Raw genomic sequence first — 72,089 nt, 5'->3', positions numbered from 1 at the left:
CTACACCTCCTAACTGTAGAAGAGAACTTCAACAAAGGGCAGCCTGCCACAGGGCATACTCTATTTCCCTAGGAGATATTTGGAAGTGGAAGGGCTCATGGGCTGGCCTCTGCTCCCCAACTGGAGAAGAGGTTTCCCATTTTTGTCAGCTATCATTCCTACAGCTGATTTTCTTCCATAGACTGTGTTAGATATCAGCAACAGCTAATACAAGCTGTTTTCCTACATGTACCACTGTGTCAGTTTGCAGCAACAGCACACAGTATTTCACACACTCCATCTGGATTTAACCAATTACAGTGGTGAGGGGGAAAATAAATCAAATGGTTATTCAGTAAACTGATCTAACACCTATAGAGGATAGATATAAATCCTCTGAATTTCAGAGTCATTTCCAAAGACATCTGAATTCAGTTCCAGGTTTCTTCCAGACAGCCACCACCAGAAAGATTTAGATAAACTGGAGGAAATAAAGAGAAGGGAAGAAAAAAATAATTAAAGGACTGGGTGAATTGATTTGTGAGGCAATTAAAGGAGATAATGATGACCCCAGTTTTGCAAAGCTCTTTAAGAACTATCTTAGAATATTTGAAAACTTCAGGTAAACCACTGCCACCTTCTATATTGTTTTTAAAACTTGGATTAGAAAGGAGTTTTAGCTAAGTGGCTGCTCATAAGATTGTGGTTAGCTGTATTGCTAGACTAAGGGGTGGCTAAAGTGGTAATCCTATACCAGGTATTTGAAGGGTATAAATCCCAAGAATGGGCCCATCTCATCCCCTCTTGTGGAAAAACCTGTGGTAGGAGGCTACATGAGAGAAAACCTCAACGAGGATTCCCTCACATCTGCTGGTGCTGTGGATTTGCATCTCTCCTCCATTGTGGAACAGGCTTTGGGACTCACCCCTGCAAACCCGGTAATCCCCAGGAGGCCTGGCTAAACCCCAGCAGTCGCACCCCACTTCTCTGGCAAAATAGCCCCGTTGGAGTCACACTACCAGGGACTTCCCCAGCTGTAGCTGCCCTACAGAAAAGATATAACTTGCATTAGATTGTTTTCAGAATTTCTGCAGTGCCGGTGGTGGGGCAGAACGATGTGTTTGCCTATCTCTGCTTCTTCCTCTTCCATGGACCCAAGATCAGTGAAGCATTGGGGGCAGGGGAGGAGGGGCACAAGCGTGTGTATGATGGGGGTGACTAAGGAGAAGATCCCTCTGAGAGTGGATCAGAGAGTGGAGAGGAGGCTATGGAGAGGAACTGCTTAGGATGGTACAAAGAGCATAACTAAGAATAATGGGGTAAAATTAAGAAAGGGAAAAATACTGAATAATGGGGAAAGCTCTGGGTAGTGCGATCTATTAGGCTGTAGAATAATCTAATTCGGGTGGGGGGGGGGTGTCAACCTGAGCCTGAGAAGGAGCCAGAATTTACCAATGTGTATTGCCAAAGAGCCACAGTAATATGTAATGATTATATACATATGTGTGTGTGTGTGTGTGTGTGTGTATATATATATACCCACACATAATCATTGTATAACTTGATAATGTATATTTATTATACATTTATAATGTACAGTTAATGATAATAACAACTTAATCTTTTACTTAGTGGGACTTCTGGCAATCTTTGCTTGCAACAATTCCCTTTAAGTTTGGTTTGTGTTCAGTTGTGCCCACACACAGCAGTTCACTTAAGTGGCTGTCTGTCAAAATGGATTGGTGCTTGGATTTCGCATGTTGGAGTGTTGAGAAAGGAGACTCACAAAGATAGGTCGAGGCAAACATTGAGAATAATTTTAGGGCTGCACTCTAGTTTTTTGGCAGATAATTTAATAATTAGCTGACAAGAGCACTGTAGCTAATTCCTATATAAAAGAAAGAAAATTAAATAAATATTAGACCCACTCAGCACTAATACTAACGTGTTCTGACATCTTGTGGCAAGTCACTTAAGGGATACTGGTTAGGTTTACAATTTTAATGTATGTTCTTACTTAGTTACTAAGGGCTAGTCTACACTGGCAATGCTAAAGCTAAAAAAACCCTTAAAAAACCCCATTAAAAAAACAAAGAAAGCGCTAAAAAAAACCCACCTCCACGAGTGGCATAGCTCCCAGCACTGAGAGCGTGACTCCCAGTGCTGGTGCACTGTGTACACTGGTGCTTTACAGCGCTGAAACTTGCTGCGCTCAGGGATGTGTTTTTTCACACCCCTGAGTGAGACAGTTGCAGTGCTGTAAATTCCCAATGTAGACAAGCCCTAACTCTGTTGAGAGAGAGAGAGAGAGAGAGAGATTCCATCAGGACTCCTGGGTTCTGGGAGGAGAGTGGGGTCTAGTGGGTTACGGGGACGGGGGGGTCAGATACATCTGGGTTACATATAAGAACGGCCATACTGGGTCAGATCGATGGTCCATCCAGCCCAGTATCCTGTCTTCTGACAGTGGCCAATGCCAGGTGCTTCAGAGGGAATGGACAGAACAGGTAATCATCAAGTGCTTCATCCCCTGTCACCCACTCTCAGCTTCTGGCAAAGAGCAGCTAGGGACACTTCAGAGCATGGTGTTGCATCCCTGCCAATCCTGGGTAATAGCCATTGATGGACCTATCCTCCATGAACTTATCTAGTTCTTTTTTGAACCCTGTTATAGTTTCTGCCTTCAAAACATCTCCTGGCAATGAATTCCATGGGTTTACTGTGAAGAAATACTTTCTTTTTTTTGTTTGTTTTAAAGCTGCTGCCTATTGCTTTCATTGGGTGACACCTAGTTCTTGTGTTATGTGAAGGAATAAATAACATTTCCTTATTCAATTTTTCCACACCATTAATGATTTTATAGACCTCTATCATATCTCTGTTAGTTTTCTCTTTTCCAAGCTGAAAAATCAGTCTTATTAATCTCTCTTCATACAGAAACTGTTCCATACCCTGAATCATTTCTGATACCCTCCTCTGAACCTTTTCTAATTCTAATATATCTTTTTAGAGATGGGGTGACCAGATCTGTATGCAGTATTCAAGATGTGGGTATATCATGGATTTATATAGGGGCAATTATATTTTCTGTTTTATTATTTAGCCTTCTCCTAATGATTCCTAACATTGTTTGATTGCCACTACACAGTGAGCAGATGTTTTCAGAGAACTATCCAAAATAACTCCAAGATCTCTTTCTTGACAGGTAAAAGCTAATTTAGACCCCATCATTTTGTATATATATACTTGGGATTATATTTTGCCAGGTGCATTACTTGGCATTTCTCAACACTGAATTTCATCTGTTATTTTGTTGCCCAGTCAGCCAGTGTTCTGAGGTCCCTTTGTAACTCTTCACAGTCTGCTTTGGACTTAGCTAGCTTGAATAATTTTGTATCGTCTGCAAATTTTGCCAAATTTTGTTTATTCTTTTTTCCAGATCATTTATGAACATGTTGAACAGTACAGCCTCCCCCCACCCCCCGCGGGGGGACGACACACCACTATTTATTATTTACCCCCCTGCATTCTGAGAACAGCCCATTTAGTCTTAGCCTTTGTTGCCTATCTTTCAACTGGAGCGCCTGGCAACGCTTTCAGGATCATCAAAGGATCTTTAATTTAAGGACAAGCCTTTTGTTACCTTAATCACCATGCCTCTGTTTATAAACAAACTCCCTGCGCCAAGGGCCGAGGCTGGCAGCAGCATGGAACTCATGCAAGTCGTGCTGCCCTGACGAGTCTGTCTGAGGCTAGGGCATGTGCAGCAAGCAGACCGATGTGCACAGAGCGCCTCTCCGTGGCGCTCTACGCATACAACTCTGGAGCGAGAGAGCTCCAGGGAGCTCCCACGCGCGCGGCGCAGCCCTCTCCAGCGAGCCCCGGGGAGCTCGAATGCACCCTGCACCGCCCCGCCCCGCCGGGACGCCAACCGTGCTCCGCAGCGGGGCTGAGCAGCCAGCACCAGAGCCAGCGAGGGGCGGGGCTCCTGACAGAGGACCAGCCTCCCCAGCGGAGAGGTTCGAGCTCAGGCCGGATTGTCCTCACTCCCCCCGCCGCCCAAGCGGGAATGGTCTGGTCCGGGTGAAACAGTCCGCTTCCCCCCCCTTCATTTCGGGCGACAGCGACGGCGCTCGGCCCCGCAGCCGTGGGGCGAGGCTGTGAGCGGCGCTCGAGGCCAGCGCCGTCATGGCGGCGCCCCCCGGCGGCTATTTCCGTTGCGCCAGCCGCTTCTGGATGGGCGTCATCGCCGTCTCCATAGGCTACTTCGCTGTGAGTCGCCGGGCAGTCAGCGGCGGGAGGGGTGTGGGGGCCGGGCTAGGGTGAATGGGGGGCGGGGTGTGGGGGGCGGATAGGGGGCGTGTTGCAGGCGGTAGGTGAGTAGGGGGGGATAGAAGGTGCTGGGGCGGGGCAGGGCTGAGGCGGGGGCGGTGGGAGCTCAGCGCGTGAGGCGGTTGCTTGCATTTATGAGGTGATGAAAATGAAGACAGCATAAGGGCAGTTGTTTTAGGGATAGCTATTTTCCCCCCTCCCCACCTCCTTTGTTTATGCAAGTGGGATATAACCCCCCACGCGTTGACAGCAGAAAGAAACTTTGCCAGGAGATGGTGAAGTTGGTAAAGATACCTGAATGGCCGATCAATACTATCACCTACATAAGGCTTGTCTAGAGTAGGGATTTTTGTATGTCTACAAAAAAAATCCCGCTCTTGCAAAGAGCAGAGCATCTTCCCCTGCTACCAGCAGTGCACTCTTCTTGTGCACGCAAAGCTCCTGCTACCGTGACAGTTAAACATGCTTAGAGTACATTTAATTGGCATAGTGTCAAACACCGGTGACCTTGGGAGACTTGTGTACAGTAGCCTTCTGTCCCGTTCTAAATGTAGGAGAGCTGAACCAGTATTACCAACAGTTGGAATAAAAATAAATAAATAAATTGCAGACAGAGGCACCCGTGGCCAGATTTTGTACAGAAAAAGGTTCATTCGAACTGAGGAATGAAAGACATAGCTTGTGCACGAAGGAGAAGCACATCCATCAAAGCTTTTTAAAATAAGGGCAATTTTGAACTGAATGCTAAAGTGAGTGGGGATCCAGCAGGGAATTTGAAGATGGACTGCACATCTTTAAGTAGAGGAGAAGGTGAATCATTGCACTGGTAATGCAAATTTTGAATATGCAGAAGGGGAGACAGGTTTCCAATACTTTAGAATTTCCACATAGTGGAAGCTGAGACAGAAGTATGTATTGGTAAAACCACTTCTTAACGTGAGTAGAGACCAAAAGTTACACTTGGCCAATCAATAAATTGCATGAAAAAAGTGGTGGTGGGTTGAGTTTAATTGAGACAACTGCAAGTACCATTATGTTTTGGACTTTTGTTGGCAGATTTAGCAAAGGTTTAGTCTACACTGGCAACGTTAAAGTGCTGCCGTGGCAGCGCTTTAACGTGGCTTGTGTAGTTGCGGCAGAGCGCTAGGAGAGAGCTCTGCCAGTGATCTTTAAAAACAAAACAAAAAACAAAAAACCACCTCCAGGAGGGGCGTGGCTCCCAGCGCTGGGGCACTGTCTATATCTGCACTTTGCTGCGCTCAGGGGTGTGCTTTTTCACACCCCAGAGTGAGAAAGTTGTAGCGCTGTAAAGTGCCAGTGTAAACGAGCCCAAAGAGACTAAGGATTGTATGGGCACAGTGACTAAACCAGTCTTATATTTAAAAATGGACATTGGCTACTGTTTCAACTAACACCCAAGAATACTATGGACACCAGAGGGAAAGTTCAGTTTGTGTACATGACAGCCATTTATGGTCTGTTTCTTTGGTTCCTTCGTACAGTAATTTTCCTTTTGTTTGTATGGATCTTTCCCAAAGCAACAAGCATGAGAGAATTATTTTAAAAAGTTAGATTACTAAGATCAGCAGGAGTGGTTCAGAAAAATACTCTTGAACCACTTCTTGAAATTAGTGGATTTCAAGTTGGCCTTATCCATTTAAAAACTCACTTCTGTCCCAGCACTGCACAATTTTAGTGCCTGCCTGCCTGTTTTACCTTTCTATCCTACCCTCACCCTTCCCCAGTCTTTCCCCCTACTTGGTTGGTGTCTGTTCCCTTCTATTCTGGCCGTGTCCCTACCTTCCAGTTCCTCCTCAAAACATTTCTGGGGTTGGAAAAAGTATTGCACTTGCACAACTCAAGCATTGTGCAAGTTCTGACATACTGGTTACCAACCAAAGCTATTGTGTAATGATACTGCTGTTATGCTTTCCCTCCCTCCTCCTACGCCTTCAGTGTCTAATCAGCATTTACGGAACGTGGCAAGTTAGATTTTGAACTTTCAATACCACAGACAATTTATCTTGCCTGTCAAACATCATGCATAATTCCTGTCTGTTAATGATTCATTTGGTGCATTTACCACTCATCCCTTCTATCTCCTCAGCCCCTACATCTGGTGTAACTAGCACAAGAAATGCAGTCATAAGCCTGTTTTGCTTGGAGTCCCCAGCCTAAGAGCACCTCTTTTGTTGCAGTCATCTTAGAGCAGGGGTGGGCAAACATTTTGGCCCGAGGGCCACATCGGGGTTGCAAAACTGTATGGAGGGCCAAACAGCCTGGTCCACGCCCCCATCTGCCCCCTCCCACTTCCCGCCCTTTGACTGCCCCCCTCAGAATCCCCGACTCATCCAACCCCCCCGCTCCTTGTCCCCTGACTGCCCACTCCTGAGACTCCTCCCCTGACCCTATCCGCTCCCCTGGGACTCCACCCCCTATGCAACCCCCTGCTCCGACTGCCCTGACCCCTATCCACAACCCCACCCCCTGACAGGCCCCCCAGGACTCCCACGCTTATCCAACCCATTCCCTGACACCACCCCCCCCCGCGAACCTCTGCCCCATCCAACCGCTCTCTGTCCCCTGACTGCCCCCCGGGACTCCCTGCCCCTTATCCAACCCTCTGGCCCCCTGCCCACTTACCATGCCGCTCAAAGCAGCATGTCTCGCAGCTGCACCGGCCAGCCGGAGTCAGACATGCTGCCACACTGCCCTACAGGAGCACTCAGCCCGCTGCCCAGAGCGCTGCCTGTGCAGTGGCGTGGCTGCGGAGGAGGGGGAACAGCAGGGGAGGGGCCGGGAACTCAAGGGCCAGGCAGGACAGTCCCACGGGCCATAGTTTGCTCACCTCTTCTTAGAGGGCTAGTAGCCTGCCTGTTAAGGATGGGGGGAGAAATGGGCAAAGGTGAGAAAGTAGCACACGTATGTGAAATCAGCATGTATAGAGGTCCAATTTAATAGCAAGCAAATTTGAGGAAGGATGAGGGGAATCAAATTTAAAGTCTCAAGCTTAATGTTTTCTCCTTAAAGTAAGAATTTTGGGATTACTAAAGTGTATGTTTCTCTTAGTGGGCAGTCTTTTTACCTTCAACAATACCCTACGAGAATCTGGGACAACTTGGCCATTTTACTAAATATTTAGTGGACAACCACCCCAAACTGCTATATAATGGGTAAGTTGGATTTAGAAAGCTAATGTTTTTGCTACTTACATTGTTGTTTCTCCATCTCCACCCCCTACTTAAGATTCCATAATTTAATTTGATAGTTTGTTACATTTTAATGGCTTGTGTTTCACCTCAGTGGAGGTAGGGGTGGTAAAAGTCTAGGTGAATGAAACTTGTTAAGGCCAGTTCCTGTTAATCCTCTCGGGGAGGTGGAGTACCAAGAGCGCTCCAGCCAGGGAATCAGAGCGCTCTACGTGCCTTGCCAGTGTGGACGGGGAGTAAAGTAGAGCTCAAGGCACATAGAGCGCTCATACTCCCTGGATGGAGCGCTCCTGGTACTCCACCTCCCCGAGAGGATTAACAGCTGTTGCGCATTGGCTGAGACGCTCCAGCGTAAACGGGGAGTAACGTTATTACGCACTGATTACGGAAACTCCCCATAATCCTTTTAACTGAAGCATTCTCTTGTTTTGTTGTGAACTGCGGATGTGGAAGTGCAGTTTCAAAGCTCCCTTTTGGGGGGCTGTTTATCAAAAAAACAAACACTGTTTGCTTTGAATGAGTGAAAGGGAGGCAGGGGGGTTCCGTTTGGAGTGCCGACAGCTAATGTTTGCTTGGGGGGCTGGCATTGGGGTCCGTTTCCGCAAGCAGCTGCTTATCTTGTCTATGAGAAAAAAAAAGAAACAGCTGCCGTTTGCTTTCAGTGAGTGAGAGAGAGGCGGGGGGGGAGTGGGGTCTGTACTTACAAGACAGCGTGCTGACAGACTCTCAGCACCCCAAAAACCAACTCTCTCTCCCCCCACGCTCCCTGTCACACTCCACCCCCTGCATTTGAGAAGCACGTTGCAGCCACTTGAATGCTGGGATAGCTGCCCACAATGCACCACTCCCAATGCAGCTGCAAATGTGGCCACGACAGTGAGGTGACAGCTGTCAGTGTGGACAGACTGCAGCACTTTCCCTACTCAGCTGTACGAAGGCGGGCTTAACTCACAGGGCTGTACATCTGTAAGTGTAGCCAAGGCCTCAGTATCTAGATAAAAATTACTCTGTGTGCCTTGGTGTGTTGCTTCAGATGCCAGATTGGTATCCACAGCTCCTAACTGGAACAAGGCTACACATTAAAATTGGTGGTGGACAAATACTACAAGTTCAGAAAAGCATGTATCTGGGCACCAATATACAAGAAAAGGGCATATTACAAGAGCATATCAACACAGACTAAAACGATTTCATAGACCTGTTTTTAGAAGGACTTTGTTAAAAGCTTCAAATTGCTTCATCATTACTCCACTTTGAAGACTGACCGCTTTTGACTCATTTGAAAAGCTAGTCTTTTCTTCAATGCCAAATTAGGCATGTATTTGATCTCTTCATACCACCTGTTTATAAACTAAAGCTAATAAAACTTCTAGTAACTATAAACCCAATGAAAAGCTGACCATTTGACTTCTCTGGTACTTGGATTGCACCTCTAATAAATACAAGGCTAAATTCTGTAGTGAGGCAAGCGTGTATTATCTTCACTGAAAGTTGAGCCTGATACTGTACTGTAGGATTTGGCTCAATATCTGCTATTTCACAAATATACCGTGAAAAGTTTTGGATGAATACCAGGTGCTTTAGGTGATACACTGTACCTGAACTTCATAGCTTGTCCTTAGAATACAGTTAAGAGAGACGCTGCCTCTTGCCCGTAGACTACAAATGTATCTGTCTTCTAGAAAAAGCAGAAAGCTAACTTGTCTATTTCTTCAATATCTTCTTTCAGTCTTTTGCATTATGGTCACAGTGTGGTCCTAATTTTCAAAAACATTAAAACTAATGTGTGTGCTTATCTGACCAGGTTTTGGCTTGCCTGGGGAATTCATATAGCTGAAGCATTGTACAGTATCAAGTTATGCAAGTAAGTTGTTTGTGTGTGGTTTTTTAAATTCCTCTCTATCTTAGATTTTATGGCCAAAATTTTAATTTAAAAAAAAAAAGCCTAAAAAGGTAAATATGAGTTTAGGAACGTAACTTCAGGCACTGTTACTGAGGGAATTTGGGAGGAAGAGTTCATCTCCCATGTGGTGCTCTGATATTTCAGTTAGCCATTTAAAAAAAAAAATTCAATTCTGCCAAGTCTATCAGTTTAAGTATTTTTTCTATTACATTTAAACTTTCACAATTGAGCAAATCTGTGGGTTTTAAACATTTTTTTTATTTTTATCAAATTAAGTTTTCAGTTGTGGGAAATTGAAAAGTATCAGAATTTTTTAATGAGCGGCATTGAGACTCAAAACATGAAAGCCTTATAACCCTTAACACTAGTTGTCAAAATATACCAAGTAAGTAAATATCCGTAGACTGAGTTCTCAAGCAGCATTTTGCTTACTTATCTGCAAATTTCAGTTATTATTGATTAAAAGTGTTTTTATTGGTCTATGTGTGTTTGATTAAATTGGTGTTTACTGACATTTACTGATTAATCTTTCCAAATCTAACTATAGTGCAGAGTGCTATAGAAAAGAGTCATATCAACAGGTAGAATAAAAACAATTCTGGTAAGTCTGGAGAGGAGGGGTCAAGGGAGCCCTTGACACCTGCCCCTGCCCCTCTCCCCCGTTCCATCATTTATACTCTTTCCCTTATGAGAGAAGAGAATCTGGATGAAAAGAGTCCAAGATGGCCCGTCTCTCCGGCAGTCTTTCTGGATTCAGCTCTATGAGCTTGGTCTCTCAGAGTCTATTACCGCCTTAGTGGGGCCTACCTTCTGCCCCTCTAGGGACTCGCTGCTTTGCTGCCAGTTAGGTCAGTTGAAAAGGCAATGGTCACAAGCGGCAGTATCTGTTGGCAGCAGTCTCTGAAGTGGAATAGCCTTCTTCCTTTTCATTGCCCCTTCCCCTTTTAAGCTCCTTCCCCTCCAGGAAGGACAAGCCTTGTAGGTTTGCCTCCTTAGGGCTAAACAGGCCCAGAAGAGCTGGTTGATCTCCCCTACACCAGAGTAAGGGCACGTCCCTTCACATAATTTCAAAGATTAAGACCAAATTAGGGGCTTTTCTTTAAATAGATCTCAAAGATAAACAAAGATAAATAAGATTATTGGCCTAGTATATGGGAGAGAAGCTGTAGATTTGAAATCTTGATTTTAGTAAGCTTCTTGATACAGTCTCACACACCAGTGTCATAAGCACAAAAGGAAATGTGGTCAGGATGAAATTACTTTAAGATGGGTGCACAGCTGTCAAAAAGACCATGCTTAAAAAGTAATCAATGGTTTGCTGTCAGACTGGGAGGGTGTACCTAGTGGTATTCTGCAGGGATCTCTCCTGGTTTAGGTACAATTCAGTAACGACTAGGACAATGGAGCAAAGAGTATGCTTATAAAATTTGCAGATAACACCTGGGAGGGGTTGCAAGCAGTTTGGAAGACAGGATTTACAGGACCTTGACAAATTGGAGAATTGGTCTGAATTCAACAAGATAAAATTCAATAAAGACAACCACACTTAAGACGGGGGTTGGAGACAGGGGAAAATCAAATGTACAGCTACAAAATGGGGAATAACTTGCTGGCTGGCAATAGTGCTGAAAAAGGACCTGGGAGTTACAGTGTATCACAAATTGAACAAGTCAACAATGTGATGCAGTTGGAAAAAAGTTTGTACTCTGGTATGTATTAACAGAAGTGTTGTATGCAAGACAAGGGTAGTAATTGTTCCACTTTCCTCGGCACTGGTGAAGCCTCAGCTGGACTATTGTGTCCAATTCTGGGTGCCACACTTTAGGAAAGATGTGGACAAATTGGAGGGAGTCCAGAAGAGAGCACCAAAGATGATAAAAGGTTTAGAGACACTGACCTATGAGGAAAGGTTAAAAAACTGGCCATGTTTAATCTAGAGGAAAGAAGACTCAGGAGGGAGACCTAACAGTCAAATCTTATAAAAAGAAGACTGTAATCCATTATTCTTCTTGTCAACTGAAGGTAGAACAGGCAGTAATGGGCTTAATCTGCAACAAGGGAGACTTGGGTTAGATATTAGGAAATACTTTCTAACCATAAGGATAGTTAAGATCTGGAATAGGCTTTCAAGGGAGGTTGTGGAATCCCTATCATGGAAGATTTTTAAAAACAGGTTGGCCAGACACCTGTCAGGGATGGTCTAGGTTTACTTGGTACTGCCTCGGCGCAGGGAGCAGGATCTGCTGACCTTCCAGCCCTACATTTCTGTGATTCTGTAAAATAGCTTCTCAGCATCTTTGTCATCAACAGAGCTGATACATCTTGTGAAAAATGCGAGTGTGGGGCTCGGTGGGACTAGGCTGCCACCTAGTGGTGTTTTGTGAAGTAGAAAGTGTATAAAGTATCATGTTAGTCTGGATCTGTAAAAGCGGCAAAGAGTCCTGGGGCACCTTATAGACTAACAGACATATTGGAGCGTAAGTGTATAAAGGAATTCTGGAATATAAGGAATTCTATTTGCATCAGTCACAGGGTCCAGAAGTTCAGCCCTACTCAAACGAACATGTGTATGGCTCAGGAGTAAAAGATTGTGAAGTCAGAGTAATCGTTCTTATGTTCACTCTAAACCCCATGTTGATCAGCAATACTTTTGAAACTTAATACTTTCAACTGATTTTTTAAAAACTTATTATGTAGCTCTTCTGCCAAGTTGCAGTCTTGCTTTCATCTTGGTTCATGTGTACTGGGAAAGGGGAGGACAGTCTCATGCAGCGTTCTGGAAACCTACACATGCTCTTTTTCCACTTGTCACGGGCTGTCTGGCACTCCTTATTCAGACAAAACTTCAAAGTAAATAGTGCTTTGTTTTGTCCATGTAACGATTGCTTGATATGGCCCTCAGATTATTTGTATTTGGAAAAAAAAAAAAAAGTTGTCCTCAGTTGATTTAATTAAAAGTAGAGTATGTAGTGATGCCTATTTGCAGTTATATAACTTCCCAGTTTTAAAAGGTAGAAAGGGCAGACCTCTCTCTCTGTTAAAAATACCTAAGATTGTGCACAAATTTACAAGAGCATCTGCCTGATGTCAGACATAGTAGGTATGACAACCCCTTCTAGGTTTTGCACCCTACGGGAAGCACTTAAGTTTAATAAAGCATTAGTAAAATGTGAAGTGCTATGAAGAGAAAGAAATAGAGTACTTACTTAACACCTTGTTTCTGATAAGCCTCTGCTCACACAGATGCTGTTAATATCGTTTCAATGATACGAACATCCACTTTCCAGTAGTACTTGTAGACGTTACTAAGGAGACAGGAAATGAAATGGAACAGTTAACTCTCATTGAGGGTAGAAAGTATTTGTTTGCCTATATTATACATACACACAGTTTTTGCAAGAGTGTAATCTTGCATAAGCAAGTTGCAGTATTTGAAAAACTGTCAATGAATGCAGAAAAAAGTCAGGAATGCTAAAGCCCTGTTTGGACTACAAGGGTATAGAGCGAGTGTGTTTTAAACACTGGCTTTCTTTACAGTAGGTACTAAAAACATGTTCACAGGTATTAGCTAACACATTTGCTATCTGCTTATCTTCCTCATCTAGACGGGGCCCAACAGTATAAATAGGGTTAGGATATTTTTGTTGAAATTGGTAGAGGGAGCACCAAGTAAGTTGAGGCAGCGTGTATAGTTAAAGCTTCCTCTATTACACATGTTAAGTCAGAACTTGAGTCTAGCCCATCAGCTATTTTTATACCTCCAATAATGAGCTTTTCACTTAGTTCCTGACCAGTTTGTCAGGAGCTTTTGTGGCATTATCTATTTACCCTTTCCCCACTCATTATAAGGAAGGGCAGAAAAAAGTTAGAGCTTCACATTTTTGGGGATTGTTTTTTTAATGAATCTCAGTGCACTCCCAGACTTAGTCTAAGTGACTTAAAGCATATGCTAGTTCTCTTGACCCTATTAGCCTTACGCTCTTAGAAATGGCTGCAGCACGGGAAGAAGCCATTCTTCTGATGGTTTCACCAGTGAAAGTTATGATTTCCAAAGCAATAGCACCTGATGGGGGAAGGAGAGGGTTGGAGGCTTGTCTTATTCCTTAGACTAACTAGCAGGTGTGCTTCCATCAGTAGCAAGCGCCGGCTAGTGAAGAATAGGCTCTCAGAATGCTTGTGGAGCAGTGAAGTCTGCTCCAGACCACACTCCAGAATTTGATCCTGCACCACATTATCTCTCTTCCTCCTTGCTGCAATATGGAGAAACACCAACATAGTTAGCCAACCCTGCACCTGTTGAGGTCATGGATCTTTTAATGAACATTGAAGAGGTTAAGTTAAATTAGCGTTAAGTGTGCCTTGTATGTTGATTTTGTTTGAATTTACCTGGGAAATGTATAGTCAGTACAAAAGTTGCAAACTGTATTAATTCAAAGACAGTTGAGAAAACTACTCGAGTGTAATCTCGATGGATCTGGGTTAGTATTGCTCCCTCTACATTGTGATGTACTGTTCTTGGAATTGCTAACTATCACTGTGCAGCCCATTTCTTTACCTGACAAAGTAGCCTGAAATCATTACATAAAGCACTGAAAAGCATTAGTCTGTTTAGCTAATAGTGTTTCCACAGAATCAACTTTCCACATGCAAATCAGCTGTTCCATATGAAAAAAGTTTCACACTTTTTAAGAAACATGATCCCTGTTATTGCTTATCTGTTCACATTATTAACTCATCACTGCCCCTGAAATTCCTGCTTCATAAGATACACACAGACCTCGTCTTTTGCTAACTTCAGTTTGCTGTCTATTCTCCAGGCTGTCACTGTGACTGAAAAGCTCTTTCCATAGTGAAAATACATTAATAAACCCTGTATCATGTAGGGATTTGCTTAGCAGAGTGTATTTGACTTCATGATTACTTTACACAAGTAATGCCAAATGTCTCATCCCCATGCTTATTTTGCACTTCAGTATATACAGGAAATGAGGCTTAGACTGTACATAATGTTAACACTGACAGTATCAATAACTTGAGTTAAAATGTCAGAAAAACATGTCTAGTGATCGTGGTTAACAAATCTTCATTAGTAGTACAGAGGACTGTGTTAAATGGAGGGTAAAAGTTGAGCCTCATTACTAAAGATTCTTCATATCAAGGTGCTTTGAACTGTAAACCTCAATCAATATGATCAGTCTTGCGTTAGATCCATTTCACAGTCCACTTTTATGGAGAGCATATAGCATGTTAAATAAAATCTAACTTTGTTTTACTGCAGGACCAAAGGCATCACTGACAGCTCTGTTCAACGTCGATGGTTCATCCAAACCTTCCTCTTTGGTATAGCTTCTCTCTCCCACCTGCTAGCCTACAAGCCTCTGCCTAAGAAGCAGAAATAAAGGATTTGGAAAGAGGCAAATGAGGCGAATATATTTCAACCTTGTTCTCAGAAAGTGGATCCACCGTATGTGTTTAGTTGCTGTGAATGATCTAAAATGCATTTCCTGTTATGTGAGCCAGTGCACCCATGCCAAGGCAGTCTTGTGGTATCACAGCTATTATTAAATGCCTGGTTTGAGATATGGGCTCACTTGATAGCTCAAGAAATTAGTACGGGAACATGGAGCATCTCACTTTGTGATTGCAAAATTCAGTCCAGATTGGGTCAGAGACCAAATATCACTGCCCTCAGTTCGTTGTTTAATGGCCTATATCTAAAGCTACAATTTTGTCACGGAAGTTGAAGAAGTCACAGATGGCAGAGGGCCACAGGTGACTCGTGGGAGGGACACAAAGGGGCGCCAGCTAAAGGGGAGGACGTGTCCTCCCCATGTGACTCCTTGCCGCCCCTAGCCTGGGCCCCTGTGTTCTCCCCGTCCCACATTACCGTTGGGCGGGGGGACGGGGATGGGCTCTGTCCTGCTGTGCCAGCTCCCCCTGGCATGTTCAGCTGCTCTTCCTGGCAGCCAGGCCCCAGAGCCACTCCCAGATGCTGCCTGGTACAGGACAGCAGCTGCCTGGGAGAGTGCCTGGCTGCCGTGAAAGCTGTCTCCCACCCAGGCTTGGCTTCTGGGACGGTAGCTGAGCGAGTCGGAGCCCCCCTAGCCCGCTCAGAGTCAGCTCCTGTCCCCAGAAGCTGAGCCTAGGCGGGGGGCAGCCTGCTGCTGCCACAGGCAGGTGCTCTCCCAGTCAGCTGCTGCACTGCAGCAGGCAGCGTGGCTGGAAGAGGAGAGGCTCTGGTCCCACCTCTTCCCTTCCAGCTCTGGCCCCGGACCTGCTGCTGGGGGCACTTGACCCAGCTGAAGGGGCACTTGGCCCTCTGTGCTCCTACCACAAGTTGCCCCTGTGTGGGGGCCCCCATGGCTCCCAGCCACGGAGCTCCCAGCCAGCCAGGAGATCCTGGAACTCTGAGCCATAGGCGGTGGGGGCCCCTGGAGTGCCGAGCTGGGGACCCTGCAGCTGCCCCATTGCTGTGGGGGACCCCAGGGCCCCAGCAATGATGTGTGCTGGACCCTTTTCCCTACCAATTTTGTTACAGATATTTTTAGTGCAAGTCAGGGACAGGTCACGGGCTTCCGTGAATTTTTGTTTGTTGCCGGTGACCTGTCCCTGACTTGCACTAAAAATATCTGTGACAAAATCTTAGCCTTACCTATATCATGGGTTCAGTTTGCTTCTTACTGAAAACCACAATTCCTCTCCACTCCCACCCAAAGAAAACCCCACCACACTTGTTGGCAATAGGGATTAAGACAGAACTACCCTTTTTTTGGTAGTTGTTTTTCCTTCCACATCAGCAGAGAGACACTTTACTTATGTAGTGTAGAGAAGTCTCTGCCTGTTCTAGGTTAGAACTGTTTTCCCAGGCTTTCAATAAACAATTTTCACCAACATTTTTGGTTAAAATTCCACCTACATGTTTTTCTCTAGTTCGGTCTTCCCACATCAGAGGGCAATGTTCCTAAGGTTGCAGGAACACTAACAAGTGGCTACATTGTACAAGAATGATGTGCAATGATCTGAGCCAGAATATGTAGTGAAGCAATTTACTCTGTTTATTTAAGGTGACAGAGAACTTGTTGATATTACTAAGTGCAGCTATTTTCTGACAGACTGATTAACAATACATAGAAGTCGGATACAATAGAAGTTTTAGAAGGGTTAATTAGAAGGATTCCTAGATAACATTTTGTTATCTCAAAACAGAAGTCTTTTATATCTACTGTTACTGTAATGAAGTATAATTAACTTTTTAACTAGACGTTAATGTACTGGACCAAGAGACTCTGTATTATGCAGTTCCCCAAATATAAGGAGTAAAATTCTGCTCCATCTTTCTTAGACCACCTCTAATAAGCAGTCAATTTGTCTGTGGTTTGACAGCTTTCACTCTACTGTACACTATATATCTGTCTATTGTTGGACATTGCAGTAATATTAAGAGATTGAAAATGTGTTCTGTCATGTTTTAACATTGCTCCAAAGGAGCACGACCACTTAAAATATCTGAGCTGCTAAATTCAAAGTATTTTTGGGGGGAAAGACTCTCTGATGGCTCTTACATAAATGGAGAGAGCAGTTGCCAGCCCCCTTGCTGCAGTAGTGGAGTCACCATGAGTAATCTTGAATACCTTAGGCGGTGCCTACATCTGCCTGTGAAACAAGGCTGCCAGATCTCTTAATGATGGCACTACCCTTTTTAAGCAGTTAGTAAAGGGGTGCAGAGGCTTCATTCAAGCACTAGAGCATAGAGAGTTAAATTCTTGACAAATTTTGCTCTAAGTGTAAAGGTATATAAGGCACACCTGAAGAGTTAAGAGGCAGTTTAACAACAACAGTCCTGTGCTGTTAAGAGTAAGAGCATCTAGGAGGGTATAGTGCCATACCTAGTACTAAAGAACAGGGTGTGAGAGCACGAGCTTTGCTTCATTTCTGTAATCCCTCCACCCCTTTAGAACTTCTGATCCTTGAAACCTAAAAATAAAGAATAGAAAGAAAAAGCTGTCTTGAGACTTCTACTTTTGTGAACTGACAAAGTAGGTTAACCAGACAAACAAACAAAAAATATGAACAAATACCTATATACCCAGTGTAAATACTCACTGTGAACCACAGCTGTCTGAAATGCCCATTTAACATATGCTTTTTTTAAAACATACCTAGACACACACACACACGCCCACACAAAAGATTTCTACACACTTTCGATGCCCGAGAACTTGTTATTAGACTGGAGGACAGAGATTACAACCTCTCTAAAGCTACAGTTAATCATGGCAGAACTGGGAATAGAACACAGGAATCTTAACTCTTAAGTTCCCTGTTCTAGCCACAGGTCAATATTCCTCATTCTGTCCATATCTAAAAATGTACACAGTAGTCCAGCATACTGTGTAAATATCTTTATTTTCATGAATTCCAAGGAAGATCCTTTTAGTTTAAACAATCCTATGGGTCTGCTAAATACTTTGTTGACAATTTAACAAGTTTTATGAGCCATCAAAGAATGGTAGGCAGGGAGTTGTCTGCCAATCCTGCATTGTGTTGCTGTCATGAGGATATTAGAGAGAGAATAAGTCCTGCCTCAGACAATTAAACTCCTGCTGCACTATGGTAAAGGCTCCCTGGAAACATGCAGAGATAGTCAACATTGCATAATTAGTTAAAGTAGCCCATAACTGTAGATAAGGTCCCAGATATATAGATGGGTATTTTTAACAATGGCAAGTGAAGCAGGCATCGTTACAAATCCATCCAACTACCAGCTTAAAGCACTCGCAGTGCTGTAGCAGAGGTGTGCCAGCAAGGTTTTCATAATAAGGCAGCGAAGCAGTAAGCTACATTGGGAGTTGATAACCAGTCTCTTGCCCCTTCCAAGAAACCCGAGAAGTAAAGAAAGGGACACTAAGAGCTCCTCATCACCAGCACCATCTCCTACTGCTAAGAAAAAGATTTAAAATACAAGAGGGAGAAAACTGACGAGAAAGAGAAATGGAAACGATAAACAGAGTCAGGCCCAGGATAGAGACGAGAGGATGGGCTCTTCCCTGAGGAAAAAACAGCGTTATGAAGGGTCTTGTATACTTTAGGTCAATATTTAGACATCACAGACAAATGGCTCATCAGCAGGACCTCTTCGTTGTTTTCAAAACACCATGTGTGCACACACACAGTGCCACAGAAATAACAATTTGGATAGGATTTTCAAAAATGGCAGGTATTTAGGATATTGGGACTTACCCTGTTTCTCCATACCATACAGACTAATCTCTCACAGCTAACTACATCCTAGTATTAAGGGTTGCCCCGTGGGTCCTTTCAGCAAGATATGACTGCCAATCCAAGGGGCAAGCCTTCATTTTACTGTTATAATCCTTTTGTTTCTTCAAGTTCAGCGTTGTTAACATATTTATACCTTTACCCCACAGTTGAAAGGAACAATCACTTGCTCATAGTTCTGTTTATACTCAGATTCTGAACACAAGTCCTGATTCTTAGTTTATCCCTGCACTTGGGGCAGGAACTCCCTAATGCAAACCCTATATTCTGTGGCAGCTGGTGAACTTTGCAGCCTCTGACGTAGGTTACAGTTTAGTTAGTTACTGCTCTAACTTAGTGCCCTCTGACCATGCCTCCTCACCACCTACAACACCCCCGTACACCAGTGGGGATGGGAGTTTGCCAGAATGGAGCCCTTGTGCCAGCTCCTCATGAGCTAGAGGCCTTCAGCACAGAGTGGCATAAAGGTGCTTTGGTGCTACTCCAAATCAAACCCACAATTTATGCTCATTACAGCTTTTGGCTACCAGTCACAGTGAGGTGGGCATGCTCCCAAGTGCAGTTCTGCACAGCTATCTTTGTAGTGCTGGGAGCTAGGATGCAACCTCTTAGGAAGGACTGGTGGGTTTATCCTTTCAAAGGAAGGAAAGAAACAGGCAAGAAAAATCTCACCACAGAATAAGAAAACAGTACTGTGAAAAATATATTCAGGTGATAACTAGCTAAGCGATCTTTGGTAATGGGCACTGTTTTGTTTTGTTTTTAAAAAAATATTCTAGATTTTTAAAGGACATTTTTCATTATTCAAAAATATTCTCTCCACATTCCATTGCACATGCACTTTGGGCTGGTGCCATTGATTTTGTTTTAATGGGAAAAAGAGCCTTGAAACATTTGTTGTTTGAAAAATTACAAATAGTTTACATGACTCATGAACTTTTCAGATTAACAAGAGGGTGGTGGTGAAGATATACGATGGATGTTTGGATCTACCAACAGTGTCCTGCAAGTTTTCCACCAATATAAATACACCCCAGTATTAATCTATTCACAAAAGATTTTAAAAAAATAGAATTGATAGCAGACCTGATTCCAAAGCCTGTTAAATCATGGTAAAACTTCCATGGAGTTAACAGGCTTAGATCAAGTCCAGTTTCCATTTCTTTTCTGGGCTAGTAAAGCCCCATAAAAGATAGGAAAAGAGTCACAATTATTTCGGCTATGATCTCTGAAAGTCAAATTTTCCAGGGGGTATTGTAGCGCAATAATGACAAAAACAATAGTTTGTTGTATACAAGTGAATTCCATTAATCCAAAATGGCATGGATATTTATCACGTAATTGGGTAGTCGGATAAACTGAAGTGCTATTTTTAGTTGCGGATTCACATAGCTTCTCAGCCTTATCACTAAGATGTGGTATAAGTGCAGTTTCACTGATATGAGGGGAAAACTGAATAATGCTGATGCTTGCTTCGTATTTATACTTTCTTAAAAAGATCAATATTCAACTTTAGTGTTAAAAACTTTAGAGTTTTTGTTGCCATTCTGCCAACCTGTTGTTGAAACCGTAACAGCCTTTCAAATACAAAGCCATTGATTAGTGCCAAAAGGCACTACGAGTCTAATTGACAAGCTAGTACAAATTCATTAAATACATGGGGGACACATTGTTCATTTGGGTAACTAAGCTGTAGGGATAATTGAAATTCAGATAAATGGAATTCACCTGCAGAGCACTTTTCCCCTCCATAAATTTCTAATCCCTTTACAAAAGAGGATATAATCATTCCCATTTTACAGGTGGGGAAACTGAAGCATGGAACAGTGACAAGATTTGCTTAAGGTCACACAGTAGGTGCGTGGCAGAGCAGGCAATAGACCTCAGGTCTCCTGGTTTCCAAATCTGTGGCCTAACCAGGAGAAGTATACTCACTGAAGTATACATTTTGCAAATTAAACTAAAGTACCTGGAAGTGTTTTTAAAGCAGTCCTTTTAAAAATAGGATTAAATGAAGACTTTCTCCCACCTGCACAAGGTCTCACACTTCTTACCACATACAGACTAGAGAATTACAAAGAGAAATCTCACAATTGAGTTCAGCTCAGCTTCACCCAGGTTGTGGAGGAGGGCACTGAAGAGAAAAACTTTATTTTCAAACCCATTTGCCATTGAAGTATACGGAGAAATCCTGCTTGCCATCTGGGCTTTCAGTACGCTGCCCAGGTCAAAATGCCAAGAGCTGTGTTAATGAAACAGAACCAATATAAAATCTCCTGGGGACAGATGCCAAGAAACTCAGAGATGGCTGCCTCAGCAGTGGCCTGTTCTGTGTAAGCAGGTCAGACTAAGAAGAGTTAGTTTGTCTGTCTTGCACCAGAGATGAGCAGAAATTAAGTGATGCAAGTACTTATCACTCACAAACCACTCTGCATGCTGGGTTTGTTCAGTAATCAAATTTTCTTAGAATTAAAACAGCAGGGACGGAAACTTTCCAAGCTCTTTAAAGTAACTTTCACTTCCAAGTAGCTTTATGCTCACAATTGCCATACGCTCCCACAAAGCATATCTCAGAGTAAACCCCACAGCCAGTGCTCAGTGAACAGGTGCTTACATGGCTAGGTTGTAATGCCTTATTTAACTGAATGAATTTCGTTGTCAAGCTAGGTTGCGAAATAGGATGCCATAATCAGAATCCTGGGAAAGAGGAAAGCTCAGAAGCCTTGCTCTGGACCTTTCTTATAAGGTCAGCTAAACATAGATGCAGTAAGAAGCATGCCATCTGCTTCTAGAAGACTTCCTGATGCCTAAAAGATAGGGCTGAACCTTGAAAACACTCCTGAATAGCTTCTTGATAGAGACGCTAGATCATACCAGATTTTGTCTCTTTTAGGGCCTGATCTAAATCCTACAAAAGACAGCAGGAGTCTTTCTATTGACTCCATGAGGTTTTGGATCAGTCCCTGAGGGTTCATTCTGTTGTTAGGGACATTTTATTTGTCTTGTGGTTGATGAAGGAGTTCCTGATTGATTAATGACAAGGCCCTCCTTGATGTCCCAGAGCACATCACCAGTCCAACCATTCCTTAATACCCAGGTCACAATGGAGCCTAGGAAGGTTACCTAAGAACTCTTGGTGATTTGCTAAGGAAGAGGCTGAAGCTATCCGCAGCTGTTTAATATATTAGGGCACAAATAGTGAATACGTATGGTGGGAAAAGTGCCATAAATATTCCTAAACTACATTTTAAAATCTTACTCTATGACATTTAACTTGGAACCATGCAACCACACTTATTTTCCAGTCAGCATGAAATGAGCTCACGCTTGACTGCATCTGCCAGAAAAATATTCCAATTGATCTTGGATTTGATCTGTCTTTCTTGTTTTTCTCCTTCTTGCCTTCTCTGCTTATCTTAAAATTTTGGATTTTCTTCCTTTCAGGCTCATGGCTAACATTCAGCACTGTGATATGTAAGCAATGCTTTACTTCCTCTAAATTGCAGTATGTTTATTGATCTCGTGTTTACATGTAGGATTATTAGCTGTAGTTACAATTATTTGTCAACTAGTGGTATATCAACATAAATTTGGGCAAAGTGTATTTAAAAAGAGGATGTTGATCTAATGATATTCTCTTACATTGCAAAAGTAAGAACTGTAATCAAACAACACGGTATGTAATGGGAATCAAAGCTTCACAAAGACGACAGTTTTTTAGACTGGTCCTTCACTATAACACTTTTCCAAAAATGTTCTCTGTTTGGGTAAAATGCTGATCTCACCAAAGTAAGGAGCAATAAGCACATTTGCTTTAGCACGACCAGGATTTGGCTTTCTGGGCCAGATCCTCAGCTGGTGTAAAGTAGCATAGTTTCACAGAAATCAGTAGAGCCACACCAGCTGAGGATCTGGTCCATTTGCACGTAGCTTGCTAGCACCCACAACTCTGGCACTATTCCAGTCATAATTGCAAGCGTGAAATGTCTTTACTGGTCACCTCCCACTGGTGTTAGCTCAACAGATATAAAGGTGTTGCAACATTTATGGTTTTTCTTGCAAACAGAAGTGGCCTTAAATAACATAGATTTAGTTCCTCTTGTGTTTGTCATGCTGTTGACAGCCTCAGCATATGATCCATGTCCTGCTAGTTTAGCCTGTCTTATCAGTATCATGGGGTTTTTTCCAAGTCTGGAGGCCCAGCCCCAGACAAGGGCTGTGTAAACAGAACAAGTGATTATTTTCTTCCTTCTTTTCACAAATTGAAATGAAGATGAATAATAAAAAAAAAAAGTTCATTTACAATCCTTATTCAAAATATAAATAAAGTGGTTTGCATATCTGTAGAAAGGACTGGACTGTGCAGCTCACTTGAGAATACTGCATCTTCAAATAGAGATTTCATTTGACTGAAATGTAGTCTTGAGCCAAATTCTACTGTGGAGATGTGGCCTTCCCACAAACGATAAGATCCTATTAGCAAAGAGAAGAGAAACCTCTTTTGGGGAAAGAGATCTGATTATTCATTATCGAGCCAATGCAAAATGAAGTCTTTTCCTAGAGACCCCTCAAGTAAACACATTTAACAATAATTATATAAGCAGTCTAAAAGTACATACCTTTGGCATATTCCTGCAGGTAGTGAAGGAACAGTCCTCTTACTAACAGCCTGAGACCTTAGAGACAGCCCTCTTTGAGATGCAGGTGTAGCTGATTTAACCCCTTCTTCTGACGGAACTCCCCTGGGTCCTGGCTTCCCCCTATTCCCTAGGGAAACTCAGATGCAGCGGTGCTATGACTATAAAGTCATAAAATCTCTTTTAGATCTGTACTAGCTCTGACTGGGGACAATTTGTGTATGCAGCTCTCTGTTGTCTGCAAAGGCCGAGCAAACACTGAATACATCAAGCAGTAGAGACGCTTTTATTCATTTCCACAGCCTGGCTGGGAGGCATGTACAGCGAGAGCGGGGGTGGCAAGGAAATACCTGAGTAGCAGTGCAGACGATGGAATGGTAGGCTTGGTAGGACTGAACCTGAGTGAGATGTCGGAGTTCTTGTGGAGCAGGTTGACAGGAATGTGCACGGTTGCAATAAGAGATCTCGGCATGTGTGGGGAAGGGGTAGGGAATCAACTGATTGGGGAAAGGAGAGAATTGATGGATTGGGGCTAGAGCCATACTAGATGGAGCCAGAGGGTTGGTGGGAAAAGTGGGCTACTCCCCAGCAGATGGTGTGGGGAAAGATTTATTTGGGAGCAGAGAGTGGACAGGGATGATTAATTATTTGGAGATGCTTTTGAGATTAGGAAGGAAGAGACAGATGAATTGGGTAATTGAACAGGTGGAGCTGGGTGAGGCAAAGGACAGATGGAAACAAATGCTGGATGGATTGATAGTGCTGAGGCAAAACAAATGAGAAATGGAGAGAGGAGGCAAAAGAGCTGCAAATCCCAACAAGGGCTAGAGCAAGACAGCAGAGGTTCCTTGGGAAATAATAGACTATGGGAGCAGGAAGACAAAACAGAAAAGGGAGAGCCATGGAAATTAGCTTACATTATATGGAAGGGGGAGGCAAAGAAATCGGGGTAGGGACACGTGAATGCAGGGATGTGTCAAACAGAAGAAAGAAGGGTAAGAGGGACAGAAAATTGGGGGAGGGTGGAGCTTTAGAGCAGCACAGGGAAAAAGTCAATCTGCAGGAAAAACTGACCCAAGGAAGAGAGACCTAGGAGAAACAAAGATCACATGAAGAAAGTCCAAACCAGGGAGACCCAATACATTTGACATCTGTTTTGACTGATTAATAGAAAGCACTATGCCAAAATTTGACATCAAGCCAGTCCTTTGCTTGCATGTTATGAGAAGGGCATGGTAGGACAGACTGCCTTTGGGAACAGGGCATGGGAGCCTAGTTTTCCCATGTGCAGTAAGGGGATAAGCTGCCTTTGGTGACAAGAAACAGATAAATACTTTTTATATTTGATTTTTGTTCAATTGTGTCTAATGACGGTGACATGAGGCTTTTAGAGCTTGGGCTTTTTAACTGTATGTTTGTTGGCATTTAATAGACCGTGATTTGCTCCTGGGAAGTTATGCTAGACATCAAAATAAAAAGAGTGGGTAGGTTTCTTTTTTTTTTTTTCCTTAAAAAGCTTTGTCTTAAAATCTTCTAAAAATGCAGAAAATTGCACTTCATATTTCAGAGTTTAGCAGCCCTCCTGAGTGCCCATGTAAATGTGCACTGCCCCCCACAGCCTCTTCGCCTTGGTTTACTCACCATGAGCTACAGTAAGGAAACCGTGTACATACTGGACGTCTGAACCTGAACCTTGCCTGCTCTGACAACACGGAGGGCTCTGTAGGACGCAGCATGGGTTGCTGTACGCCCAAATGCTGTGACTCACTTTGATAGACCGCTGTGGCCTGATCAGAGCCGGCGATCAAGTGGTCACCAAAAGCTTCAGTAAGATGGCTAACGATGGACAGACACTGAATATCCAGCCAGGCCACCTTAAAGACCTAGCTACTGGGCAATCTGGGTGGTGCTCAATCCCTTTGGGATTTGCCACGATGATAAGATGATAATAACATGGCCCGATTAGTGTGTGTGTATGCGCCGGGGGGGAATTGAGAGGTGAATTCGATCAGTAGCCCCTGGCACTTTTCAGAATACTCCATTAGCTCTGAGACATTGGCTTCTTTTACGGTATGATAGCAGCAAAACGTTATCACACAATGGCTCTCAGGGTAGACTTGACCATGCCATAGCATGCCCTTTGGAATGGGGATCAGTGGGCTTTGGCCAGCTGTTACAGCACAAGAACAACTCTCTTGTCCATTAGGACGGTAGCCCTTATGGGAGTCATTTTACCCTGTAAGGCTGGGGCCAGCTCCCTGCACAGAAAGTCAAAAAATGGCATTGCCCTCCACAGATTTCAATTAATGGGCAGTCCCGAGAGCCACAAGTTATTTCTCCAGTGTGTGCGGTTACTCCCAGCCCCAGTCTGGACACCCTGCAATTCAGTTCGGCAATGTAGATAGACACAAGGCTCTTCATTCCATGTCATTTGCAGCTGCTACCTCAGACTGCTGGCAAATGCTTCTATCCTGCTCCCTTCCAAGCTGCCAGACAGAGAACACCTACTGGGGGGAGACTGTAGCACCCTGAGGTGCTGGAAAATGGCTTCTGTGCCCCATGAGATAGCGCATTATAGTATTTTCCAACGAAAGCCTGGAGCATTAGGTTTAAAGAGGTTTAAATCCTCTAAACACCCACTATCCTTGGGGCTGAGAGTACTTTAAGCTAGCTGCTAGGAGTGTCTCAGAACTCCCTTTTTAAAAAGCACAGACAAAAGTGATTGGTATGGCCGGGCCTTTGTGATTGCAGTGATTAAGTTCCATGTGATCACAAACCGAACTGCAATACTGCTGACCGTGCTGCAACCAGGAGTCACACAGGTGTGCAGAGCCCTAGGGGGTAAAATAGGATGCCAGCAACAGGATTTTGTCTGTCCATACAGGCATGAATGAACCAAATTAAGATGTAGTAATTTCAGCCACAACCATCTTTAAACACAAGTATGCTAGAAGTATTTTGTAATTCAGGTTCTAGGAATTGTTCCCCACCAGACTCAGCATAGCACTTTCTCCCCCTTAGGGATTGTACGTCCAGGCCTCGTTTAAAACTTCAGCCCTTTTTTGCTGCTGCTGCCTTAAAAAAGTTTAATTATAGGGGGTTTTGGTGTGGGGGGGGTTAGCTATGGTTGGTAGTTTATTAAAATGAGTGTTATTTATGGTTGGTAGCTTATTAAAATAGCTTAAAGACATTTATTCAAGTGTCATGTGCACACACACCCAAAAAACAACAGAACAACCATCTGGGCAGAGACCAAATATAGAAAAATTCTGCCTCAAATGTGACTGTGACAAGGCTTGTAATGGAAATTGGCTTTTCAAATATTAATTGAACCTGAATGCTCCTAGCTGGCGGATGATATGTAAATGAAGTTAACTCACTTGCCACACAAATCAGTAGCAGAACCAAGAGTCCAACCCAGGAGTCGTATGGTTTCTTGTGCTAACCACCAGCCCTCATCCTTTGCTCTGTGTAATTGGTGGTAGAATTTAGCAGACATGTTCATTTACAGCAAAGCTAATTTACTCAGTACGCTTTGGAATAGGCCCTATGATTACTGTTACTCTCTCTGTAACATTCTTCTCCCATTAACAGAAATAGAAACATATGTCTGCTCACTCATGGCACTTCTGCTCTCAATTAATGCTACCCCCCAAATGAGGCAAGCATTGGGTGGTTGTGGTTTTTTGTTTAAATGTCTGTCTGCCACACTGCTTTATTCTCAAAGCTCATTTTAAAAGAGATTTTTTTAAAAGGGAATAGCCTAGACAGCAAGAAAGACATTCAAGGAGGCACAATGCCATTAGTATAGGAAAGTGAACTATTTATGTAAACCAGAAGTGGGCTTCTTTGGTGGTTAACTGTTGGAAGGAGTGATTAAGTCCCTTTTCAAGAAACAAAAAGTCTTTGTAGGCAGGCAGAATGCCCTTTCAGACAAATTTGAAATCGAAAGCACTGCTAGGAAGGCTAGAGAGCGTAGGTCTTTGTACACAGCTCCCCTTGCTCTCTCCCCACCCAGGACTAGCCTTCTATAAACAAGAAAGGGTACTTGCCTTGATGCCCAATGGCACTCTCATTCATGTCAATGAGTTACCTTTGTTCAGATGGCGAGCAAGAATATTGTTTCCTCCTGCATGTCATCAATGTAAAAACACAGGTGATGGGGTCTGGAAAGGAGCCAATGAAATTATCTCTTGAAGTGCAGATGTGGAATGCTGAGGAACTGCATGTTTATTTTAATTAAGTGATCCAGATTTGCTAATTTCACTGACAAGATCTGAAATTACTAAAATTTTTGATCCAGGTTACACTTAAATCAAGACTGAGGGGAGGGATAGCTCAGTGTTTTGAGCATTGGCTGCTAAACCCAGGGTTGTGAGTTCAATCCTTGAAGAGGCCATTTAGGGATTGGGGCAAAAATTGGGGATTGGTCCTGCTTTGAGCAGGAGGTTGGACTAGATGACCTCCTGAGGTCCCTTCCAACCCTGATATTCTATGATTCTATGGCTACTGGTGAGTTTAACACTTGTCATCCCCTCTGGAGGACAGGAGTTAAAATCTTACCCCATGTACCTGGAGACACTTACTCCCCATACCCTAGACCTCTGAAGACCAGGAATCTGAGGGGAAGATTCCACCACTCCCTGTCCAACAAGGTGTGTGTGTGCAGGAGGAATATTTGGGGAGGAGAGGCCAGCCACCATTTTGGTTTGCCTGGCAAAGAGCACTTTGAGGCATGGTGGTGGTGGTAAGAGGGCCATTAATAAGCTGCAGTTTCAAAGAAAAGTTGCCAACACAAACTTTCAAATCCAGCAATCAGGTTTGATTTTGAAGGCTATGTTGCCAACAAGAAGGGCCAGAAACTTTTGGTTTGGCTGCTTGGGGTGAAAGCTGGGAGTAGCATTTACTTCTAAATGGTTTAACCAGGGCCCAGAGTCTTCTTCCATAGGATACAAGCAATGTCCATCAAAGTCAATGAGAGTCTGTCCTATCCTGTGCCAAGAGAAGACTACTCCTGAAAGATAGGCTTGGTCAGGTGTGGACCTACTGGAGTTTAGAGCCATTCACTATTAAACTTGGAAACTTTTAAAGTTACTACCTGGCAACTCCCATTGTTTCATGTGCTGTGTATTTATACCTGCTACTGTATTTTCCACTCCATGCATCTGATGAAGTGGGTTCTAGCCCACAAAAGCTTATGCCCAAATAAATTTGTTAGTCTCTGCCACAAGGACTCCTTGTTGTTTTGGCTTTTTTAAGAACATGTACAGATACTAGTTATCATGTGACAAAATTCACTCAGGCGAGGACAGCCAGCGTAGGCCCTCTGCTGCATTTATCTTCAGAAGGTTGCTAAGTGGTGCAGTGGCCCTACTACTGGCAAAGCATCTCCTGCATCTCCCATGTGCTCTGAATGGGGTCTTTGTGCTAATCCCACCTAAGTCCACATGGAGGGTGGCATTGCACATGAGGCCACAAGCTCTCCATTTACCCAGATCCAGTGGCCCAATCACTCTGTGCAAATGGCAGAAGAGTCCCCTATGTCCATTCCATAGGCCTGAGAAGCAGCCCTGTCCCAGCTCTCTTTCTGGGACGGGTTTAGATGTCCCATCCCTACCATAGTTTACTCACAAGGCTTCTGCAATGGGGCTTTAGGTAGATGAAGCAAATTTCCTGTCACCCATTGAAGACAACTGAGTAAAACCAGCCTTGAATTCCTGATCCAAGGTGAGTTTGGAACTAACAAATTGTTCTAGTACTAACAGCACATCAGAGGGTGAATAATCTTTCACTACTGAGGTGCCATGTACTCTGATGGAATGTTTGCTTGTTTTCACAATTTGTGGAACTAACAAATTTTAATGTTTTAACCAAAGTTCTCGTAGGATACTTAAAACAATGCATACTAAATATACTCCTTTAAACGAGAATTTACTATATGTTAGACATTGCATTGACAATCCCATTGTATTTCATAATACAAAAAACCACTGGTTGCACAGAAAATTTATTATCCTCTCCTGTTGCATACATTGATTTAAGTACTCAGAATGACTTTTACCTATGTACATATTTCATCTTAATTTTAAAAGCCAACTGACTTGCAATGAAAAAGCACTGTAGTAGCATGGAAATCAACTCTGGTAACCATTACATTAACAGATAAGAAAAACTGCCAGGATAGAAAAACTGTGAGAAACATTCTACGTTAACAATTATTCATAGCCAAAACAAGATAAAACCACACCTATGTTATTATGTGCAACCTACATTCAATAACTTGTAGACACTTGCAGATAACACCACTTAGACAATTTTATTCTATGCTCAGCCTTCTTCTGGAAGGCTGAGTGTCTGCAGTGCCTGTTGACTTCCACTGGAGTCAGGGGTGCTCAGCACCCCTGAAAATCAGGCCCATGGTGTCTCAGGTTGGCCATCCAAGCATTCGGACACACACAGTCAGTGGATGCTACTGAAAATTTTGGCTGTAGGATCAAATCTCTGCTCGGCTATATACGTGCAACTTCCACTGAAATCAAGAGGAGTTTTGCCAGACTCTCTGAGGGGAAGTTAGGCTCTTATTTATGTTTACATCCAACAACCCAAATTCTAGACGTGGGCAAGCTCCTCAGCTTCCAATAGAAGTCATGTGGGGACACCTCCAAGGAAAAAAGCTGGCCTAATGTCTGTCTCTTTAAATGGTTTGAAGTCTTGTGACCAGGGAAAAGGAGCTGTAGCTGATAGTTTGTGATTTACAGGATAATAAATTCAAGTGTGTAAGCACTCTGTTGCCATGTACGTATTTCTACAGCCAGCAAAGAGAGACAGGAACACTCTGGGGTATGTCAGTAATCTTTAGTTTTCATTTGCAAATAAATATGGTTCTAGAACAACAACAAAACACTGAACTTTCACGTGAAACTCCAGGGGTGAGATTCTCACCCCTAGTCCCACTCTTTCAGACTGGATAAAAGAGTCAGAGCAACATAAGGGAGCCCTAAAAGTCCTGTATTCCCCCAGCACAGACACTGCAGAAACAACTCTATGTCTGCTCTCCAAGGACCACCTCACCAGCCCTAGAATAGAGCGCTCACAGGGGGGCAGGGCTGGAGGTGGGAGGGGTCTGTCTGGGACAGGGGCACAGCATTGTAGAGATTCTGGGCAGAGCTGTAGTCCATAGGACATCCCTGGTTAGGCTGCTGTAACTTACACAAGTCCCAAAGCTGTCAATTATGCTGTCAGTTTCCAGCTCACAGACCAGTCCACAATCATGAGGGGGGCAGCGGTACCTGTAAGTCACCAGAGCCTTCTCCCCACAGGCTGTGAGTTCTGTGCTGCGCCTCTTAGAAAGACAGCACAGAATTTTACACGCATAACACTGTGTGAGGTAAGTCTCTGGGGAAGCACAATGCTCTTCAAACAACTAGAGGGGGATAAAAATTTCAGCTCAGGAGATCCATATTTTAATTGTAATATAGAAATGTATACGGTCATTACAGGGTTTCTATTACTCCCTTCTTCTTCAGCCCCTACAAACAAAATTGGACTTATAGTGTATAAATCCTGGGCATCTAAATAGGGTATCCAAATCCTGCATTGGGGAATGCCCAGTTACTTCAGGGTGCTTTGGATTAGGCCCTAATATGGCACATAAACACAAAATTTTACATATTTAAGCCCTAACTAGAGCATCTGGAGGCAAATGTGCCCACATTGGAATAATGGGTTAATTCTGTTTAATTTTAACCAACGGAATGGTTCATTATAGTTCAACTTGACTTGAAACTCGTCCAACTATAGAGGCAACTGGAATACTTAAGCTCCGTAATGGACTCCAGCTTTCTCTAACTAAAGTCTCTCCTCATCTCATGGTGCTAATTTATTAATAGCTCTCTGTGATGGTTATGTAACAATTGGTAATCAGGGACATTCAGTTCAATGCGTTCCTTCTTAATTGCATTAGTGATTTGCTTAAGACTTATGCTTCCTCTTCTCCTGGAGCTGCCTTTGCTTATATATAAGACAGCTACTTAGTAACTCTTAATGTTATACTTAATCTGTCACATGAGATGGATAGATTCTGTTTTGAGCAGATTATGATGATCATTTGATTTCTAATCACAAAATTCAAGTGCAGAGGTTGTGGAGGGGGAATATACTCTCCTTAGAGAGAAACATTTTATATATTGTTTGCTGTAGTAAGTTTCCAAAGGATAGAAGAAGCCCTTTGTTCCTGTTTGATACACCCACGCTCTAATCACATTAAGGCAGCCTTTTATAACTGCAACATTTTTAGGAGCCACATCCATATAAACACGATCATCTTCCCATAGGAAACATGCAAACTGGGGTTTTCCCTTTCAACAAAGTCTCTTTAATGTGTGTCATTAGCCTTCGCCCCCCTCCCATGAAAGTGAAGGTATTTTATGCAGACATAAATTCACCTGTACAACTGCCAAGGCAGACTCTGCAGATGAAGTGATGCCTCTGGCTTGGAAACATAAAATGAGCAGAGTAGTAATATGTGAAAAGCCAGCAGAAGGAGGATGCATTACTTACTAAAGCAGTGGGCATCAAAATCTGAAGAGTGAGGAGAGAGCTGCATTAGGAACTAAAGAAAAATGTCCTCTTTCTATGTACTTATTGAACACCACAGGATTCTACACACCAGTCAAATTCCAAACAGCCACTAGATAACTTAGTAATGAATTCCAATACAAGCAGAGGCTATCAAGCTTTCCTGAGCTAATCTAATGCTTCAAGTTTTACTTTATTTCAAAGGACAGTCACTTGATTGTGCGCAAATAAATATATCAATTGATCCTGTAGCTATTTGCTAACTGTTCTGTTTGGAAAGATTTATGCATATTTTGTTATTAGTGCCTCAAGTTTAGCTTTCTGTAATGTGTTGGTTAAAGAACCTCAGCACTTTCCATTGTGCTTTGCTCATCACCGTTCTGTCCACATCATTGTCGGGTAGCGTTCCAGGAGCGCATTTCTGAGTTGCGCCGTGTGGATTTTGTCTCTAGTTTCTATAATGCAGGTGACCTGGGAAAAGAATTAGGAACATTCTTAAACAGATGACAACATTCTCAGACCACAATGGTATTTCCAACTAAGCCATAAAATGCATTCATAAAGGCAAGATGATCAGTCTAAGTTAAAAGCTTCTGGCCTCTGTAGTCCCTATCTTATAGCAATGCTATTCTTTCTCCAATCCTCAGAAACAGAATGTTGAAGTCCTCCCTCGGGCCCGCCTGTCTCCCCAACCGATCTCCCCTTTACCTCCAAAATATTTGAGTACAGGCTACTCCACTGGCTTTGAATTCCTCTTTTCTGACTCTCCCCTGGATGTCCTAAAATATAGTTTCTGCCCTTTCCACTGAACTGCCATGGAATCACCCATTACCACCTTCTGGATCAATCTCTTCGCTGTTCTCATTCTCATGATTTGCCTATCAACTTGACTTCTTCCTCACTCCTGGTCAGGATTCCCTCCCCACTCTGAACTCTAGGTTACAGATGTGGGGACCCGCATGAAAGACCCCTGGAGGATACGCTGCCACCACCAAGTGATTTAACAAAGAATCAGGGAAAGGACCACTTGGAGTTCCTATTCCCCCAAAATATCCCCCCAAGACCTTACACCCCCTTTCTTGGGGAGGCTTGAGAATAATATCCTAACCAATTGGTTACAAAGTAATCACAGACCCAAACCCCTGGGTCTTAGGGCAATAGAGAAATCAGTCAGGCTCTTAAAAGAAAAGAAAAAAAGTAAAAGAAGCACCTCTGTAGAATTTGAAGGGAAGCTAATCTCACGGGGCAATCAAATTTAAAACACAAAGGATTTCCCTCTGGGCAAAAACTTTAAAGTTACAAAAAGAAAACCAGGAATACACTTTCCTCTCAGCACGGAGAAAATCACAAGCCAAAACAAAAGTAAACTAATTAATTTCCTTGCTAGTACTTACTAATTCTAATAGAGATGGATTGTTTGCATTCTTGATCTGTCTCAGGCAAGCACACAGGACAGACAGACAAAAGCCTTCTTTCCCCACCCCCCAGATTTGAAAGTATCTTGTCCCCTTATTGGTCCTTTTGGTCAGGTGCCAGCCAGGTTACCTGAGCTTCTTAACCCTTTACAGGTAAAAGGATATTGTGCCTCTGGCCAGGAGGCATTTTATAGTACTGCATACAGGAAGGTTGTTACTCTTCCCTTTATATTTATGACACTCTTCTTGGATGCTTTCCTCCCTAAGTTTCCATGATTCTGTGCTATCATGGCTCCTTCACTATCTCCACTGGACGCCCCTTCTCCTCTCTCCTGCTTTCTGTCAGCATCCTTTAGGGATCTATCCTAAACCCAACATTTTCTCTACACTACCTTGGGTGATTTCACTTGCTCACATGGTTTGTTATCATCTCTCCAGTCCTCCACTCAGTCCTACATCTCTTAGTATCTCTGCTGGATATTCTGCTACTAATTCAAATTAACATGGCTAAACCAAACTCCACATTTTCCCTCCCACTCTCCCCCCCTTCCACCAATATATTGACAATTCTCCTACGTTCCCGGTCACCCAAGCTCACAACTTCACTGTCATTTTCAACTCCCCTCTCGCTCATCTTTTCCAGCCACTCACATCCATGCTGTCCCCGGATTCTGTCAATCCTGTACGAGCGTCCTAAAATCTATCCTTTCCACTCCAGTTTAATACTGATTTTAATTCCACCACCCTCTAAACTTTGTGGAAGGTGAGGCTTGGATGGAATCTGAAATCAAAAACACCGAATATAGTTCTTTCTTTTGTGGCACATGCTGTCATGAGGAGCACCAAGTACCTTTTACAATGTACTGTATAGAACTAGCTTGCATAGCTTGTAAGATGCTGCACAACACTGCACAATTTAACCTAATGGAGAAGTCCTCTCACTGGCACATAGCAGTTTAGGGGAAAAATGCACTCTGCTACTCCAAAAAAATTATGGATAACATATGTTACATTTTGGATGTGGCCATTTTAAGAGGACCTTCAGGGGTTCATTGATTACTCTCAGTCACCAGCGACTATTCAGAAATGATACGATATGATGAGAAGGACTCTCCATTATGCTGTTTATATTACGGCTATAAGGAATAGATCCTTTCAAGGAAGCAGTGAGACTAAAATCATTATCTTTCAGCCTGTCATCTGAAAAATGTTCATGGTGAAATTCTGAAAATCAGACCCTTGAGCATTTCATACTTCCCCAACATAAAGTTTAAAATAAAAATAAACACCGAAAAAGCCATTTGAATGATGAGACACTCCAAAACCCAGCTACAGTCTGTGCCGAGTAGCCCTGAGCTTGTTTTTATTGATTATGGTTTCCCACTAGCCGACGTGCTCTAGGAATTATTTTGGAGAAGTTCTGTGGCCTGTCAGACTAGATGATCACAATGATCCCTTCTGCCCATGGAATCTATGAAAAACCATGAAATGAAGCATGATTTATTACCCACAACTATGTGCCTCAGTCTGAAGATGGCTTTATTATTTTTCCCCTTTAGAACATAAATCAGTTGTGTATTTCTCAAGATGCTTCCAAGGAATGGGAGTTTGGGTGGTTGCAACACTAGCAAGAACTACTGAATTTCAGTGAAGCAAGGAGGAGGAAAGGAAATGGGGGGCTCATGGAATGAGAATGATATCTGGGAAAAGATACCTCTCATGGAGGCTGGCCCTTTCAGGGGAGTCAGGGACCAATCTCTCTATGACAGGCTCCTTTAAGGGGAAACAAGCCAACTCATACCCACCTGGAAGAAATTAAATCCTTAGCGGGCTGGTTGGCAGCTAATTAGCTAATGAGTCTAATAAAGGGTTATCAAGGCTCAACGGAAATGCATCTTAGAGATAGAAAGCTCCCAGAAACTCCCCAAAGCACGTAGCTCTAGAGACAGGATACTCTTGGGGAGAGGAGCTCCCAGAAGAACTCATCAACACCAAGAACCCAAAAGGTTCCCACTCTGCGTCAGGAAGTCCTGTCAGGAACTGCAAGCTGTCCCAGAGAAGATGTTGATGGAGCTCTGCAGCCCCCTGGCTCAGGGGAAGCACACTCCCCTGGTTCTGCCAAGAGGTCTAACTCCAGGGAAGAGACCTGAGCAGAGAGAATCCTAGAGGGGAGGGCTATATGCAGTTGGGAATGGATAAATTAAGACTAACTGTCTCTCATGTAAGATGCTGGGGTGAAGGTTTACTTGTATATCCATTGGGCCTTTGGTTAGTAAACTAGCCCCTTCAGAAGGGGCATTACTTGCTCTGTAAAGCCTCATTGAGCATATTGATGACAGTAGCGGAAACTGAGGCAGGGAGCACTTACAGTGCTACACTTGGCCAGCAAGGGGTGCTATAGGGCAGTGACAACGTCAAGTACCTATAAGGTACTTCAGAGCTCTGGAATGGAGAGTCACTTTCTAAAATGAGTAACAATGATATAGACATTTCTGGGTAACTTTTTAAAATGTTGTTTTTTCTCCCCCTAGACAACAGTGAAGGGTGGCCTGTCTTGAGGATGTCAGTCACTGCCCAGAGCTAGGCTAAGCCTTGTGGCTCAGCTTAGAGTACAGGATAGCATGTAACTGCTCTGCCCCAGGATCAGGCCTGGGAAAGCAGCAAGAGAGTCAGAGAATTACAAATGCTCCTTTAACTCTCCTTTTGTTCTGGAGATGAGCACGGGCTGATGAAGTTATGTAGATTGTGAACTCTTTGGGTCAGGAACCACCTCTTTGTTCTGTGTTTGTACAGTGCCTAGAACAGTGGGGCCCGCTCTATGTCTATGTTCATACTATTAAATAGTAAATGTTGCAGTGGCCTTTCAAGTTTACATATTCTCTCACACTTGACCAGCAACTCTAGCTAGTGAGTAAGTGTCTGGAGCCCATTTGCTCACAGTGGGGAGTCTCAAGAGAGTGGGGCTGCATGCTGTACCTGACATGGTAGGCCAAGCAAGGCAGGAGAGAAATGGGTGGGGACTTACTTCTCTGCTTGGTCAAGCAAGGCCTTGTCTACAGTGGGATTCCAGATGCACTGGTGCAAAATCCTGCTGTAGACCTGGCTTACACAAGTGCAGGGCAATTTTCACTGTTATACAGCTGGGAAATTTCCTAAGTCATGAGGGCAAGTTAGGCACCCAACTCCCACTGACTCTCAATAGAGGCTGGGTGCCTAAGTCTAGACATGACTGAGCTGTGCCAAGTACGTACCCACTGGTTTCAGGCAGGTTGATTTTCGGCACAGTTCAGCCTTACTTCTGCTGCCACTACCCGTGCTACTGTGGCTATAGTGCTATTTATACTCCAGCTAGCTCAATTACAGTTGGGGCTCGTGTGTGGACACAAGCAAGGGAAATCAAACCCATAGTTTGGAGTAGCTTTTGATTTACTGTAAAGTTAAACTGTCCTATGACAGAAAGGTCTGACGCCCTACAGTATTGTTGCATGGAAGCTGCCACCATTCTTCCAAGATTAGCCAGCTAGTCAACGTTAGAAGACCCTTCTTCCTCAAGTGCTGCTACAGATCTGTTGGCACCCATAGAGCCAGCTCCTGCAGTCCTTAGGATCAGACAGAACGCCTGCTGAGTTCAGTAGCTTTGCCTGCAGTGTAGAACTCATGGGTAGCAACGTTTCCATGTTTCTTGTGAGTCTGACTATTTTAGCTGGATTTTTTTTTTTTTAAATTATGGGCAAGTCACTGCAAGTAACTTGATTCCCTAGGACTGTTAAACCAGCCACCTATACTTCCATCCTCTGTATCAGGTAATATAAAGACAGACTCCTATCTATGGGTCCAGGTGGCCTGTTTTGGGTGTACAACAGGCCTACAAGTAACTGGAGGTGGAGGGGTCTTTTAGGGCAGTGTTTCTCAAACTGGGGTCCATGAACCCCCCGGGGTCTGGTAGGGCACTCCAGGGGGTCCACGGGCCCTGCTGATCAACTCCTCCCCCTCCCTCCCAGCACCTGCTCCATGCCGGGGAACAGCTGTTCAGCGGCATGCAGGAGGTGCTGCAAGGGAGGAAGGAGTGGGAACTGGGGGTGCTAGGGAAAGGGGGCAGAAAGAGGTGGGGAAGAGGAGGGGCAGGGATGGAGCAGGGGTGGGAAGAATGGAGCAAGGGTGGGGCCTAGGTGGAAGAGGTGGAGTGGGGGCAGGGCCTGTGGGTCCATGAAAACTTTAAAATCAAAATGGGGGTCCTTGGGTTGCTAAAGTTTGAGAACCGCTGTTTTAGTGTGTTATTCCCACTCCTTCCTTGGGGTTTTTCTTAAATATCTAACTGTCAGCTGCAACTATCTGGAGAACACTCAAAAGGAGAAAATAGCTAAATTGAATAATACATTGCACCTCTGTATGTAGGTAATGTCAAACTAAACTATAATAGTGCAGATAAAGGGATTCTTATGTTAAGAAGTTAAAAATAGAAAAAAAGAAATGACGGTTTGAAAACCTCACAAACAGAGATTTATGAACAGATGAGCTTTACCCTTATGGTAGATTCCATTGTGGCCAAGAAGCCAAGTTGTTGACCACACTCCATCTCAGACCTTTAGGTCCATCTTAGACCATTTTTAATATGCTGAGCCCTGGCCATCAGGCGCGTTGGTGGTAAAGAACAAGATCTTGAGCTTGACTCAATCGTATTCTCTCTTTAAGACTCTCCTCCCCCCCCGGCCCCGTTCATCCTCTCACCCTTCAGCACATGCTTAGATTTACCAGCAAACTGTTTACCCACACCACTGTAAATCACTCCATCTGAACACGGACCCCTTCTTTGCCCTGACTGATCCATGAAGCAAGCTACCGAGGGAGAGCCATAGCCCCTTTAAAGTTCTTTACCCGCTGACTTGACTTTCTGACCTGCCAGAGAAGAGAGTCTTCTCCTTGATGGTTAGGAGATTGGAGCGGAGGAGGAGGAAGCAGCAACTCACCCAATAAACTGCTTGATGTTGGATACTGGGGGAATAGTTGGGAGGAGAGACACTCAGGACCAGATTGCAGTGCTTACCCAAACTGAGTAGTAGCTTGTGCCCCAAACAGTCCATTGACTTCCACAGGGCTACTCTTGGTGGACAGCAGCATTCAGCCTAAGGGGATCAGAATCTAGCCCTCAGGGAGTTAGACTGACTTAGAAAAGGGAGCAGGCATGAAAAGCTACCATCAGCTGATTAGGGAAGCAGTACTTCATCCTCTGACTACGAGATACCTTCCAAAGCACTGGAAACGCCGCCCCCCTCCCCCCCCCACCCCGCCACAGTCTATAAGCCCACAGTGATGTAGGCCCATTTCTCCCCTGGGTCTGACCCAGACTTGAGTTTGCTATTGCTGATTGTCCATCTTTCTTCAATGTCAACACAAACAGAAAGGGATTGCTAGATTTTTTTAAAAATGATTTGGTAAGAGTATCTCAGTATATTTTTAAATATTTAGAACCTGTAAAATGTTCCAAACTGCATCTGGAGTGAAGCAGGTCATGCCAGTTTGTTAGCACTCAGAGATCAAACACATTCCTTTGGAAACTGGGTGGATATTTGCTTTGTTTAATCATTTCAATAGTTCACCCACCATATCAAAAATGGAGCACTCAAAACAGCTGGAGGAAGCATATTAATGGTTTTCACTCCTTGATGTTGCTACTTTAATTTTGCTGCCTAGCACAATTGGGAGGCTTTAAGATTTTGCATATTTCTTACTGTAGCTCTATGTTGGCACTGACCATCCTCTTCTGCCCCAGATCTCTTTCCCCAAGGTGCCACTGAATTTTATAGACCCACAGACACACACTTTACTGTCCAATGTGGGACCTAGGCTAGGAACAGTGAGGAAAACATTCCCTTCTCCCTTTCCAAGTCCCAAAGTGGTCACCTAGACCCAGCTCCTCAAAGGCATTTAGGCACCTAACAAGCACTGAAAATCAAACTCCCTCTCTGAAATACCCCAGAAGGGAGAGGGACTAGGATTCTCAGCCCTCAGAAGAGATCTGTGGCCTTCGTGCGTAGAAGGGAAGGAATGGCAGAGAGGGGAGAGTCTGGGGAAAGGAATATTCTTGCAGGTATAGAACCCATATTTGCACCCAACTCAGAAAGAATGCCTCACTACTATCCTCTACAAACAGATTCTGCAGGGTGTAAACAAGAGGTGCTCATTAAAACAAATAATTCAGGGAATTGCCCATCCCTAGTTGTTTCTAACCTGCCAAGGACTATTAACAGGTGAAAAATCTTGTCTTTCAAAACTACCAACTTCAACATGACCTGGCTCCTGGTGACACTGATGTTGCTACCAGACCGGTGATCTGTAAACTATTGCAAGACAAACATCTCACACTGTTAGAGACCCTCTAAATCAGAGGTGCAAAACAGATCTCCAGAAGATGTTCTTGCACATTCTAAAAAACACAAGCAACCAATCCCATTGCATAGGTCACCTCGTTAAGCAATTGCTGAACCTCATGAAGCCATATCATCATCAGCGAAAGAGTAAGGAGATTTGTTTCCCCCCTTTTCAATGCTGCTTATTTTCTTCAGCACAAAAATTCCTGCAAAGATTTTTCCAAAAGCAGAATGTGCAGTTGAACACACAGCTTTTTTTTTTTTTAAAAAGCCGTCTCCACACAACAACTGGCTAACAGCAAAGATCTTTCCACAGATGTGCACCAAATCAGTCAACCCAAGTACATCCAGGCATCCCACCAGTGAGTAAAGTCGCTCCATCATCCTGATAAACAGTGAGTAAAAGCCAAGTTTCTCTTACTTGGAAATGAAACAGTAAATCCTGGGGAAGATTAAGCATTGGAGTGATTTAACTCTCTGAATGAGCCACTACTTTCATCTTTAATTCCATAGTTCAGGCAGAAAATCCCTCATCTGTATTTACAATAGTGAGCATGTCTATGCAGGGACACTCCGGAAAGTTAGTCTGATTTAACAAAAGGTGTGTATTTAAAGTGGATTAGTTAAATTGCATTAAACCCCTGTGTGGACACTCATTCAGGCCTAACATGGCCTAATTCAATTTAGCTTAATTCACTTCCAATTTCACATTATTCACACTGCAAAATTCCTTATGGGATTGGGGATTTAGGCACATGTTGAGAGTGCTTTGCTGAAGCAGGAGCAACACAGGAAGAAAAGAAATACAAAGTACGTGCAAAGTGGGTGAATTAATGTTGCTATGAAAACCTAACTTTTACTTTCTGACTTCTGAGAATTTACAGTCAGAACCTTAAACAAAAGTTTTGGCATTGAGTTCTATAAAGGAAAAAATCCAGAACTACTAAACTTGAGGATTAATTTTAATGCACTGGATAAAAAAAAACCCTCAAAACATTTTGGGATATTTTGGTCTGGATCCCAACTTTGCAGCTCCGGTTTCTCTCTAATTGTATGATAAAGGTATTCCATCCCCTTCCAGTATGTTAAAAATCATCATCAGCATCATTCAGTTTGTGAAACACTTTGACCTTTAGATTAGATAGCCATCCAATCCTGTTGCAGTACAAGAATGGAGAGCCTATGAAAATAGATCATATTTAAAAGCAGACATGAGCAATGGCACACTCTTTTTGGTCAGAGAGTATATTTGGTTTCAATATTCTGATGCACTAGCCCCATAGCAAAGGTCGCAATAGACACGAAAACTCTTGTAGCATTCTCTGCCAAGAAACTAGGAAAGATGATCTAGTACAGCTTATTTGGCAACATAAGTAAGTGTTAAGCACTATTTCATAAAAAGCTAATTGAGAAACCTTGAGTTCCAAGGGCAGCAAAATCCAGCTTTCACTTTAAAGACATAAAAGATAAAACTAGGACGGCTTTAAAGATTATTCCATATTGTCCAATTAAGAGTAAAAAACTTCAAAAGTACTTAAGGCTCCTAGAGCTCAGATCGTCAAACGTATCCCAGTGATTTCAGTTACATCATTCAGTTGTGCGTGACAGTGAATAATGATTGAGGCAAGGAATGAGTAAGAATGATGCTACAGCCTGGTGGTCAGAGGACTCATCTAGGATGTGGAATACCTAAGTTCAAGTCCCTGCTCCAATAACTATTGATACAAAGTGGAATAGCTTCAACAGGAGAGATTGAGACTATCCCATAGCCCTGTGGCTAGGGCGCTTTCCTGCTACATAGGAGACTCCTTTTCAAAACCCTTCTCCCCGTCAAGCAAAGGGGAAAACTGGACCCCCATCTCCCACGTCCTCTATAACCACTAGGCTCAAATATAAGAATGAGGACAGTGGCACCATCACCACCACATTCTCTGGCCATTTTATGCCCTTTAAAAATGCCCAAAACAAAACCTTCAGGTCAAATTAAGTGTTTGACTGGAAATGGATTGTTTTCAATGGGCCAACATTTTTCACCATTTTTGGTTTGACAAGAACAGACTCTTTCATTGATTTATTTTTCAGAACCGTCAGCAAGCCGAAAACAGAAAAATCAGTGCAGAACTGAGGTCCCACCTCTGATCAAAGATTCCATAACACTTGGCCTAAGAACAGCAGCGCTAGCCAGAGAGGGGGTCTTGGCCCAATTCAAGTCTGGGTAGTTACACTCAATCTACACAGATTCCTCCTGAAACTTCAGCTGGATGCTGTTGCTCACCACTTACAGTCCAGAAATGTTATATACACAACGCAGCTCTGCAGTACCAATAGCTGCAGGATTTCACCCAGAATTGTGTGCATTTCAATGATAGGAGAAGAGACTCATGGATTATTTATATGCCTGTTAAGAACAAGGTGATTAAGTTGCCCTATAACACAGAGTACTGCTGATTATCTAACATCTTGCTTCCAAAGTCTGTATTTTCTGCTGGGTGGCATTACAATGCCTTATCAACCCACATGATTATGTGAAGATATATGAAGGCAGAAGAGTCCTAACTTCTTTATAATTACAATTACAACCAAGTTTGTGAGAGGCCAACACAGCTGAAGTGACAAACTGTATTTCTCCCTCTTACCTCAATAGTGAAGAGATCAGATATCACAAACATGTGTTCTTGTTTGATGTCCAACACCCTAGAACAAACCAACCATAAATTAAAGAGCAAGGCAAATCCTAGTCATTGTCAAATGCTTTCTGTAAGTGATTGAGCAATAAACAAATTCATGCAGGTGTAGTTGGAGGAAAGAAGTGTGATGTACCTCAAACCTTTTTCATATGCTGAAATAAACATGGGGTCAGAGCAGAGGCTGTTCAGATCCCTAAAATGCTTTTAGTCCTGCAGCTACAGGCCCTTCCCGACATCTGCTGCACCACTGTCATCCTATTACCATTCCATTTAAAGCAATGGATTGTTAGCACATATCTGGGAAATTTATAGCAGCAATCAAATGGATATGCATAGCTGGACCAAAGTGCAACAGCTGGATGGGAGCAGCCAGGAACAGAGATAACACACTCAAATTAGACAGCATTGAAAGACCGGGTAGAAGTTTAACCCTGAAGAGTTTTTTCAATTGCATTCTCCATTGTATCTCCCCTTTCATCTCCCAAGTATTCCCTCATGGAGTCACTTAGCCTGCAAGTTTTGTTAGCACTTCACCAATATATATGCCTCTACTTTTAACAACTATGTATTTTGTTTATAGGGTTAAGGGTCAAACTTAACTTGTGCATGTGTACACAAGCCTTGCATTTACATCAGAAGGCAGGATTTGCCCTGTACTCTGTACTGTTTCATGCTTCTAAGAAGCATTTAATATAGAGATTAAAATGGCTAGGAGAGAGACTAGCCCAATATGGGCTAATTCAAAATTTGTTTCAATATAAGTAGAGGCCTTGCAACGACTAGAAGCAATGCAATTCTACATTTCAACACTGATAAGCCACCCAGAGCAGGATAGTTGTAGTTGTAATGTGCCTATTATGGAGGGCACATACCAATCTTCCGCCTGTGATGGGGAAGGTTTTCGACAGAGGCTACAACAGCGCTATATAAATAGATTCCCTGGGTTACTTTGGTCACTTGGGTAAACCACTGGATTACTCCCTTTGCCTTTAACTGTCACTTGTAAGCATGCAATAGTCTTTAAAAACACTGAGTCAATTGTGCTATTTTCTCAACAGTGTAATACCGGGTATTAATATAGGATTCTGAATTACCTCACTTCCTCCCGAGTCAGTATCTCCAGTAGCTTTGAAATATTTCCTGGACAATCAGAGAGAAGGAGGGAAAATTTGCAGACTCTGTTGTCAAGGGGCAGGGCACGATCTATGCACTGTCTCATCAAAGGTAGCTCCAAGTTACCACTGCATACAGTGATTGCCACTCTGAAAGATAAGAGCAAACAGGACTATTTCCTTCTTGTTTATGCAAAGAAATTCCTATAGAATTGTCATACTGGACAGTAATGCAGATATTTCAATAACTGTATGGATACAGTATGCAATATCTGCTTTTGCCATTTGCTGCAGCTGTCCTCTCCTATTACTTTTCAGATGGCATACGCTTCCATATCACCTCATGCCATGATCACCTCAGCTCTCATTAGCTAAAGGCAGAATCTGGTCGGTACTTAGATGAGGCACCTCACAAGAGAAAAAACATGATCCAGGAAGTGGTGTTGTCAATTTAGTAGATGTTCTTCCCTTGGAGCCTATACTGGCCAAACAGGGTGTCGTAGATGCTGTCTGCTGCTGGAGGTGGCTGCATTTCTTTGGTGTGAGAGATGCCATGTACACGCCTTCTAAAGTAGTGCAGGATGCTTCAGATGAAAGGCATCATGTAAGTGTAAGTTCATTATATCCCTGCACTGGAGGGGAGCTCGCTCAGTAACGCTGTCTGGAGTTTTTCCACCAGTGACATTCCCCAGGTGCTCCTTTTCCTGCTCCTGTCTAAAGAATGGAGCCCATGCTCCATAGAAGACATGGGAGTAAAAATGTCTGCGCCGGGTCAACATTAGCACTTCCACTGATACAAGCAGGGGAGCTGCACTGGTGTGAGTCCAAGACAGCGAGAGGTGCTGAATATGCTCAGGATATATATTTATATATTTATTTCCATTTAATTTATATACAATTACACAGAGAAAGACCCGGTGACAAGAATATTGTGAGCGTTGCAAAGTCAAGCACTCAAAAGTTAGGAAGTTTTAAGGTGCCTGTGCAATCTCAGTTGAGCCCCCTTGTGTGTACGGATTATGCTACCATCCTTAATTACATGGCGACATACTATTTTTTCCACAGGACCCCGGCCTCATTCAGTACACAGGATGGACAGCGCTCACTTAATCAGTAGCAATTCAATATTTTGTTTTCTCCTGGTTCAATGTGCAGTCCCAGGCCCTATTTACTGCACACTATTCAAACCCTGCTCTCAAGACAGAATTACTGATTTCCTCACAGGAGTTTCTATGGTGCTCATCACCATGGGATCACGCATCAAGCAGCAGCTCATAGTTAAATACCAACATCCACATTCATCTTGAAATCCTCTCACTGCTCTTCAAAGTCATGGAGCTGTAGTGTGCCCTGAGCCCCAGTCCAGAGCTGGGAGGGCATTCCAGAGCCCCCAGGACCCTTATGGAGAACACGCTGTTGGCCACACCCTCCCTATTATCTCAGCACCTCTGTCCATGGCGGTGTGTCATAGGGAGAGAGGTGGTCTCTCAGGGTGTGCGCTCCTTGCTCACATACACACCCTCACACTAGTTCTCACCGAGCTAGCACGAGTATAAATAGCAGCCTGGCCACAGGAGCCCGGGTGGCTGCAGTGGAAGCCCGGCTGAGCTGTGCTGAGTACGCACTCACCCGTTTGAGGCTGCCTGTACTGGGCATGGCTCAGCTATGCCGTTGCTGCCACTACCCCGGCTATTTATACTCATGCTAGCTCCAGGAGAACTGCCACAAGTACATCCACACAAGCAGGGGAATCACACCCCTACCTCGTAGCATAGATGTAGCTCGTGAGGCTCGTCCTGAGCTAGTTGCGGCTTTAGAGGCCTTAGTGTGGTTACAGTTTAGAGTGCTGTTTAGTAGAATACCGGGATGATGATTTGTACTGAAGTCATGCCGAGGAGCCCCAAACATGATCCAGGGCCTTGCTGTGCTTGGCACTGTTCAAAAAGACAAGGCCTCTTCCCCGAAGAGCCCTTTGCAATCGAAGGAACAACAAAGAGCACAAGGTAACAATGAGACAATACTGGTGCTTGTGATAGGCAGTGGTCTCAACACACCAGTTGCCTGACTGTTGTCTGGTATTTTCTGTAGGAAATTGTGGGACTGAACTATCCAGCCTCCCCAGCTATCTGTGGGTACCATCAAAATACCAACGGATGTTGTCAAGTAAAATGAATCAATAACTATTAAGCGACCCCCATCTAGCAATCACAAAGTAGTATTAAGACTGGCTCAGCGGAACCACTCTTCTGAGAGTCACCGTTAGGAACTTTAGTAACAGTGGAGAAAGCCCATTGAACATTTGGGTGATGCGTTCAAGGTGCTATATAAACATTAAGTCTCATCATAATTCTGCATACTGACCACAGAGAGGTTAAGGGCCAGATCCTCAATGATATTTAAGCACCTACCTCTATTGAAATCTAAGTGATTTGCTTGAAGTCACACATTAGTTTACGTCAACGCTAAAGAAGCAGAACCCAGATCTCCTGACTCCCAATTCCAGGCTTCTTCTCTTTCACTACAGTCTCGCTCTGTTTGAATTAATTGCACTTATTCTTTTCTAGGATCTACTCTGTAACTTAATTGCCAGTACACTACAAGGTATGGTAGGCTGCTTCACTCAGCAGAAAATTCTCTTGTTGAGCCTACAAAGTGACCAAATACATCCGTTTTGTCCAGTGGAGATCCCATACAATGAAAAAACAAAACTGAAATAACCCACACACATTATGGGCTACGCCATGAGCTTGGGCTCAGTGCTGCAAGGTGCTGAACACCCTGACCCAAATCCAAAGCGGCACTTACGCACATGCTTATTTTTAAACACATGTAGAATCCCACTGATTTACATTGGGGCCAGAGTGATCAACATCTTGCAGGATTGAACCCTTTGGGTCAATTTGTGTAGCTCCATTGATTGTTATGGACAGAGGAGAAAGTGGGCCAGTACGGCGTACTGGTAAGAAGTGGCCGCAGGTAAGGGCCCGTACGCAGCTGACATTAAAGCGCTGCCATTCATAAAAAGCTAATTGAGAAACCTTGAGTTCCAAGAGCAGCAAAATCCAACTTTCAGTTTAAAAAACATAAAAGATAGAACTAGGAGGGGCTTTAAAGATGATTCCATATTGTCCAAGTGACACTGCTTTAATGTCACTGCCCCTTTTGCCCCCACCCCCCCCCGGGGTTGCCGAGGGCAGGGGGCAAAAGGGGCAGCTGCCTCAACGCCCTGCGATTTAAAAGGGCTCGAGACTCCTGGCCACCAAGGCAGTGCCCAGAGCCCTGGGCCCTTTAAATCACTGCCAGAGCCCTGGTAGGGGAGGGCTGGGCAGCGCTGAAGGGCTGGCTGGGGGAGGCTGACCCCTAGCCCCGCTCCTTCTGCCTGAGGCCCCGCCCCTTCCAGGGGTCCTTACCAGTAAGACTTTTAAATTACTTTCACCCCTGGTTACGAAGGATTTCAGCTGAAGGTCTGGCCCTCTTTCTCCCTCTCTTTCAGCAAGTTGTCCCTAGTGCAGTGTCCCACTGACAGTAGTGAGTGATTCAACATTCAGAATAAAGGGGAATAAGAGACCCCTTTCTGTCTGAGAAGTAGAATGCGCACACACTCCTCTCATGTGACTTCCTTGGTAAGCTCTCTGTTTGCAACAGCCGGTTTATAGATGCTGTACCTTTTACTCTTTAACTCTGGCAGCTTCCCAGCAACTAAGGCTGCAAGTCCAATAGCCCCTTCTGCGTCCACTGTGGCTCTCTCATACTCCAGCAACCGCAGCATGGAAATTAGAATGTCCTCTTCCCTGAAGGCAAAAGGAACTGTATCAAAACTGAACAAATACAGAGTGAATTTAAAAGAATTAATGGGACAAGACAAGATATTTATGTATTAAGGGATTCCTTTGGTCCTTGGTGGGTTTATTTAGGACTATAGCATGATGGGAAACTGTATTGCTAGGTGTGAAAATAGCTCTTGACCACAGCTGCATGGTATTTTTTGCAAGAGTAGAGGCTTTAGCCTCAGCAACCTGGCTAAATATCCAGCTGGGTAAATGCATCCCACCTACCTAAATTCCCCCTGCTGTTTGACTTGGATAAGTTGTTTTCCACTGGCTGTCCTGCACTGTTGAATAGTATTGCTATATGCTGTTAAAGGGCTATTCCTGCACCATGAATGTGACCAAATTTAACTAATGAGTGAAGTCCTTACTCACATGTGGTAGCCCTTTTGCTACCTTGGGACGAAACATGTCAATAAGGATTCTAAGATAGGGCTTGTTTATAGCATCCAATATTTGGATAAAAGATACTACTGTGCACGCACATTTTGCCATTTTTCCTTCCACAACGAACCACCAATATTCTCTTTTTTGTGTTATTCTTAATTATTCATGAATTTTGTTAGCCCCTAAATCTTGGCCTTCAGAATGTAAATATTTGCAATTTATGCTATGTTGTTTATATGCAAAAGTCACTCAACATTGTTTCTGTTTGGGTGATTATGTAACCCACACAGAATTGTGTATTTTACAGTGGACTATACAATTCAAAAGTCACCAGAGCTTAGTGTTCAATTTTTGTCAATATTCACACTGCTAAAGTTGGAGGGCTTGAACGTTCATAGAAAATGAACAAAAATGGTTCATGAACATGGCTGAATCTTGATTAGCTTAAACATCCAGGAATAATTTTCCCCACTATTCATCCAGCTCTGACTAAGAGAACCTGCACTATCTCAAGGTAGATAATGCAAGCACAGTTGCCTTGAAAAAGGCATAGAGGTTGATCCTCAACTGGCCAGTTTACCCCAGCTATGGATCTGGCTTACATTTCTTTTATGGGTTGATCATATATTAGGGTAAATAGCACTGAATCATATAAACATCAGCTACAAATTCCATATAGTCAGCCACAATGCCTGTTATCTGGAAGGACCTCCCTTTCTCCCCATGCCTGTCTCTCCCCATTTTAAATCTCACCTGAAAGCACTTCTCTCCTTTGCTTCTGTATCGAGATACCTCTTTCCCATTTTAAAATATATAACTGGGTAAATATTATTTATGACCCTGAAAGTACTTGGGATACAGCTGGTATCCGATACTATACTATATAAATACTATACTATATAGTATTTATAAATATTAAATACTATATAAAATACAGCTGAAGGCCATACTGTCGAATGAATGACGAAGCAGATGGGAAGATAAATGCTACTTAACATAATGTATTATTGTCAGTTAGTTGGAGGTTATCTCCCCATTTAAGAGCTATAGAAAAATCAATAGAAAAACTGTTCCTGGCTTCAAAGAGTTCACTCAGGACCTCAGAGCTTGATCCTGCAGTCCCAAGCAGTTGAAACTTTCATTGAAGATCAATAAACAATGGAATTCAACGGAAGTCAGGATTGATCAGGCCCTCAGGGAGGAGCCAATATAGCCCCTCTCTAATGTACAACAGTATTTCGTTTTACAATTCAAGTCAACATCATTCACTACATTGTTCTTCTTCACCTACCTCACAGTAACAACCTTGTCTACAAGCTTCCCAGTCAACTGCAAAGAATTGGTACCAAAGCAAGGTCCACTCACATCTGCAGATTTAAGCAACACGTCAAAAGTGAAGCTGGCAGTTTTAGTGATGTCCAAACTTGCCTAGAGCCCTGGGCTCTTCTTCTTTATTTTTGTTTGAAATAAAACAAAACACAGCACATTGCCATTATGCAGTTTTTAAAAGATATATATTTTAATTACTGTTATTTCTGTATCCAAAAAAAAGTAGTTTGCCAGCATAAGAGACCAAAGACTTTATACTCTAAGGCCCCAGTCCTGCAGTAAGAATCATACAGCTGCACCCAAGGGCCTGCAAAGTCCCATCGACTTCAGTGACCCAGTGAGTATGTGGTTCTCAATGTGCAACAGTACCTGAATTATATATTATCATAAATCAATATGAGGAGTTGAAAAGGACACCAAGTTTGTGAGCCTTAGTGGCTAAGTGGGGTGGTCAACAAACGAGAGTAGAGAGTGGGAGGGATTATTAACAATAGTAAGAAGTTTGGTTTTGGACATCTGTAGTTCAATTAAGTGGAGGAATATCCACAAGTTGATATGAGCGCGTGCATGGGGTGGGGTGTGGGTGAGGGGGAGAGATTGTTAAGAAGGAAGGAGAGATTTTGCATGCTCACACAGCTGTATTTTCAGAGGTGTTGACCTCTAACTTTCATTGAACTCAATGCAGGAAGTGCTCTGAAAAAACCAGCTAAACAGTGGGTTTTGTTTGTTTTGTTTCTTGGTTTAATATGCAGGTTTCTCTGAAAATTAAATGACAAAACCCCAAAACCAGGAACCCAGTTTCCAAAAGCTGCTGCCTTGTTGTTTTATGTATCTAAGTAAGTGATCACTGTATTCTGCCACCCTTCTGTTGATTAATGTCTTACCTTGCAAGCCGTCCCACTGATTTCAGTGGAATAAGGTACTACTAGTTGTGATACTAGCCAAACGTGGCCCTAAATAAATACATTTATGTCCCTAAGCGTTCATTTGTGCATCAAAATGCAGGATCTGGAAGTCTTATTATTGCATCCATGTTTTAAAGTCCTGCTCTGTGGGTTGCTATTAGCAGCATTTATTAAACCGTGACACTTCAAATGAGACACTTCATTTCATTTGGACTTGATGTGGATTAACTGAAAAAGAAGATTAACAGGTTGCAGAAATCCATAACAACATTTATTTTCGTCTGAATTCCTACTCTTACCTCCATAAAACTGATGGTTGCTGCAGGCCTGGTCTTCAATAGGATGGCCTATCTTCAATGATTGTTGTAACACAGGGAAACTCTCTGATTCAACACCCTGGGAAAGCAGAGAAAAAAATCATCTTTACCTACTACTATGCAGATCAAGGTACAACAGGAACCACCAACACCAGGGAAACAAATTCTGTAAAAAGTGTGGGCAAAGTTTGTTATCATGGTTAGCAACCATATGAACCCCTTTTGCCAATTAAATTTTATCTGGTCCCTAGTTCTAAAGACAGAGTCTGTTTGGTAAAGGCCCAAATTTAGGTTCTCTTAAAAAAATGGGATGGGAATAGGTTAAAAATAAAAGTGAACGGAAATGTTTGCATGAATTTCAAAAGGATCAACATCATTTCCCTACATGGGGACCCAAAACACAGCAGCATTGTACTGGTACAAAACAAAGTGAAATTGACGAGCCTAATCCTACTGACAAAATGACTGACGAGTTATAATGTTGCTTTTAGTCGAATATTTGCCATTTGTTTATATTATAAAACACCTTTCAGTAATCTAGGGCATGATTTTAACTGCTAAAGTGGTGCGTTGATTTTAATTTATGATTTTACCTAGACAGTGGTCCCTCTACAATTTCTCAGTCACTAAACTCTTCCAAATAGATCAAATTAAATCTCTCATTACTTTTGGCAAGAGGGAATAAGCTTGTAAAAGGAGTCTGAATTGTTCCTTTTGACTTGTCACCTGATTGTAAAAGATTCCTTTTAAATAACATCAAGTTCTACTGTAATGGGAGCAAGCAATAAATAAATAAATAAAAATGGTTCTTTAATCCAACAGTTCCTTTGTGTCATAGCAAGAAAGGACAATTAAGTCATTGGACTATTACATCCCTCCCTAAGAAGAAAACACACTGGAACCAGCTATCTTAAACAACAGACATCACCTAATTTCTGCAGGCTTTACATCAAAATGAAGAAAAAATGACATACAAAAACAGGGTGAAATTCACCCTGATGCACAGGGAGAGTACAAAGGCCCATGTGCCACTTAAGTCCTCAAAATAGGTCTTAAGTAGTGCCTAGGTCTTGGTGGGGAGGGATAGCTCAGTGGTTTGAGCATTGGCCTGCTAAACCCAGGCTTCTGAGTTCAATCCTTGAGGGGGCCATTTAGGGATCTGGGGCAAAAATTGGGGATTGGTCCTGCTTTGAGCAGGGGGTTGGACTAGATGACCTCCTGAGGTCCCTTCCAACCCTGATATTCTATGATTCTATGTATTGACCCTTTGCCCAGGAATAATGGAATAGCATCAATATCATCATATACATTTCCAGTCTTGAGTACTATAGTCCCCTGGAGATTTCAGTCTCGTCAATGATTCATACCAGCTTCCATTATATTCAGTATAGGTTTGTTTTTCCCTTGGGCCAAGTTCAGAGTTCTATATTCAGGCAAACTCCCAGGATTAAGTAAAAAGACCTCAGGTCTTATCCCCATGTTTTTAATATATAAATCTCATTTATCATAAATAAATCATCATCATCACTACCACCAATATGCAGAGCTGGACTAGAGCCTAAAAATTTGGCTCTTGATTCCAATTTCTTAAAATTCAGAGGTGTTTGCATTTAAGGTTTAGTTTGGTGCTCATCTTTAGGAACCCTCCAGGTTCCTACATTTTTTTATAGCTATTATACATTTGTGGATGGTTAAAGTCATTCAACCTTGTAATGTTAAGTAACCTTTCCTCATCCAGAAATATGTTGTCTGCTGTATCCCATCACTTACAATTTCAACAGCTGCTAGCTGAAATTTCTACACAAGAGCCAGAAGGGGTTATTCGGTGTATAATTTGGGATGAATGTTTTATTTTATGGACAAATTTTCACAATAATCCACAGAGATCTCAGTTTTAACCTGAATAGGTTGCTCCTTCCAGGAGTAAAGATTAAGTAATCTCCATACTGCTTTGGGGATCTATCTAGTTCGAGGTCTTTCAAATAACAATTCTACAGTGTCCTAAAACTTGGAGGCAACTCTAGACTTTAAATAAGATCACACAGGTTTCAAACAAGCTAAATAAACATTCCTAAATCCATTAAACAGCCCCAAAACAGGTCAGTTAAAACTTTACATGTAGAGAGTTTGGTCTTATTTGCTTTGAGAAAGGGTTCCTACATAGTTAACAAAACGCCAAATAATTAACCAAGAAACAAAGCAGGCTTCCCAAATTCTAAAATAGAGTATGACTATGGGAACCAATGACCTCGGTCTATAGTGTACACAGACTCATTCCCAGTACCTTAGTAGAATACAGCACCTGTCTGAAGCCTGAGAGATAGGAGGATAAACCTCTCCGAATACACAACTGAAAGTTGAAAAGAACGTACAATCACAGCAATATGTGGGTTGAGATGTTTGAGGGCAGCAGCTGATCCTGCCAGCAATCCACAGTGGCCTCCTGCAGGGAAAATCACTGCATCCAGCTTTGGCACTTGTTCATGTATCTCCAATCCCATGGTACCCAGCCCTGACAGGTATATAGCACTGTCCTCCCTGGGGGGAAAGAAAACACCAAGTCATTGCAGAGTTGGGACTTGTTAACAGTTCACTAGTGTAAAGCTATAGTTTATCAGGAAAACTGCATAATAGAAAATATGAGTTAGAGTTTCCAGGAGGCATTGCAACTACTTACTACTACTGATCAGATCCTCACATAAATTGCAGCTATAGACATTGCTGCAATGACCCTTAGTAATCCTGACACTTTCTAAAACAACATTACATTGAAAGACAACATGGAGCAAAATAATCCCATGAGAAGAAACAGACACAAGATCAGCAGTTTCAGCCAGGTCAGCAAATGTTTCAAGATCTCTAAGCCACTTTACTGTGTGCAATCCATCTGAGCATGACGGGGTGATGGATTTCATCCAGGTGAGTCAGGATTAAAGTGACAAGCAGGGCTTTGCTAAATGAATGAGCTGAACTTTCTGCCCCTAGAAAGCCCATCTTGCTAGCTCTCAGGCTACTATAATTATGATCAGGTGAATTCTCTATTGGCGTCACTGTCAGATATTTAAATTGCTGGAAAGGAGAGGACTTCCTTCCTCTGCAGCGTGGGGCATGGGCCACTTGCTGGAGGATTCTCTGCACCTTGAAGTCTTTAAACTACGATTTGAGGACTTCAGTAGCACAGACATAAGTTAGGGGTTTGTTACAGGAGTGGGTGGGTGAGATTCCGTGGCCTGCGTTGTGCAGGAGGTCAGACTAAACAATCATAATGGTCCCTTCTGACCTTAAAGTCTATGATTCTATGACTCCCATTTCTGTTGCTATAACTTCCTTAAGCTGCATGAGTTCTAATATCCTCCAGTCGAAACTGTAAGTAATAAGAAGGAATCTAGTGTAGGTATAGCGAACTCTGTTCACTTGAGTGTGATTTAGTGCTCACAATAGTGGGAATTTACAGGAAAGGGAAGCAATGTGTTTACGTAGTCACATAGATACAGACCAGCCCAGTGGAGCACAAATCTTTCCACAATCCAGGGCCTTACCACCACCTTGGAAGACCACCCTGAAGGATAAGAGGAGGATTTAATCTGCCTAAGTATTCATTAGAAAAACACTTACAGCTACAGTTTAATGAACATATTAACAGTACACACAGCCAGCAAGGTATAATAAAAGACTGTTGTAACTTCAGAGATGGCTAATTTAGAACCATTTTAATTAAACCTGCAGAATGATTCTAATGACAAATTAATCAAAAACTGTAAGACTCTTGAGTACTTGTGTGTGTTCTACATACTCCGACATCAATAAACCAAGCAGAGTTACTGTACCAGTGATTTCATTTTTTACATTCCACCAACATATTCATTCCTTAATTTTATCTCCAGTGCAAGGGGCTGTGTTTATTCATTAATTATTTGTATCATAGTAGCACCTAGAGGTTACAACAGAGCTCAGGGCCCCAGTGTGCTTGCTGCTTTACCTACACAGTGAAAGACCGTTCCCTGCCCTGAACAATTTACAAAATTAATCAACAAGATGGGGGCGGGGGGAGGGGAGGAATCAATATTATCCTGGTTTTACAGATGAGGCAGAGAGAGATTAACCAACTTGTTCATGGTCACACATGAAGTCTGTGGAGGAGCTGGGAACTGAACCCCAATCCAGGGCCATAACCCAAAGACGATCCCTTCCCCTTTATGTAGGATTGTTTTACAAGTAAAGCAAGATCAAAATATCACTGGCACTTTGAAAAATTCAACTGGGCTATTAGAACACTTTTTCCCCCAACCAAGAATACATTTTTTTTTATAGTTACCCTTGCAATCGACATGTTGAAGTTCATGAGGACTTGCAAAGGTGAATGTGGACCTGGAAGATTCAATGTACATATAAAGCTGCTTTAAAAATGCAAAGCTGTATCAAATGCCAGATTGCCTCTCATACGGCATGATCGACATTCCTATTAGCAGCTTGGACAGGCATTTTAGAAAGTCACTCATTCCTTGCTAACATTTAGAAAGGACTCCAATCCAAGCCTCCTACATTAATGTTTAACACTTTCATTTGTAGTGAAACGAATTCATTAGTGTTTTTTTACCTTTACATGCTTAGATATAAAGGCAAATATGAGCAGCACTTTCACTTCCCTCTTTATACATAAACAGTAATTTAATAGAACACAAATCCCACATTTGAATGCTAAAATTAGCACTTGTGATGTAAAATTAGCTATTTGATGATTGTCTATTTACCTCCAAAATGTAGGATTTGAATGCCCTGTTAGATGCCAGTGTTTGAAAATAGGCTCCCCACCTCAGGCATTCGATTATAATTTTTGCATGGCATAGTTTTGTACATATCCTTCACAGCTCCTGGTGCCAGATCCTCAAAGGTATTTAGGCTCCTAACTTACACGGATTTTCTTGTGCAGACATAGCTCTAGAAATATTTAACTCTGTGTACTACTAGATATGCTTCCTGAGGTCGCAAGTTCATCAGATCTCAAGTGACTTAAGGTCCCATCTGGTCAGTACTTGGATGTGGAGTTATACAAGAAACCCAGGACACTCAAAGAAGGAATGCTTGCAATTCTTCTCCCTCCAATCCACAAATGAATCCATGCTTCAGCATTGTTCTGGAGTCACTGTGCTATTGTATGTATTTTCTTTCAGGAGAAATGTAAAGCTGATGTCCTGAAGACTTGTGGCTATTAAAGATCCCCTGCCACTAGTATGGCATTAATGTGGACATCATGACTGAATTCCAACTTGTAATTACTTACTGCTACCTAGAATTTCACAGGCAGTTTTATCTGAATATAAAGTTTTGCTTTCCCATCTAAAGTCTCTCCTGTTGGTTTTACTGACACAGAATAGCACCTCATTTGCACTCTGGAGGTGGAAGAGTAGTGAGCTTGACACCAACACTTCCAACTGAGAGAGTTTGCTTAGTAATTGTCAACAAGGATCATAACTTAGAGAATGGTCAGATGATATCCATAGCAGAGGAAGAAGGATAGTTTGTTGGTTAAGTCACTGGACAGAGACTTTGGAGATCCGAGTACCTACATAGCTGCCTGTCACAGCCACAGTTGTGACCAGCATAGGCATTTGAACTAGAGTCTTCTTGGTTTAAGTGGAAGGCAACTACTGGCAGGAGACCACTCACTTCTGAGATTTACTTGAACCTAGTCTCGCAAGGTCCAGGTATGTTAATGTCCTTGTCACACTCTTTTCATATTTTTTCAATAAAGTGTGTGGATGATAGGGTATAGCTAGTGTGTGATGAGTACATCCACATGTGTAGTTTTTAATGGGATTGTAATGGCTATTTGGAAAGGCATTATTATGATTTTTAACAGTTTGGACTCAGAGCCTCAGGCACTTCAAGTGGGTTACAAATCCAAAGTAGAAGAATCAAATGTTGTGGGGGGTTTTGAGGTTTTTATTTTGGGTATTTTTGCACAATTGCTTACAAAAAAAACTTCCAAATATTATAAAACAAATATATTACAAAACCATGAAACAAATACTCCTGGCTCTCCATACAGAGCCTAACTTTCCAAAACACAAGTTACTCCACAGGAAAACTGGGACAGGTGGGGTTGAAACTTCTGACACACACACTCGGGAGCTTAAGAGGATGAGAAGCAGGGATGTCTCCTGTGAGTGTCCATTATTCAGGAATGCTGTTCAAAACTGCACCCAAAACAGCATGAGTCAGACATCCCTTTAGGGCACGGCTTTGTGTTTTCTTTTTAGTTTTGGTGTCTGAGTGATGTTTGTACGTGGAATTAGGTTTTTGATCACACAGAGTAATAGACCAGATGCCTTTGCTTTATTATAGTTGAGTTTTGAATTAGCCAAGGTGCTTAAAAGCCACATGGTGGAAGCATCTATATATTGTAATTGATATTTATAGTAATCAATTATAATTGCAACTTCTAAAAAAATTATCACAAGCATAATCTGTTGACAGCAGAGATATTTCAACCTGGGAAGATGCTTGTCTCAACGTTGCCAGATTTATAAACCGAGCTGAGACCATGATGTAAAAAACCCCATCAACGTTAGTTGTTATACATGATATGATATTCCAATGAAACAAAAACTTCTCACTGGTAAAAGTGGCATCCAGTCAAAACACAGGTCAAAATTAGTGAGAACAGGAGGAAAATGGATGAGTGGGGATTTAATACCTAAGGCTGTGATTTTCAAAGGAACCTAAGGAAATTTTAAATTCATTGTGGTTTGGGACATTTAACTCCCTTAGACTTCTTTGAAAGTTCTGACCTAAGACTATATATTCCATCTCGAGTTCATACATGGAACTCCTGCTGCCCTAATTAACTCTAGTCTACAGTGAGTGACATATTGTGAACTGAAAAGCTAGGATTTTCTGTAAATCTGTTCCAAAAATCAAACTAGAAATGGATGAATCAATTAGGAAAGACTTAAGTACCTGTTTCTTCCATCTATTTTACCATGTTGATTCTAAAACAATAACTCCTTACATTTTTTGCATATATTCTCCCATTTTAAAACAATGTCCCCTAGATCTGGCCTTTCCAATGTCCTCAGACAGATAATCATGCCTAATTTTTTAATAATCCTTAGCTAGTTTAATACTTCAGTCATGTCACCACTTAATCACCTTCTCTCAAGGCAGAGTCCCAGTTTTGTCAATCACTCCTCATATGCAAGACTCTCCATTCCATTAATTTCTCCTTGCCTTACACTGTATTCTGTCCATTGCAACCAAGAAAGGGACCAAAATTAAATACTACTTCATAAAATATCAGCACAATAAGAGTAGACTTATAGAATATGCCCCTCTTGACACAAGCCAATATTTTATTAGCCTTCTGCACTTGTGCACATGAGATTGAGAATTTAACAGATGTGTCTAGCAAGATATCTAGATCTTTTTCCTCTTCCTAATTCAATCCCACGTATATGGCACTTAGCTTTGTCTATCAAAACTCATCTCTTTGCTCTTAGACACATTTGATTTCATATTTCAGCTCTGACCCCATATACCCAACCAAGATCTTTCTGTAAAACAGATGCATTCTTCTGAGTTTTAACCATTCCCTCTCTTTCAGTATTACCTACATGTTATGATCCCAAGTGGGGAAGTTTCTTCCTAATACATGTTAGACAGTAGTTAGCAAGAGAGATTAATCTCTTTTTTTTTCTTTTATTTTTTTTAAAAAGTGTCCCCACCCAAGCAGTGATCCAAGCTAACATGGCCACTGCTCTGCACCTACCCTCACATTACAGGATACAAGACCTGGAGTTCTACCAGCTCCTGCCTCAGCCTGCTCAGTGGGAAGCAGAGGGGTAAAAAGCATTTTTGTTAGTCATCTCCTACCCAGATTTCATTGGTTGGCATCTATAGCCAGCCTGTTGCTGTTCCAGTCCAATCCTTAAAACACTCTTCTTCTTCTGTCTGTTGTGGCTGCAGTTTCTCCATAGAGTGTGCAATGCAGGACTTGTTGCTAATAGCTCCTGCTGACTAGTTAACACCTGGTTGTCTCTGGCATCTCCTTGGCCTGATGCCCAAGTAACTAGTTGCTTCTTTTCCTGAACTAGGTGGCAAGCTGTGGTTGGAAGGCTTCTTTGCCTTGGCCTGTTCTCCCTTGTTACTGCTCCCAAGCCACTGTTACTCAGACAGGCCCCAGACAGGTGGCTACAGCATTGTCCAGCAGCTCTCTGGCCATACGTCTGAGTCTATAGCCATGGGGAGGTTGACGGATCATACTCTAAGATCCCTCTCTATGGTTAGTGTCCTCCAGGCTATGTCTCTATAGACAGAGGTGCAGCCTCGTGAGCTTTTGCAGCTTTCCGACTTGTAAGAGTGAAGCTTCTAGTGAGGAGCAGTGCAAAAAGTGGCCAAAAAGAGGAATCACCTGGCCAATCTGGGAGATTTAATAGGTCTGAAATATGCAGAGAAACCATTTAGGTTTCCCACCATTTCTAAGGACTGCTCCCATGATGAAAGATTTGCAGGATTGTGCTTTAATAGGAGCTCTTCCACCATTTTAATATTAAATGGTTAGATCTGCATCACCATATTCATGCGGTCCATCTAAAATATTTCTATGCAGCAGGAGGAGGAAAATAGGGGGTGAAACATCACTTCAAGTTTTGCTCTGAACCAGTATAAAAGCTCAATGTAAATTCCAACCAAAGCCACTAAATTTGCCTCATTTAGAGAGGAAACCATTCAAGAGTGCCAGTGATCATGGGCTCACCAGAAAAATGAAAATATGTCAGTCCAGACTCTCAGGAAGTCTGTCCCAGGCTCACAGGAAACTCAATGTAACTTTTGGTGCGCAAGGGTCAAGCTTTACGGTTGTAATAAAATACGACACCAAATGGGTTTTGCAAAGCTGAAGATTATGAACAATTATCTGATAAAACTTACTTACTCTTCGAGGTATAGATAGCCATTCTCTTGGGCCAGCCTCCTTGCGTGGATCTGGGAATCCTTGGCTGAAGTGCCATAAGAGATCACCATGGCACCATACTCACGGCACATTTTCACTCTGGCTGGCGAAGTGCTGGTAGACATGATGACAAATACTGGAATGCGGAGTTCTGAGGCATGGTATGCTACTGCCATGGAAAAGTTACTGTCAGAAGCCACTATCACACCCTTTCTCTGCTGCTCCTGCAAAACACATTTGCTTCTAGATCACACAGTGTCACAGAAAATGTCATATAAGCATGCAAAGATTAATGGTGGATGATTTTAACTGTCCTGTGATAGCCTTTTTAAAGTCTTCTTCCCCAGTGTAACATTATCAAGATATGGCACAGATATACAGCATATGCATCTCCAGGTGATCGAATGGCTTAAAACACAGGACTAGGAATCAGGAACTTTTGAGTTTGAATCCCAGTTCTAACATTCCCTGGGCCCAATCCTTCTCCCATTGAAATCACAGCCAAACTCAGAATGGTTTTAATAGATACAAGATCTAGTCCCCATCTCTGCCCTTGGGAAAATCACTTGACCTTTCTGCCTCACTTTCCCCCTATGTAACATAATGATGCAGAGTGGCTGTAAAAATCAATACTTCTAAAGTGCCCTATCTAAGCTAAATATTATTTCTTCTACAGATAGGTAACACATCTTATACAACAAGGGGAATAAAACCAATATTCAAGTACTGCTGTAATTCTCTCCAAAACCATTCACTAATCCAGGTTCTTCTCTCAGAATCCACACATAATTTGCGATTTCAACATTTTTTTTTCAGTCTACTAGTATATAATATGCATCAAGATCAACGCATTCAAACACCACGAATAAGCTCTAAAATCTACATGTGTCAAGGTTCCTTCCCCACTCGGAATGCTAGGGTACAGATGTGGGGACCTGCATGAAAAACCTCCTAAGCTTATCTTTACCAGCTTAGGTCAAAACTTCCCCAAGGTAGAAAATATTCCACCCTTTGTCCTTGGATTGGTCGCTACCACCACCAAACAAATACTGGTTACTGGGGAAGAGCTGTTTGGAAACGTCTTCCCCCCAAAATACTTCCCAAAACCTTGCACCCCACTTCCTGGACAAGGTTTGGTAAAAAGCCTCACCAATTTGCCTAGGTGACTACAGACCCAGACCCTTGGATCTTAAGAACAATGAACAATCCTCCCAACACTTGCACCCCCCCTTTTCCTGGGAAATGTTGGATAAAAAGCCTCACCAATTTGCATAGGTGACCACAGACCCAAACCCTTGGATGTGAGAACAATGAAAAAGCATTCAGTTTTCTTACAAGAAGACTTTTAATAGAAATAGAAGTAAATAGAAGTAAAGAAATCACCTCTGTAAAATCAGGATGGTAGATACCTTACAGGATAATTAGATTCAAAACATAGAGAACCCCTCTAGGCAAAACCTTAAGTTACAAAAAAGATACACAGACAGAAATAGTTATTCTATTCAGCACAATTCTTTTCTCAGCCATTTAAAGAAATCATAATCTAACACATACCTAGATAGATTACTTACTAAAAGTTCTAAGACTCCATTCCTGGTCTATCCCCGGCAGAAACAGCATATAGACAGACAGAGACCCTTTGTTTCTCTCCCTCCTCCCAGTCTCCTCATTGGTCATTTTGGTCAGGTGCCAGCGAGGTTACCTTTAGCATCTTAACCCTTTACAGGTGAGAGGAGTTTTCCCCTGGCCAGGAGGGATTTCAAAGGGGTTTACCCTTCCCTTTATATTTATGACAACATGCTACAAACTTCTCCTTCAATTATTCCCATAAATTGTCATTAAAAAAAGCCTGTTGATTTGTCAAATATAAAGATATAAGTACAATGTTTTAATTAATTTATTCACAGGCATGTCTAGGCTGCTCAACCCAGCAGTATCTGAATACTAAATGAGGAAATACAGCAAGCCAGGGAGGGTTTACAAATAATAGGGTCACCTTTAATTTAATATCATGAAGTTGCACAGAGATTAAGCATGTTTAATTTTTTTTTTGTTCTTTATAGGCTTGGATAATTTGTCATACCTGCTGTAGAGATGTTAGCAGGTAAAGCACACCTCGCTCCTTCACAGATCCTGTGTACTGAAGGAACTCTTTCTTTAGATAGATATCCATTCCATATTGCTTTGAAAGTCTAGAATACTAAAACAGAGGAAAATGGTTATGTTGCTGCGGTATTTTACATGCCTACCTTCCAAGTCAGTCTTTCACTTGCTTTACCACAGCACAATCATTAGTCAGTTCCAGCAAAATATAAGTATTATATATTTCCATTAAGAATACATGATGGTCCAGTGTAATTTCCAAGATTCTTGGGAGTTATGTAGATCATCCCAAACAACTGTCCATAAAACATTTACACTGCACCATTATGTATCTGTATATGCCACATATTTTACAGCAAAAAATAACTGAGGTTTTTTAGAGTAATACTTAAAAGAAGGTTATAAGTTTTATTTTTCACTTCCTTCCTTGAATGGAGCCACCTTACCTTAATACCACATGGGCATCATCTCTCACATGGATATGGATACCTCATGCAAGTTTGCATTTTTTTAATATTACTTTTTTATATACACATCACTACATGAACAAAACTGCTTCTCTTGCCACCGAAATGCAGTCCTCTGGTATGAATGTGACAGTTATATAAACAACATACAGCAACTTTATGAAACAAGGACCTGATTTCCACCAACTTAAGATGGGCGTAAGGACTATGGGTTTGCAGGATCAGGCCCTAATTTAGGACAGCAAATGAAGAGGGGTTGTGTTATTTTAAATATATAGCTGGACGATATATATTAAGTCTCTCAGTCAAAATTGGCAACCCTATGTGCAATGGGGCCCTGTTCTCAGCTAGGGCCTCCAGTTGCTACTGTAACACAACAGCATGCACGTCAAGAACCAAAGCAATCACACGAACTTATTGCTACAACCCTTTACATCTGCATGCACACTCACTTTCAAAGTTGGTATCTTTATGGAAGATGGTTCAATTGACTGGAGAGATGCTGAAGCATGTTATATTCTATCCTTCACATCATATTATGCTTAAAAGCCTCAACAATTTCCCTCAGGCCCTGAAAATATAGCTAGAAAATATATCTCTAATGACCTCTCCTTAAGTGGTACTTTGGAGAAGACATTCATTGGTGTATAACATGATGGAGTGACGGTGCCCCATGGAAATATGCTTATGAATATATGACATAACTGGAATATGTTTTATGCTACATATGCCCTGTAACGTATCTATGTAAAGGTTATGATCTACTGAATCTAATAATCCCATTTGTATGCATGTATCATTTTTGTACTCAAACTTATGAATACTGGCTTGTTTTCTAAACAGCCTGAGTAAAGCATTTGGTCAGCTTCTTGAGAAAGGAATGTGCAAATTAGGTGCCCAGTCAAGAAACACTTAAAGGACAATGAATCTTGTAAGGCTCCAATCCACGTAAGAAGTCTACCTGAGGACATTGAAGGAAGCATGTGAACCATGGCTGCCACCTATTAGTTCTGAGTCATGCATGGACAGGTGACTTGCCCATGTGACTCCAAAACTCCATCTTGGAGCTGGACTTTGCATAGGAGAGAGGAGGGGGTCTTCACCCACACAAGAAAGTCTATTTAAGCCTGTGGAAGACCCCTCCATTTGGTCTTCAGCTGGCTAAGGAGATAGCCTCTCCACCCCTAAGGGTACCTAAAAGAAACTGGAACAAAGGACAGTAACTGCAGGGGGTGTGAGTGCTTGCTGGACCCAGACTAGAACTCCGGAGACTAGTCTGTAAAAGGAAGCTTACTGGGTGAGGTTTTTATCTGTATTCAGTTTTCTTAGACATAGACTTGCGTGTTCTATTTTATTTTGCTTGGTAATTCACTTTGCTCTGTCTGTTATTACTTGGAACCACTTAAATCTTACTTTCTGTATTTAATAAAAATCACTTTTTAATTATTTATTTAATTAACTTTATTAATTAACCAAGAGTATGTATTAATACCTGGGGGGGGGGGGCAAACAGCTGTGCATATCTCTCTCTCAGTGTTATAGAGGGCAAACAATTTATGAGTTTACCCTGTATAAGCTTTATACAGGGTAAAACAGATTTATTTGGGGTTTGGACCCCATTGGGAGTTGGGCATCTGAGTGTTAAAGACAGGAACACTTCTTTTGTTGCTTTCAGTTAAGTCTGCCACTTTGGGGCACATGGTTCAGACCCTGGTCTGTGTTGGAGCAGACGGGCATGTCTAGCTCAACAAGACAGGGTGCTGGAGTCCCAAACTGGCAGGGAAAGCAGGAGCAGTAGTAATCTTGGCACATCAAGTGGCAGCCCTATGGGGTTTCTGTGATCCAACACGTCACAGATGGGTTTGCCTTTTTCAATTTGGCCCAAACAGAAAACATGTTTAAAACACATTGCAGGCAATTAGATGGCCCAGGGGATTGGTAATAAGATGCAGAACCTTTCGCTTGTGTGTTTCTGGCTCCAGTCTATCCAATGCTAGCAATGATGAAGTCACTGCCACCTGGAGGCTGGCAGATGAGTTGTAATGAAACCACTCCCCCCGCTCCCAAGTTCATGCACCAGTACACTTCCTTGTGCACAGGTATCCATATCATGTGGAACACTACCACACTGGCAGTGTCTGTGGAGAGGCAAAGGATGAGGGAAGACTCCAATTTACAGATGATCTCACTAAGTGGGCAGTCTCTTGATAGCACTGTGAAGCTTGCTCTATAGTCACTTTTGCTGAATCTGTCTGGTTCCTCATGGCTTCCCACCCTTTTGGAGTCCGAGTAGGGTGACCATATTTCCCAAAGGGAAAATGGGACACCACATGGGGCTAGCCTGAGTTGCTCACCCGAGCCCCCCTCCCTGGGCAGGGCTGGCCAGAGCCGCTCGTCCAAGCCCTTCCTGCCCCCTCTGTGGCACAGGGCTGGCATCACTGATTGCCCGAGTCCTGCCTACCTCCCACCTGAGCCATGACCCCGCATGGGGTCAGCATCACTGCTTGCCAGAGCTCTGCCTGCCCCCCACCCAAGCCCTGCTTCCCCACCTTGAGTGGGGCTGGCATCACCACACACACACACACACACACACACACACACACACACGTTCCTCCACACCCCACTTTGACAGAAGTGGGCATTTGCCCCATTTGCTCTTGCCAACTGATCAAAAAGGGACTGTCCCAGCCAAAATGGGACATATGGTCACCCTAAGTCTGAGCAGTAGCATTTTCCACAGAGGTAAATGATTGTGTGAGGTGCATGGAAGTGAGAGCCCAGGCTATCAGTGCACAAGGAGTCAGTGCAGCATTTAAATAGAACTTGCCATTTAATATATTCTTCTACAGTTTTACTTCATTAGTCACTGGTGCCTTTTTCATTCTTTTTTTCTGTCCTAACCCCCCTCAGTTATGCTCAAGTCTGGACTTTATAAAGAATGGTGCTTACATAAAACCTGTAGCTTGCCAGAACTTTTAAGGCATCTGTGTTCTGTGGATTCCTGTGACTTAAGCTGTATTTTGGAGAGGTTATATTAAGCAAAACAAATGTTAAAAGCCATAGAGATTTTTATAACTAGCCAAAATCAGTGAGGAAATGGTAAATTATTTACATGTTACATACCCAGCACAAAAAAAAAAAAGTTAACTCAGTTCTAGTTTTTTCCTTAATGCAGTTGTAAATCTGATAGATAAATACCAGCTCAAGTCGTTGAGCATAATGAAACATACAGAATCCATACACTCAGCTCACTGGCTCCAGTACAGATGCTTATCTACTCTTCCTGGAATATTCACTGCACATAAACAAAAACTTGACATGTCAGCACCAGTGTTCAATTAGGCACAGAATCTAAATGGCCCAGACAGAGAAAAAATGGAATAGAGTTCTCAACAGTACAGATAGGGAATACCATGCAAATCAACCAGTTTGCCTCTACCTTACACCATTCCAGCTAATACCTGATCTACCCAGTTGTTTGTACCTCTGCAGAGATGAGGTCTCCCTTACTTCCATTGAGTCCACTCTACTGCCCACTTGCATACAAAGTGTTAGAAAACCTTAGCTATGGGCATCATGCCACTGCTCTGTCTAAAACAGACTGACAAGACAGGACACAATGGGAGACTCAGGGAAAGAAGGTGGCTTAAAAAAATTTCTCTGTTTTAAAAAAATAAATCTACTTTTCCTACTATCTTTCTCTCCACCGTGAGGCAGTGTGGAATGGTTAGGGAGAAAAATAAGGGGGTGAATTGTGTTCCCTCATGTTATTTCAGTCGTTGGACAGTAGAAATAGTGAAGACCAACCTGATTCTTACTTTGTTGTGGCTTAAAGGAAAAAATCAGACCAAAGCAGAAAACACATGGAAAACAGAGAGCTAGCAAACCTGAACTATGCAGGCTTATTCAAGTTTACCTAGGGAGCAAGATATTTGGGCTCCTGAGGACCCAATATACACAACCCTATGGAAAAGGCATATGCATCTTGTGCTCCATACCTCCCCTGCTCGCTGCCTGCTACTTACAGAATTTAACCCTGCAAGTTTAGAACCATGTTTGTTTTACAGATCCCATGATGTTCAGTCCCCATTTGGATCGCTGTCTCCAACACACAGTGCATGCTGGGTTGTTACGCTGGAGCCATCACCTCAACCCCAGAATACCTGACTTTTGCTTCAGCCATATAATGGGTCAGATAAGCGCTTTATAAAGGATGTGGCAAAGTTTTACATAATTTCCATTGGTATATTGGTTCTTAATCATTTTATTTTTTAAACAGATTACACAGTCATCTGCCACCAAATTTAAATCTGAGGCTCTGCTGAAGAAAGGCTGCCTGTGAAGTGGAGAGTTTATGTGCTTGAAGAGCTGACATAGCTTTCAGTACAATATTGCTGAAAGGGACACAACAATACACAGGTTACTGCTGCAGAAGTGAGAAGATACTTGTGGCAAGCGTTTTCAACTAGGTGCATAATGAAATAGTATCCTTCATTCTACAGGTCACTGTAACCAATTGAGAATTCAGGATGGTGAAAAAAACAGAATTAAAAATTAAACATTGGCTGATGTCAGCTACTCTGTTGGAAGGATCATCCTCCTATAGAGATTCATCTTCTGCTATTAATGCATGTCCCCCGATCATTTCTGATTAACTCCCATAAGAAGAGAGAGATTCAGAGAACAAAGCATTGTAAATACCATACCATGCAGGGGGTTTTCTGGACACCACTCTGGATTTTGAAAGCTGCAGCACTAATATCTTCAAATCGAATCAGCTTATTGTAGGTTGGCTGGCTGCTTCTACTGTTTGGCTGAGTGACTGGGTCAAGGGCATCTCTGAGCAATTCCTCGTTGTGGCTCACTATCTTCATTTCCCAAGTCTTCACGTCCCCATTCAGGTAGTCCTCCTCCCCAAAATCTTTCAGTCTCTCGGGGTTGATGGATGGTGGCCGCTGCCCAACATGGCCATTTCTAATCGGCCCCTCCTTACAGCAATGATGTTCGTAAGGTGTTGGGGCATCTTGTTTTTTCACTTTCCGGTCACTCCTAAGAAAGAATGAGAAATCATCTTGTGAGAAAGCAATGAAAGTCTGTATGATTAAAAGATTGACATCTATTGTTTAAGAAGGACACCACACCTCATCTTCTCTTTCACTCGCATGCCTCAGACAGACAAAAATTAAGTTATTAATGGACTATCATGTTCCGTGTAGATAGAGAGCCCACGCAGCTAGCCAGCTGGCACAGTAGCCCACAGATACCTGGGCACATGAATAAACGAAGGAATTATCATTCCCTTGCTAATGGGGATGTACCTGTGCACCATATGGAGTTAGATTTTCATGAGTGCTCAGCACCAATAGCTCTAATTTGTTCAGTGGTTGCTGAAAAATCTGGTCCTGTGTTTGCAGCACTACTGAAGTCTGGAAAAAGACAAATGGCTGTGACACAGCACTCCTTTAAAGCTCATAATAGCAGTAACAGGTGTGATTATATCATATGCATCAGGTGGCTGCTTCTCTGCTCTTAGATACTTGCAAAGTATGTAGTTAGCAGCCATTATCTGGCATGTGATGGGGATGGGCTGACTGCAACAAGAGCTAACAATTATGCTCTACTATGAAGCCAAAGGACGACAGCTCCTAAGCCCCAATTTAAAACATTCTGTACATGGATAAACACTTGAAAAGAGGGGAGAAATAAAGGGAATTCACCCTTTGGGGCCGATCAGAAAAAAGAAGAAAAAAAGGATGACAACTAAAAAATGCTAACACCGTACATAGGCATAGGTTGTGCCAGTGGATCTCCAGTCTCTTATTAGCTTCTCTGAGAGATATGCACATAATGCACAAGTGTAGCTACCTGAATTCATTCATTCATTCCTAAATATTTTTAAAAAATAAGTAAATTAGCAAGTCATCAAATCAGTCTTACAAGCAGTTAACCAAACCACCAAACAACCTATGCCGATGTGTAGAGCCAAATTGAGCATTCATTTTCACCGGTAATACCCATGGATTTCAAAGCAGTTTCATAAGCAGAATCTGACTTAGTCCCAGGATAGGAACTATACTTTATTGCCAACATTAAAATAAAACCCTCACTTAAAAATATGAGGGGGGTGGGGAAGTATACATTTAAAATATTAAAAATTAGTGACCTAGGTACCAGTGATCATGATCTGGTTAAGTTTATTTTGTGCAAAAAAAATATGGCATCGATCAGTAATAGGGCCACTTTTCCAAAACTTAAAGCAATTGTCAACATAACTGACCAAGAACATAAATTTAAAAAGGTGGGAAGTTTTAACAAAAATTAATGGATGGCCAAAAACCCCACAATTCCAGACATAAAAAAAAAAAGTTACACTGGGCAAAAAGTTATCCTAGTTAGAAGAAGATGGGGGAAGTGGCAATAAAACAAAGAATTTACATATAAAGAGGGGAATTAAACAACAATGAATAAGTGAAAAATTATAGGCAACTGATAAGGGAAGCTAAAAGAATAAGTGAAATATCAGTAGCCAATAGGTTTAAGATAATAAACCAGCATGATTTAAACATTAGGGAAAAAACCCCAAACCTAGGTCAGGTATAGGTCCATTGCTAGATACAGATGGTATAACTGTAAATAGTAATGTAGAAAAAGGTAGAAATGTTTAATAAATATTTCTGTTCTGCATTTGGAACAAAGCTGAAGGATATAGCCATCCTATATGATGCTGTGGATGGAATAGAAAGGAACAAAGGAAGCTGTGAAGCAGCATCTCCTAAAATTCAACATTTTCAGATCAAAAGACCTGGATAACTTACACCCAAGAGTTTAAAGGATTTAGCAGAGTTCTTAACCACTAATGTTAATTTGTAACAAGTCTTGAAAAACCAAATTCCAAAGGACTGGAGGATTGCCAACTCAATTTCAACATGTCAGTCCTAGGTACAAGAATGCAATGGTTGATTTGAGACCATCAACAAAGACTTGGAGGCTAAAATTAAAATTAATGCCTGTTGGCATGGTGTCATGGAAGGTAGGTCAGATGATGACAAAAATATTTGCTGGTAAAGTTTACAGCTAAAGATTGGTGGGGAAGTAAGTAATAAGAGGGCAGGTTACTGTTGTAAAGTAATCTGAACTGCCTGGTTAAATGGTCACAATCCAACAAAATGCTTTTTAATACAACCAAATGCAAGGTAGTACACATGGGAACACAGCATGCAAACTATGCCGATAGGATGGAAGACTCTTGGAAAACAAGCGTCTCAGAAGGACTTAGGTGGGTCATTGTAGATAATCGCCTCAGCATGTGTTCTCAGTGCAATGCTGGGGCAAAAGGGGCTAAATATAAAAGTGGTATATCAAGTCGGGAGGTGATCTCGCTTCTGCGCACAGCATTGGTAAGAGTAATGCTCAACTACAGCATCCACTTCTGAAGTCTGCTCATCAAGAAGGATGTGGAAATATTAGAGAGAGTTCACAGGAGGACACCAAACATTATCCAGGGGTGAGAAAACATACATTAAAATGTGAGGCTTAAGGAGCTCAATCTAGTCAGTTTATCAAAAAGAAGGTTGCGAGGTGACTCAATCACTATGTATAGATATTTACACATGGAGAACACAGCTGATGGGGATGGGGGAGCTTTTCAACCTTGCTGACAAAGGAACAACAAGATCCAGTGGCTAGAAGTTGAATTTAGACAGATTCAACCTTGAAATAAGACTCAGTGTTCTATCAGTGAGGGTTATTCAACATTGAAACAGTTCACCTGGGGTGAGTCCTCCATCTCCATCACTTGGAGTCTTTAAAAGGAGATTTGGTATCTTTCTAAAGCATTTTCTTTAATGCAGCCTCTGGGAGAAATGCTGTCTCCCGGCCCCAGTGTGCTGGATGGTGGTGGTGGTGGTGGGTCTTTTCTGGCCTTGGAATCTGTAAATCTATGAATCTGCTGTTCGTTCTCAGCCTTCATGGGCCATGGAGAGAACAGAAAGCTCTGCATTGGCTTTGCAATGCTCACAATAGTTACAGCTCTACATTATGACAATGATTCTAATCAAATCTCATGCTTCAAGACTTCAGCTGGTTGCCTGCGGGGGCCCAGGAAGGAATTCTTCCCCCTGCTGCACAAGTGACCGGATGTGTTATGGATTCCTCCCCACCCTGACACCTTCCTCTCAAGGACTGGTCTCAGCTGGCAACCGGCACCAGATGGTGTAGGCCAGTGCTCTGATACGGTACAAAGAATCCTCTTTCCTTGGCTAATCTGTATTGCTCAAGGTCCAACCAATTGCCAGATTTGGAGCCATAAAGATGTTTCCCCCAGATTGATTGGCAGGGACCTTGGGGTTTTTTTTCCCCTCTTCCTCTGAGCCTGGGGTGTGGTTCACCTGCTGGGACCAGCCAGGCATATCTCATACCACCAACTCCCGATCACAGGTGGCACCTTGGTCTCTCCTGTTCTCTGCCTGTGGCACACAGCTGTTCAGTCTCCTGAGGATTGAAATGCTTTAATCTAACTCAAGAGGTTGGGCTCAGTGTAGGGGTATCTGGGTGAAATTTAATGGATTCTGATATTAAATTTGTAATGAAAGAGGGGCCAGGGCTCAAGCAATTTTTTTACATTAAGAACGGATGCAGGAAGCCCACATGTGCCGGGGCTATGAACTGCCAAGCCTAGAGGTGTTGGGGCTCAACCCTGACACAAATTAAGCACGGATGGGAGGTTAGACTAGATGGTCCCTTCTGGCCTTAAACTCTTTCAGTTCATAGTTTCATGAAGTACTCAGAGGTACTGTGGTCTAGTAGATTGATCACTGAACTGGAACTCAAGAGACCTGGGTTCTGTTCCTGGTTCTACTATCCTGCTGTGTGAAATTGTCAAGTCACAGCACTTGTGTGTGTATTTTTCCCCTCCTCCCATCCTTTGCCTGTCTAGTCTACATAGATTGTGAACTCATCAGGGAAGATACTACCTCTTATCAGGAATATGGACAGTGCCTAGTGCAATGGGGCCCCAAGATTGGTAGGCACATCCAGGTACTACTGTAATGCAAATACAGAAATAATGAATCTGAGGAGCATATAGTACATTCCCTGGACTGGTTGTATTCTCAAAATTACATCTTCATTTCACTCAAGACAAATTTTTCATGGGAACTGCTAGGTCATATTAGCAAGGCTAGTTTATCCTCTCTTATCAGAAGATATTTTTATTATTATTATTATTAAGTGGGACAAGACCAGCATTCCAAATCATTATCTTTACAAGTTATTTGTTGGAGATCATAGTGTATAGCCCTGTGCATGAATTCTCATGGACTGCAGTCCTTTGAACAGATAAAGGCCAAACTTCCAAACACGCCTGGAATTTAGGAAGCGACTTATGGAGGGAAAGATATAAAACAGAACAGCAGCAATTGAAAAGATAGGAGGTAACTCCCTTGCTCATACTTCTAAGATTTCAGTTCAAAGGACTGAATGATTTGTAAGGAAGGTACAGATACTAGACACACTCCGATTTTTCTATTGCTATTAAACCCCCCCACAAAAACTCTGTTAATTAGCTTAGACTGATGTAGATCTGAGGCTATGATGCGAGACTCCCATCATGCATTCATGCCATCAAATGTTTTTCTCTACAAGAGAAGAGGCCAAAAGGGCAGATTGGGGATTTTGGCCTTATTCCTGGGATTTCCTTGTTTTGGCCCAGGAAAGGGCTAGAGAGAGGTGGAAGGGGAATAAATCAGAATCTTAGACTTTGTCTAGTCTACAGTTTTGATGGCTACAGGAACGCTGTGCCAAATTGCCTCCTGGCATAACTCCATTGACTTCAGCAATTACTCTAGTTTACTTTGTCCACATGAGAGCTCCCGCTGCTACTATGTTACCACTGGGAAATTCTTGCCAAAGAGATTAGCAGCCACATCACCCAGGATACAGCTTCAGGTTAAGGTATGTGCTGATTGTCTCATATGTATTTTATCTGTCTCATCAGACAATAAAATTTTTCCCTATAAAACCCATCTGGATGTGCCATCTACCTATCGAGAGCTCATGATCTGTAGAGGTCAACAGCTGATTTGAGGGTTTGCAAATCCACCAATATGTAACTTATTGCCATGCCAGGTCATGTGCATTTATCTTCCTGAAGGCAGTTTGTTTACTTTGCTTAACTCGCTTCTCCATGTGTATCTTTAGCAGAGACTTACTTACAGTTAATGCATGTATAAAAACAGGCAAACAACAGTCTGTGCAATGAAAAGTAGAAGCATGACTTGTCATGCACCATGACAGTAAGTGGTATATG

The 72,089-nt window shown here is 42.5% G+C and overlaps 2 protein-coding genes across 3 annotated transcripts; one reads left to right on the top strand and one right to left on the bottom strand.

The window, feature by feature from the left end:
- Positions 1 to 3,955: 3,955 nt before the first annotated feature.
- On the top strand, positions 3,956 to 17,423 carry TMEM254 (transmembrane protein 254). 2 transcript variants are annotated; one of them, XM_077822556.1, is made up of 4 exons: positions 3,956 to 4,251; positions 7,381 to 7,484; positions 9,325 to 9,384; positions 14,702 to 17,423. In XM_077822556.1, exons 1-4 carry the CDS (start codon positions 4,168 to 4,170, stop codon positions 14,820 to 14,822), a joined length of 369 nt encoding a protein of 122 aa, XP_077678682.1. In that variant the 5' UTR covers positions 3,956 to 4,167; the 3' UTR covers positions 14,823 to 17,423. The 2 variants fall into 2 exon arrangements, with proteins under 2 accessions (XP_077678682.1, XP_077678683.1); XM_077822557.1 differs by lacking the exon at positions 9,325 to 9,384.
- A 14,865-nt stretch (positions 17,424 to 32,288) lies between these two features.
- Positions 32,289 to 66,657, bottom strand: LOC144267243 (L-threonine ammonia-lyase-like). The gene is made up of 10 exons (XM_077820993.1): positions 66,490 to 66,657; positions 61,297 to 61,413; positions 59,196 to 59,437; positions 52,636 to 52,801; positions 50,246 to 50,342; positions 49,004 to 49,079; positions 47,164 to 47,289; positions 43,481 to 43,648; positions 42,336 to 42,393; positions 32,289 to 32,387 (listed from the first exon to the last, which is right to left on the bottom strand). The coding sequence occupies exons 1-10, from the start codon at positions 66,655 to 66,657 to the stop codon at positions 32,289 to 32,291; spliced, it is 1,317 nt and encodes a 438-aa protein (XP_077677119.1).
- Between the last annotated feature and the right edge of the window lie 5,432 nt (positions 66,658 to 72,089).

Source organism: Eretmochelys imbricata, chromosome 7 (assembly GCF_965152235.1).
Source record: "Eretmochelys imbricata isolate rEreImb1 chromosome 7, rEreImb1.hap1, whole genome shotgun sequence".
Taxonomy (NCBI): domain Eukaryota; kingdom Metazoa; phylum Chordata; order Testudines; family Cheloniidae; genus Eretmochelys; species Eretmochelys imbricata.
This window is presented reverse-complemented; position numbering and strand designations above follow the sequence as displayed.

Coding starts and splice junctions, on each gene's coding strand:
- LOC144267243 (XM_077820993.1), bottom strand. CDS start 66,657: ATGAAGATAGTGAGCCACAACGAGGAATTGCTCAGAGATGCCCTTGAC. Junction 49,080..50,245: donor CAACCATCAGTTTTATGGAG/GTAAGAGTAGGA, acceptor TTAAATCTGCAG/ATGTGAGTGGACCTTGCTTT. Junction 32,388..42,335: donor CTGATCTCTTCACTATTGAG/GTAAGAGGGAGA, acceptor TTCTTTTCCCAG/GTCACCTGCATTATAGAAAC.
- TMEM254 (XM_077822556.1), top strand. CDS start 4,168: ATGGCGGCGCCCCCCGGCGGCTATTTCCGTTGCGCCAGCCGCTTCTGG. Junction 4,252..7,380: donor TCTCCATAGGCTACTTCGCT/GTGAGTCGCCGG, acceptor TGTTTCTCTTAG/TGGGCAGTCTTTTTACCTTC. Junction 9,385..14,701: donor TACAGTATCAAGTTATGCAA/GTAAGTTGTTTG, acceptor GTTTTACTGCAG/GACCAAAGGCATCACTGACA.